This window comes from Crinia signifera, chromosome 1, assembly GCF_055691185.1.
Source record: "Crinia signifera chromosome 1, ASM5569118v1, whole genome shotgun sequence".
In the NCBI taxonomy this organism is placed as follows: Eukaryota; Metazoa; Chordata; class Amphibia; order Anura; family Myobatrachidae; genus Crinia; species Crinia signifera.
In genome coordinates, this window is record NC_139217.1 from 129,475,051 (window position 1) to 129,547,139 (window position 72,089).

The following is a 72,089-nucleotide window of genomic DNA, read 5'->3' on the forward strand; positions in this document are numbered from 1 at the left end:
ACCGTAATGCCCATTACACATAATGCCAACGACGTAATGCCTATTAAACATAATTCTACACTGTAATGTCAATTAAATATAATGCCACACACCATAATGCCCATTACACATAATGTCAACACCATAATGTCATTACACAAAATGCCACACACCGTAATGCCCATTCCACATAATGCCAGACACTGTAATGCCCATTCCACATAATGCCAACACCGTAATGTCCATTACACATAATGCCAACACCGTAATGCCCATTACACATAATGCCAACACCGTAATGCCCATTACACATAATGCCAACACCGTAATGCCCATTACACATAGTGCCAACACCATAATGCCCATTACACATAGTGCCAACACCATAATGCCCATTACACATAATGCCACACACCATAATGCCAATTAAATATAATGCCACACACCGTATTGCCCATTATACATAATGCCAACACCGTAATGCCCATTACACATAATACCAACAATGTAATGCCCATAAAAAATAACACTCGCCGTACTGCCCATTACACATAATGCCAACACCGTGATGTCCATTAAACATAATAATGCCTATTACATATTATACCATTTAACTGCTGCTTACCTACATGCTCATTATCAGAGGAATATCGCTCGTTGCCAGGGTTACATGCTTCTTGCCAGGGGTTTCATTTGTTGCCATGGGGGATTTACATCCTCATTGCTAGTGGAAATTACATGCTGTTGCTATGGAGTGCTACATGCTCATTGCTGGAGGAAGGTGCATGTAACACTCCATAGGGTGAGAGCTGTTGCCACGGGAGTGATATTTTGTCAGCTGGGAGACAGGGTACTTGCTCGTTGCCAAGGGGTTCCATACTTTTATCTAGTCTCTCTCTGCCTTTAAATAGCGCGCCAGCGCTACCCGAATCCGTAATTCCGGGTAATGCTGGCCGCGCTGTTCTCATCTTACAGACACTAGAGGAATGGCAGTACCTCTAGTGTCTGTCTCCACCAAGGCGGCGGCCATTTTTGCAGGGGCCGTCGCCTTACATTCGGGCGGCAGGTAAGCACACAGTGCAGCTGGACAGTGGAGATGGAGCCTGGAGGCGGCGGCTGCGGCAGCAGGGGACAGCCGGCCGGGGTCCAGCCGATACATACCGGCCTGGGGGGCATGTGGCACCCTGCCCCCCGGCCCTGCCCGCCCCTGCCTGACAGACACAGCAAACCTTCTTGCTACAGCTCGCATTGACGTACCATCCTGGATGAGCTGCACTACCTGAGCCACTCGTGTGGGTTGTAGACTCCGTCTCATGCTACCACAGGAGTGAAAGCACTGCCAGCTTTCAAAAGTGACCAAAACATCAGACAGAAGGCATAGGAGCTGAGAAGTGGTCTGTGGACACCACCTGCAGAACAGCTCCTTTATTGGGGGTGTCTTGCTAATTGCCTATAATTTCCACCTGTTGTATTTTCCATTTGCACAACAGCATGCAAAATTGATTGTCAATCAGTGTTGCTTCCTAAGTGGACAGTTTGATTTTACAGAAGTGTGATTGACTTGGAGTTACGTTGTGGTGTTTAAGTGTTCCCCTTATTTTTTTTGAGCAGTGTGATATATATATATATATATATATATGCACACGCACAAACACATACACACGTATGCTTCTGGTGGGCGGATGGGGGGCGCAAAGAAGGAAAGAATACCATACAGAGAAAGATGGATAGGTGGCGGACATAGAAGGACAGTCTGGGGGCAAAGACAGATGGGGACAGCACACCATAAACCACCAAAGATGGATGGGTGGCAGGCACAGAAGGAAGGAATAGGTGGCATGGCACCATATTGGGGGACAGAACAGCATATTGGGGCAGACTGACAAATGGATGGGGGGGCATCATAGGCAGAGAAAAGCGTAGGGGGACTAAAATAGATGGGCAGGGGGACAGACTGAAAAACAGGTTGTGGGATGCTCACCATCACCGGGTTTGTAGTCCCCAACAGCCAGCATCAGTGGCTCCCTCCCCTGGGAAGCGGCGGTGGTAGCAGCAGGTAGTCTTCCATCCCCCATCATGGTGTGGCTCTTGTTAGCATCAGCATTAGCAGCAGCTGCATTCAGCTTCAGCAGCTCCTTTCCTTCCCCAGTCATGGTGCGACTCTTGTCTGCGGCTCCTTAACAAATTTACCCTTTCTCCCATGACGAGCTGCCACTCAGCCATGCACCTATGTGACGTTACCGACCTAGCAATAAGCCGGGTCAGACACGGAGCTTTCAGACCGCAAATACTAGGTTGCTCCTGGTATGGACCCGTGTGACCCTATCCTGGCATTTGAGGTCTGATAGAGGTATTAGCTGATCTGCACATAAACCATTGGGTTTATGTACAAGTCTGAATTACGCTGTGTAAAAACAGACAGTAAAGCAATAGCTATCACTTTACAGCAAACCTCTTTGCCAGGGCAGTTCTCTATCAAAGTCACTTTCCCAATTCTCATTGCTAAAGTGTACATAGGAAAGAAACCTCATAGTACCATACATGATAACAGCAGTTATCTGTTTTTAACAATTGTATATTTTTTACTGTCTATTGCATTAATCAGGTTGATTGCATTCAATTACATTTACTTTTGTTTGAAAGTCCTATTTTTGTGTGTTGGATCAGTTTCCTTTTTAGAACCAGCTTTCATGCTCTATACTAACAGTGTTATCTCACCTTTGTAAATATACAGCGATAACAGTTGTTGATAACTGCAATACTTTAATGCTTGCCAACAGCAGTAGTTGGTGTTACATTAATGCCACATTCAGACATTGAGAATTTCCCTGCTTAGACCCGAGTTTTCCACCCAGATTTTTTCTAAAGACTTCCTGGTACTTATGTAATATCTGGGCTCCCGTTTTTCTTATGACACCGCGTACGCTCGCCACGCTTCGGGCACGGTGGCACGCTGCGCTCGCCACACTATATAAAATCAACTCCATGCGTAATTGGATAGTAGGGGTATGAAAAAATGGGGTGCATTTAACATGGGAGCCCAGATAATACATAAGGGTACTCTTTACTTAGAAGGGCGCCCATCTCGGCCATCTCGGGCATTGAATGCACTAAAAAATCAGGTGCGATGCGACAGACGAGATGCCCGAGATTTCCCATAGGGAACAATGTTAAATGTCTCAATTGACCCGATTTTCCTGTTCAATGCCTCAATTGACCCAATTTTTCCATAGGAAACAATGTTAAATGGGCCACAGAGGCCAAATAGGCACCCTGAAGTGAATAATGGCCACCCGAATTGTTAACGCCACCCCACGATCAACGTCAACCCGAAGCGTGGCGAGCGCAGCGAGCCCACGAGGGGCGGCTGTACGCGTCCTACGACCTTTTCATACCCCCACTATCCACGTCGGTGTGGAGTTGAGAATAGAAAGTGTGGCGAGCGCAGCGAGCCACCGAGCCCGAAGCGTGGCGAGCGCATGCGGATACCTTCACAGGTATCCGCGTCCCCTCGCGGGCTTCACAGCTGTCCGCGTACCCTCGCGGGGCTCGCTGCGCTCGCCACACTTTCTTTTCTCAACTCCACGCCGACGTGGATAGTGGGGGTATGAAAAGGTCGTAGGACGCGTACCGCCGCCCCTCGCGGGCTCGCTGCGCTCGCCACGCATCGGGTTGACGTTGATCGTGGGGTGGCGTTAACAATTCGGGTGGCCATTATACACTTCAGGGTGCCTATTTGGCCTCTGTGGCCCATTTAACATTGTTTCCTATGGAAAAATCGGGTCAATTGAGGCATTGAACAGGAAAATTGGGTCAATTGAGACATTTAACATTGTTCCCTATGGGAAATCTCGGGCATCTCGTCGGTTGATCGCACCCGATTTTTTAGTGCATTCAATGCCCGAGATGCCCGAGATTTTTTACTAACGATGCCCACGATCAAAATCGTGGGCGCCCTTCTAAGTAAAGAGTACCTACATAAGTACCGACTTCCTTTCACACTATATCTGAGACCTGGCTCGGACATAAATCTAGTCTGCCCAGGCATTCCAAAATCGAGGGCAACCTGGCTTCTCTTATATGTATGCGTATACATTACTTACACACACACACTTACTCATACACGTACATACATGTCACACATACACACATATCACACTCATACACCAGCCCTCATGACAACAGGCCTTCTCCATGCCATACCTCCCAACTGTCCCGCTATTTGCGGGAACATCCCACTTTTTTGGGACATTCCCACATCCCTCCCACGGCTGATAGTGTCCCACGGCAGGGGGGGGGGGCAGTTGGGAGTCCCCACTGTCAACCCCTGTCAGTATCTCCCCAGGGCTGCAGAATAGATGCTGTCCGCATGCAGAGAGCCACTAACCATGCCCCCACAGTGTCAAAAACGGGGCGTGGCCTCGCGGAAATAGGCCATATCCCCGTATCGCTAGACCACGCCCGTAAAAAACAGGCACAATCAAAGTTGGGAGGTATGTCCATGCAGTAGTATGCATACCTCCCCACATGACCCTCTCCAGGAGGGACACAATGCTCTGCTCCTGCACTTCCCTCTCACTGTATGATTGCCATCACCTGTGGTGAAACACCTTTCTTATCAATTAACCTGTTCAACAAAGGTGATGGCAATCATACATTAAGCGGGTAGTCCAGGAGCAGAGCATTGTTTCCCTCCTGGAGAGGGTCATGTTAGCAGGGGCGGGCAGGGCCAGGGGGCAGGGTGCCACATGCTCCCCAGGCCGGTATGTATCGGCTGGACCCGGGTCGGCTGTCCCCTGCTGCCGCAGCCGCCGCCTCCAGGCTCCATCTCCACTGTCCAGCCGCACTGTGTGCTTACCCCTTGGCAACGAGCAAGTACCCTGTCTCCCACCTGACAAAAAATATCACTCCCGTGGCAACAGCTCTCACCCTATGGAGTGTTACATGCCCCTTCCTCCAGCAATGAGCATGTAGCACTCCATAGCAACAGCATGTAATTTCCACTAGCAATGAGAATGTAAATCCCCCATGGCAACAAATGAAACCCCTGGCAAGAAGCATGTTACCCCTGGCAACGAGCGATATTCCTCTGATAATGAGCATGTAGGTAAGCAGCAGTTAAATGGTATAATATGTAATAGGCATTATTATGTTTAATGGGCATTACGGTGTTGGCATTATGTGTAATGGGCAGTACGGCGAGTGTTATTATTTTTTATGGGCATTACATTGTTGGTATTATGTGTAATGGAAGTAAAGAGGGTAGGTGGTGTATCTTGTTGCGCAAGCGGCTAGTATAAGGTGAAAATGAGCAAGAAAAGGGATCACCGGCCCTTTAAAAATGGGTAATATAGAGAGGAAAAGATGCCCTTCACCTAGTACATAGCGCTTTCAATTACTTCCCTGGTTACGGTGGGGTCTTGATAGCCTTCTTCTGCTGTTTCTCTTTGTTTAGAATATATGAAACAAATAAGAGAGAGAAAAGAAGGCCTCCAACCTTGTGTAATATGGTTATTTTTGTAGGTGGTATATCACCATATGACTGGTGTATACCTTCATGTATATAGGGTATGGATATATATTCGGGGGGTTTCCCCTTTCAGAGTACTCACACTAGTGGTGTGGCAATGCGCATATCAGAGAGGTTCTTTCTATTCTCCTGTTGATCGTAATGAAATTAGATCTCCACTACAGATATGAATAGAAAATTTTGATCCTTTATTATAGCTGGGTAATAATATACATTAAAAAAGGAGCTAGAGTACTCATCTCATAGGTTCAGGATATCCAGCCACTCAGATGTCAATTGGATAGGAAAACGGGGCCCCGTTCCTGGTGGAGATCCTGAAGTCCCACTTGATGAGGTCTGCTACTCCCAGATGCTGAGTCCACCAACGCGTTTCGATCCCTGTGTTGGGATCTTTTTCAAGGTATCTGGTCTCAGCAAGGCATGGGGTTTATATACCCCTTTGATTAAACAATCCCTCCCACCTGTGTCTGCATTCAAGTACCATGTATGAATCATAATCTGGCTTTGTTACGCAGTGAGTCTTTTAGAAAATTCATGTTCCGTCCCTCAGCGTTCCTTTGTTTATTTCCGGGATCGCGGCCATATTGTTTCCGCCGGAAGTGATGTAATTCGCTGACGCTGTCTTCTTTCATTAGTTTAACACGATGAATGCGTCTCGTGGCCGCTATCTTGCTCCTCCCGATGTTCCGGATGTTCATATTGGTGCACCTCAATGTTTTTCTCACGGAAATGTGTATATTTCTCCATTTCGTTTTCGTCCGGCGGCCATCTTTGTGCTCCTTCTCATTTTCTCTTATGCGGTGGCCATCTTGGTCCTCTCATCTCGCGATTGTTCCGGCGGCCATCTTTATACTCTTTCTCCTTTTCTCATGCGGTGGCCATCTTGGTCCTCCAATCTCGCTGTTTGCAGATTTCTATAAAGTGCTTAGTGCTATTTGATGTTTTCCATCGCAGTGAGATGGTGATGTTTCTGAATAAATAGAATAGAGATGGTAGCAGCAAAGGTTTTATAACCCATAAAAATCACAATATCTAAAATCTCATTAAAAACTAAATATAGCAGCATTTCATTAAAAATAGTTTATATAAAAGGATGTGTTGCAGGATGGTTTATAAAAACCACTTTATTTCAAAATCCTTGTTCAGGCCGTTGGGTTCTAAGGTTTTTAAATTGAAAATAAATTCCATCTCTTTTTTCGCTAATCTTTTTGCAATATTTTTATCCCTCTCTGTTGTTTGTACCAGTTTTATTCCCCAGAAACCAATAATATGCTGAGTTGAGCAGTTATGGAATTTTTTGAAATGTGCTGCCAGTGGGTGGTTTTCAACTCCTTTTTTCACATTTCTAAAGTGCTCAGCGATTCTGGTTTTTAGTGGTCGTGTTGTTCGGCCGATATACCATTTATGGCAAGAACATTGTATTGCATATATTACATTGGGTGTATTGCACGTTAGGAAATCTGAGATTTTTAGTTCTCCTCCATTTATATTTAATTTCTCAGTTTTTGATGGATTCTGTTTCTCCGCCGTGTTTCTACAATTAATGCACATACCGCATCGATAAAAACCCTTTGATCTATTGTATCCTTTTCTGGTTTGATCTTCTGTGTACAGACTATTTGTCAGTTTGCCACACCACTAGTGTGAGTACTCTGAAAGGGGAAACCCCCCGAATATATATCCATACCCTATATACATGTAGGTATACACCAGTCATATGGTGATATACCACCTACAAAAATAACCATATTACACAAGGTTGGAGGCCTTCTTTTCTCTCTCTTATTTGTTTCATATATTCTAAACAAAGAGAAACAGCAGAAGAAGGCTATCAAGACCCCACCGTAACCAGGGAAGTAATTGAAAGCGCAATGTACTAGGTGAAGGGCATCTTTTCCTCTCTATATTATGTGTAATGGGCATTATGGTGTTGGCATTATGTGTAATGGGCAATACGGTGTATGGCATTATATTTAATTGGCATTATGGTGTGTGGCATTATGTGTAATGGGCATTACGGTATTTGCATTATGTGTAATGGGCATTACGGTGTGTGGCATTATGTGTAATGGGCATTATGGTGTTGGCACTATGTGTAATGGGCATTATGGTGTTGGCATTATGTGTAATGGGCATTACAGTGTTGGCATTATGTGTAATGGGCATTACGGTGTTGGCATTATGTGTAATGGGCATTACGGTGTTGGCATTGGGATGCAGTTACCATCCCGGCGGTCGGGATCCCGGCGTTCAGAATCCTGACGCCGGAATCCCGACCGCCGAAATGCCGACACATTCTCCCTCCTGGGGTGTCCACGACACCCCTGGAGGGAGAATAAATTAGTGTGCCGAGCGTAGCGAGGCACCGGGCCCGCTGCGTGGCGAGCGCAGCGAACCCGCAAGGGGGGGCGATCCACGTCCCCCCCTTGTCGGCATTTCGGCTGTCGGGATTCCGGCATCAGGATTCTGAACGCCGGGATCCCGACCGCCGGGATTCAATACTGAATCCTTGGCATTATGTGTAATGGGCATTACGGTGTTTGCATTATGTGTATTGGGCATTACGGTGTTGGGCATTACGTTGTTGGCATTATGTGTAATGGGTATTACGGTGTTGGCACTATGTGTAATGGGCATTACGGTGTTGGCATTATGTGGAATGGGCATTACAGTGTCTGGCATTATATCTAATTGGCATTACGGTGTTGGCATTATGTGTAATGGGCATAATGGTGTGTGGCATTATATTTAATTGACATTACAGTGTAGAATTATGTTTAATAGGCATTACGTTGTTGGCATTATGTGTAATGGGCATTACGGTGTGTGGCTTTATGTGTAATAGGCATTACATTGTAAATTTTTGCACCACGCCATCCTCCGTCACTGTCCCCATTTCTGGTGTATGTGTGTGTGTGGGAAAATGATTGTTTAATCCTTGCTGCATACTTGAAGGGAGAGGGTATGGTGGTGGGCCATTTGCTTGTGTAGCCCCCCAGACTGAAAGTTGCCAGCCAGCCCCTGCATGTTAGGAGGTATGAGTATGCCTGCCTCGTCCAGGCAGTCTCAATTGCCAATCACAGGCTTCTATACACGACCCCGGAGAAAATTCACCATTCAGACTTAAGCCAGGGATGAAAGTCCTGTGAAAAAAATCTGGGCAATAGAACCGGCTCCAACCTGCCTTTTAGACCTACACAAGACCCAAGTAGATTGCCCGACCCCTGGCAAAAGCCTGGGAATCTAGGTATGTCTGAAAAAGGTATTATTGACTCAATATAGGAATCTAAAGCTAAATACTAACTAAATACTATAGTCATCTGAGTCAATATTTATAAAATCTGTTTACTGGACAGTAATTGAGGTGAAGGGGGTGTGTATGTGTGTGTGTGTGTGTGTGTGTGTTTGTGTGTGTGTCTGTGTGTGTGACATTGGGCGGGATTCTCTAATAACCCCCGCAGCACATAGCCGGCACTCGCAGTGTAAATAATCGCATATGCAGTAACATATGCGATTATTAACGCAAAAGCGATGGCCGGCGGGTGGGTTCCCTCCTCCCTCCCTGCATCATTACCTGGCTGTGAGGGCTCCTTTTCCTCCTCCCTGCACCCGGAAGCTGTGCTGCACAGCAGGAGGCTGCCCGAACACAGGTGAGGGAGGGAATTGTGGACCAGCAGGGGGGGGGGGGGGGAAGGGGGCTGCGCGGGTCGGGCTTCCATATAGAACTGGCGTAATCCCCCGCTTTGCTGCATATGAAAATGCGGTAAAAACCCTGAAAACTGGGTTTTTACGGCATTTTTAGTTTGGAGAATCTCGCCCATTAGCTGAAGTGCAGGATCAGAACTAGGAAAACTGCTCAGACTATAATCTAAAAGATTGGACAGAGAGGCTGAGGAGACATGCACATCCCAGCAGAGGGTGTTACAGCACCACAGTAAAGCAGGACACCAATAGGATGAGCAGTGATGACAATCAGTAGAACTGGAAGTAAGGCATCTGAGATTTATTAGAGCAATGCCCCGGGCCAATGACATTTTTTGTTTTTGCACAAGCATGTAATGAAGCCATATGCGCAAAGCAGCCTGAACTGTGACAAAAGGATCTTTAACTGCAGGCTATCCCGGCCATGTTGTGGAGAATGGTTTTGGAATCCTGGCTTTCTGGTTTTGCATATTTCACACTGCCATCAATTTGAGGGTGGACATAATTGACTGGGACATCACGGCGTGTTGTGTCCTGCACAATTTAATCCGTTGTCAAGCAACACAGCAAAGGGCTACAGGCACAGCACTCCATGAAGACCCAGATCCGCCAGTAGAGGTAACATCCTACTTGGAGACCCCAGGACAACAGTTTACAGGGAATGCAAGGGCCAAACAGGTCAGGGAACAGTACATGGCAATCCCTGGCAGTGATTAGTGGCTGGGGCAATGTATTAACAGCCACCCCGGCCGCTTCGCCAGCTCAGGGCTAGCATTGTCCCTGCAGTGGGAGATAGGACAACACTAGCCTAATACTGGCTTCAGGCTGTGCCTGAGATCTTGCGATAATAGCGAGATCTTGCACATACGCAGTGAGCGGCCAGGCAGGCAGAGACAGCGCATCAGTGTGAAATGATGCACTGTCTCCAGGAGGGGGACAATGCTGGAGGGGGGAGTTTACGCTCTCCTGCTTCGGCGGGCAAGATGTTAATACATTTTGTCAGTCTCCCCTCCTGCTAAGCACCGCTATAATACATCTGCCCTATTTTATGATTGCCATCACCTGTTTTTGAACGGGTTAACAAATAAGAAAGGTTTTTCTCCACAGGTGATGGCAATCAAAATTAAGAGAAAAGTCCAGGAGCGGAGCAATTACAGAATCTAATTAGCGATTACAGAACCTAAATAGTAACAAATCTCTTGACCCGGACGAAATACATCCTTGAATACTAAAAGAATTGAGTTCTGTCATAGCACTACTGTTATATCTGATATTTGAGGAATCCATAAACTCAGGGACGGTACCAAGGGACTGGCGCATAGCTAACGTAGTACCAATATGGAAGAGAGGTAGCAAAACTAACCCTGAAAATTATAGACCGGTCAGCCTTATATCCATTGTGCAGAAAATATTAGAGGGAATAATAAGAGATAGTATCCAAAATTTCTTAGAGCAGGAGAAAGTGATAAGTAAGCCTCAGCATGGGTTCGTCAAAAATAGATCATGTCAGACTAATTTAATTAGTTTCTATGAGAAAGTCAGTAGGGGGCTGGACTTAGGGAAATCTGTTGATGTAATACTGCTTGATTTCGCTAAAGCTTTTGACACGGAGCCTCATAAAAGGTTATTAATGAAACTGGGTTATTTAGGGTTAGGAGATAAAATTTGTAATTGGATTAAAAACTGGTTGCACAATCTGGGACAGAGAGTGGTGGTAAATGGTATACATTCCAGCTGGGGTAAGGTCCAAAATGGAGTCCCACAAGGTTCAATATTGGGACCCATCTTGTTTAATATATTCATTAATGATATTGGAAGTGACATAGTGAGTAGAATTCCAATATTTGCGCATGACACAAAGTTGAGCAAGGAAATTATCTCAGGAGAGGATGTGGAAACACTACAATAAACTGGAAAGTTGAGCAGAAAGGCGGAAAATGCAACACTGAAAAATGTAAAGTGATTCATTATGGGAACAAAAATGAACAAGCTACTTAGAGGCTAAATGGAGTTATTAAAGGGAATTCTGCTGTAGAGAAGGACTTGGGGTTCATCCTAGATGAAAAATTGGGTAATAGCGCAGCAGCAAAGCAAACCGGACACTGGCATGCAATAAAAAGGGTTTGGATTCAAGGACTGCCAATGTAATAGTGCCTCTTTACAAGGCATTGGTGAGACCAAAATTGGAATATTGTGTTCAGTTCTGGGCACCGCACCTTAAAAAGGACATAAATGAATTGGAACAGGAACAGAGAAGGGCAGGGGCGGATTGGTTCTGGCGGGAAACGGGCCATATCCCTGTCGGCCGGTCCATTAAGACCCCAGAACCGGCCGCTCCCCCCCTGTCTGGGCCGTGGACCACCACTCAACCGCAACCACAGTGTTTTGCCCAGATCAAAAATGGGTTCGGGAGGGCTGCTCCTCCTGCGGTGCTTTGGTGTGTGCCCTGTCCTTATCCCCAGCAGCAGAGCCTGCCTGTAAGCAGTACCCCCCCCCCCCCCCACGGCTGGTTAGTAGTACCTGCTCCTGGACTCCGGCTGCAGCATGATCATTTTCAAAAGTGGGCATGGCCACAGGGTCCTTGATTAGGCCACGCCCCCAACTTTACCTGGCCTTGGCTCTGCTCTGCAAGCAGCTGCTCCTGTGGTCCCTGTTCAGAAGGTAATGTGTGTGTGTGTGTGTGTGTGTGTGTATGGACTCGGGACCAGTCAGTGAGTGTGTGTGTTATAGTGTGTGTGTGTGTGTGTGTGTAATGATATACAGCATGTGTGTCAAAGTGTCGGTACCCACATGAAGGAGAGGGGCAAAGCAGTAATTTGATGCTGCTCCCCTCCCCCCACCACAAAACTAAAAATTACCACATAAAAAATAAAAATTTTGGTACTTGTGGATTATCACGGCTCCCATCGCATGCCATATATAGTGGCATGCGATGGGATGCGGTTTTTGCCGTTTTTGAAAAAAAAAATCGCATGCGATTTTTTAACAGAAAAGCATCCAAATGCATTGAAATTACTATGAAACATGTTCATACCCCCACTATCCACGTCGGTGTGGAGTTGAAAATAGAAAGTGTGGCGAACGCAGCGAGCCACCGAGCCCGAAGCGCGGCGAGTGCACGCGGATACCTTCACAGGTATCCGCGTCCCCTCGCGGGCTTCACAGGTATCCGCGTCCCCTCGCGGGCTTCACAGGTGTCCGCGTCCCTTCGCGGGGCTCGCTGCGCTCGTCACGCTTTGGGCTCGGTGGCTCGCTGCGCTCGCCACACTTTCTATTCTCAACTCCACGCCGACGTGGATAATGGGGGTATGAAAAGGTCTTAGGACACGTACCGCCGCCCCTCGCTTCGGGTTCGCGTTGATAGCGGGGGTGGTACAGCCTCAAAAATTCCATTTGGGGGCCATTGAACATGTTTCATAGTAATTTCAATGCATTTGGATGCTTTTCTGTTAAAAATCGTATGCGATCGAATGCGATCAAATCGCATGCGATGCAATGCGATTTTTTCATGTGCGATGGCCATCGTGGGAGCCGTGATACTCCACAAGTACCCACTGTTTATATACTATATGTTGGATATAGATAGTAGTTAGTTATCTGCACTACAAGTCCCATCATGACCAGTCAGTTTTGATTAGTATACAGATATGTATACCTACTTGCGGAGGAGCAGATAGCCTGTGGTCCTCTCCTCTGGCAGCTGCCGATAGACTGCTAGTTGAAACTGACACTTCATGCTGGGACTTTCCTGCAAGGAAAACTATCTACTATATCCAGCAAAATATGGAACCGTATGTACTATGTACTATTGCAATGTAAAGCACACGGACAGCAGTAGACAGTTATTACTAATTATAGCACTAACTGGCAGTCTGGCCCTGGCTTGCTGCACAGCAGTGGCACTGGCACGCAGCTTTGTTTGAAGACGCGTGCATCATGGCTTCCCTGTGTCCCCCTCCAACCTCTCTGCACCTTCTCCACCCTGCTGGCTCTTCCTCCCTCCCATTACATATCACATGCACATGCAGTCAATGGAGTCATGATGTCATCCACATTGCGCGACAGGGGGAAGGGAACCACAAGGCCCTCCAGGCACTGACAGGGACCTTGGGCAGGGCCAGGAGTGTTGAAATATAGGTGGAACTATCAACAGGGCTGGGGTGCACCAGCCAAAATTTTGCCTAATACCCCTTTCAGACAGAAAACAAAATTACCGGGTGAAGCATTTCTACCCAGTAATTTTGTGCATAACACAGGTCCATTTTCTGTGTGAAAGGGCACACCCGTGTCTCCGAACCTGGAATTGACCAGAGTCAAGGACATGGGATTTATGACCCGTGTTGACCCTTTCACACAGAAGAAATACCCGTGTTATTCAGCAAATTACCGGGTAGAAATTTTCAACCCGGTAATTTGTTCTTCTGTGTGAAGGGGGGGGGGGGGTCAGGCTTCTTCTGGCAAAATGACACGGCATTTGAAATGCTGTGTATTTTCCAGAATTTTCTGACTTTTCTGTCTGAAAGGGGTATACTGTAAGTCATCAAATTGGCTAGGGTCAGCTTTACCCAGCAGGCAGTGCATGAGTTTTTCATGAGGCTGGGGATCATCAACAATAGCATGGGAGGCACCTGGACAGCACAGCTGCAAATTGAGGTGACTGCATATGAGAGGTACATAACATTGAACTAATAATTAATATATAAAGCAGCGCAACCTGGCTCTGTGTGGCTGGAAGCAGTGGTACAAATATATATTCCTCTCAAGTCTCCCCCTATTCTCCCTCCTTTAATGTCTCCCCCTGTTCTTCCTCCTTTCAAATTTCTCCCCCCTGTTTCTATCCCTCTCTTACATCTCCCTCTGTTCCTCTCCTCCTCTCACCTCCCCATTTCTCTCCTTCACTCATGTCTCCCCCTGTTCCTTTCATCCTTTCACGTATCCCCCTGTTCTTCTCCTCTCACATCTCCCCCATTCCCCCTCTCAAGGCTCTCCTTGTTCCCCCTCCCTTCAAGTTTCCCCGTTTCACTCCCCCTCTCACATCTTCCCCTGTTCCTCTCCTCCTTTCACGTATCCCCTTGTTCTTCTCCTCTCACATCTCCCCCTGTTCCTCTCCTCCTCTCACATAACCCCCCTGATCTTCTCCTCCTCTTGTGTCTCCCCCTGTTCTTCTCCTGCTCTCATGTCTCCACCTGTTCCTCTCCTCCTCTCACATCTCCCCCTGTTCCTCTCCTCCTCTCACATCTCCCCATTTCTCTCCTCCTCTAATGTCTCCCCCTGCACCTGTTCTTCCCCCTTTCACCTCTCCCTAGGGTTACCACCTTTCCCCTTTAATTCCGGACACATATTAATTACACAGGTTCTGTGGCTGGCTGACTTCAAGACTCAATATCACCTGGTTTTAAACTTCCACAGAACCTGTGTAATTAATATGTGTCCGGAATTAAAGGGGAAAGGTGGTAACCCTACCTCTCCCTGTACCTACTCCTTTCACATCTGCCCCTATTCCTCCTCCTTTCACCTCTCCCCCTATTCCTCCTCCTCTCACCTCTCCACCTGTTCCTTCTCCTCCTCTCACCTCTCCCCCTGTTCCTTCTCCTCTCTCCCTGTTCCTCATCTCAAGTGTCTCCGTTCCTCCTCTCACATCTCTCCCTGTTCCTCCTCCTTCTAAGCTTCCCCCTTTTCTTCCTCTTGCATCTCCTCTTGTTCCTCCTCTCATGTTTTAGTCTGTTCCTGCTCTCACTCTCGCATGTCCCCCTGTTCCTCCTCTCACATCTCCCCAGGGAAGAGTCTATGCCAGGAGCCAGATTCTGACACCATGTGTGCCTGTGTGCTGTAAATGGCAGTGCCTATATTTAGCCCCAGTTCAGTCCTGGAGTGTGCAGTACAAAGCGGGAGGGAGCTCTTGATAAGGGGTTCCCCTGCCTTCCCCTCTTTCAAAGACTCCACCCCTTTAGTAGGGCTGATTTTAGAAATTTCCCCAGCTGGTTTTTCATCCCAATCCGCCCCTGGAGAAGGGCAACTAAGCTAGTAAAAGGTCTCAAATCAATGGAACTCATTACCGGTGGGGGTGATTATCGCAATTACTGTTAGCGAATTTAAATCCAAAACTGGATGCATTTTTGGCCACAGGCCAAGGGAATCCTATAGAAATGACTTAAGGGCCCCATACATCAGCAATTAATTGTGACAATTTTCAGATATGGAGATGATTGCCACAATTAATTTTAGATGTGTGGGCTCCCCCTTTTGGCAATCCCAATCACAATCGCCAATCGATTGCTTAATCAGGTTTTTAAACATGTTTAATAATCTGGTATTATCTGCAGATCTTTTTTATATGTGTGGGCATTCCCAATTCGTTTTCTTCATCTGTTTACATTATGAACAGATGAAATGACAATCGATTGGGGCAATTTCCAGATATGAAGATGCAATCTTTAGATGGAAAAATCTGCCGATCACTGAAAAAATCTGTAATGTGTGGGCAAAGTCAGATAGATTGTAAAATCCATTTATCTGGCCAAAATATCCCAATATCTGAAAATCCATAAATTGTGATTGCTGATGTATGGGGCCCATTACTCAAGTCAGTAGTTACAAGTTAGATAGGTTGAACTCGATGGACTCGATGGATTACTATGTTGCCATGTTACTATGTAATGTGTCCCTCCTGGAGAGGGTCATGTTGAGAGGTATGCATACCTCCCAACAGTCCCGATTTTATCGGGACAGTCCCGATTGCCAGGGCCTGTCCCGATGTCCCACCCGCGGGCGGCAGTGTCCCGCGGTGTGGGGGGGGCTGTTGGGAGTCCCCCCTGTCAGCTGCTAAGCAGCGGGGAATAAACGCTGTGCGCATGCGCACAGCATCTATTCCCGCAGCCAGGGGACTGGGGGCATGGCTAGAGGCTCACAGAGCCTCTGGGTCATGCCCCCATAGCGTCAAAATGGGGGCGTGGCCTCGCGGAAGAGCCGCGAGTATAGGCCACGCCCCCAAATTAGGCCACGCCCCCGAAAATTTTCAACGCGCCTCCGGCGCGCGGGAGCACCGTCCCGCTTCCGGAACTGCGAATGTTGGGAGGTATGGGTATGTGATGTGAATGTTCATATATTCCCTGTAAAGCGATGCGGAATATGTGTGCCCTATATAAGAAACTGTTAATAAATAATAATAATAATAATAATAATAGACCACGCTTCAGTGCTGGATTTCACACTCGGCACATGAGACATGTTCCCAGTGGCACCAACTATTGGGGGGTGATTATTATTTTTATTTTTTTGGCATTTGAACCTATATTTTATGATGCAAATAACATTTGGACAGTAAATGGTTTGTGCAGGAGGTTTTGGGGCATGTGCTTGGGGCCTTGGGCTGCTTTGGCAGTCTAAAGGTATCAAGAACGAGTCTGGCATGAAAGGGGCAGTGACGTGAATGATGGAGGATGACCAGACCAATAATGGGACCTACTATTCCATGCTTGTGTTGCTGTCATGGAAGTGGAGGAGCTTTATAATCATTTAAATATCATTCAGATAGATAATTTTTGTGGTAAATTTATAAATCTAAAGTGCAAAGCGACAAAAGCAACAAGTGTGTTAAATAAGTGTTATCCGTTCCTGGATGTACCTCTGCACATTATTACTCCCTATATAGAAATATTCAGAGAAAAGCTATTATGCTGTTAGCACTGGTCTGGGTAATGTCATGAACTGATAGTGTGTGAGAGGAGACAGGGAGCCAGACAGCAGTACTGCAGAGACACATGGGGAGGCCTGCTGCTACTGCTGCTGTCTATAGGGGGAGCCATTGCTAGCCAGCACGCAGCCTCAGGCTCCGAGTCCGGAGGGAGGGGGCGCCTGGCTGGGACGGGAGACGCACGCTGCTGCTGCTGCTGCTGCTGCTTGTTGTCAGTAGAGGAGGAGGAAGGAAGCCAGCCATGGATAGCGATGATGAGAACGTGGAGGAGACTGTGGAAGGTGAGTGCTCTGTGTCTGCTGCTGCCCTCCTGCCTGCTGCTGTGGCTGAGATCCAGCATTGGAAGTCAGATAGCAGCAATCATGCTAAAAATAGCCTGACCCCAAAAAGGGAAGAAGCAATGCCTGGTAGAGGGGGGAGGAAGGTGCCATGCTCACAGTAACACATATACTACATAACATATACTGCATAGTACATAACACAGCAACTATACTGCACTCTACAGGGTTGTTTATTATATAGGGATGCAGTTCATTTGAAGTGGGGACCTGGCTATTGTGGATTGGAACTAGTAGGTGCGTTTGCAGCCTAGCCATATGGGTAATCCTATAGAAGGGGGAGGAGAATGTGCATGTGCTCACTGCTCAGAGACCCAGCAGCAGGTTCCCCTAGGCTGGCATCCAGCAGCAGCAGCAGGTCCTTCACAGTACAGATAACTAGATGCCCTAGAAGCTTCATTGTTCCCTGCCAGTGCTATGGTATCCTAGAATAGAGCTAAGTGGTAAATAGTGAACCAGAATTAGGTATAGTAAGCCCCTTTCCTAACATAACATTTTTCTTTTAATGCCTCAGATCTTTTTTAGTTGAAAGAAGTTGGTTGCAGAACGATAACTGGATTACTGGAAACATGTCAGACCTGATCACACCACATCCTGGAATATTCAGGAGGTTATTGATTTAGTTTAGAACAGGCATGTCCAACGTTGGCCCTCCAGATGTTGTGAAACTACACATCCCAGCATGCTTTGCCACAGTTTTGCTATTAGAGAATGCAAAAATTATTGCAAAGCATGCTGGGATGTGTAGTTGCAAAACATCTGGAGGGCCAACATTGGACATGCCTGGTTTAGAAGTTGTTCAGTCCTCATGCATCATAGAAAGGTAGTGGGCGTATGGGAGGGAGGTTGCTGCCTTCTTTATCACCACATTTCTGCTTTACATCAGAATTTATTTACCTTATTATAGTTTTCTTCCTAGTTATAACTTGTCATAGAATCAGGGTGTTGGAATTATTCTAAAAGACCATCCTTTATTGATCTGGGATGCTGGAATAACACTATTCCACAGGTTCTCAAAGTTGGTCGTCAGGACCCCACACAGTGCATGTTTTGCAGGTCTCCTCACAGAATCACAGGTAAAATAATTAGCTCCACCTGTGGATCTTTTAAAATGTCAGTCAGCAATGAGTGCACCTGTGCACCGACCGAGTGGCTTGGAAAACGTGAACTGTGTGGGGCTATGAGGACCAAGTTTGAAAACAACTGCATTATGCGATTTGGGCCTGATTTCAGCGGATCGGGACGTGAAATTGGCCCAAATAAAATGTGTCTAACATCCGATCCGATGTTAGGTGCGGTCCTCCGCATCGTATTGGACTTGGAGATTATACGTGTTGCGTGTAAGATCTTCGGGTCTGGCCCCCTCCCGATGGAAGGGAGCTGGGATCACAAGCGGAATTGGATTCAACTTCTCCTATAGGAAAAGTCGCAAAGTGTATGGGGGCATTTAGTGTAGTCATGCACAATAGTTATTATTATTTTTTTTATCTCCAAGTGCACTTCATATAACTTCCCATCTGTGTATGTCAAATAAATGTAAAATATACCACTTTTATAAGGTTTGCTTTCACGTGAGCACATTTATTATTAACAGTGTCTTATATAGCACACACATAATTTACAGCGCTTTACAGAGAATATTTGAACTTTCACATCAGTCCCTGCCCCAGTGGAGCTTACACTCTATATTTCCTACCACATGTACATGCACACATAGACATTCTGGGGTTTATTTGTTGTGAGTTCATTGAATTACCAGTATATTTTTGGATTGTGGGAGGAAACCGGAGTACCCGGAGGAAACCCACGCAAGTATGGGGAGAATATAGAAACTCTGCACAGTTAGGGCCATGGTGGGAATCAAACCCATGACCTCAGTGCTGTGAGGCAGTAATGCTAGCCATTACACCATCTGTGCTGCCCACTTTCTCTCTACTGTCAATAAATAAGAAGTAGTTGACTCAAGGTGCCCATACATGGTACAATTATTGTATGCGTTATGGACTAGATCGCATTGCATGCAATGTGATTTAGTTCAATTTAAGCTGTGCAATTGGATGTGCGCGAGAGCATGCATCTCATCGCACGCGGCAATTATACAGTGTATGGGCACTTTCACTCCAGCTGTTTGTGTAAACAAGTCATATCGATCATAGAAATAGAAACACAGAGGAAGCAGCTTATGTGTAACAACGAGTGTGCTTGCAGCCTTGTACAGATTGTTCACAATCTATTCAGACCGCTAATGACATAAGTACAAAAATGTAATCTCAGAAAATACTGCAGGTTATTTACATTTGGTTCAGATTTAGATTTTTTATTAGCATTGATTTGACTACTATGTGTGTGTTTTGGTTTAAAAAAACAAACAAAAAAAACACTACTCACTTAGGTGCATACACACGGTGAGATTTCGGCTGTGTACAATTTTGACTGTGATTTTCCTTGATCTCCCCGGAGCCCAGAACCATAGAATCTTGACTACACTATATAGATTTTGTCTATGGATGATTTTGACTATACAAGAACCCTTAGCCAAAATTCACTTGCCCGCGCAGTCTTTTTTTCTATGTTATCTTGCAATGCCGATCCCACGGGGGCACGTAACGGTACCGCAAGCTGTATACACACTGCGATTTGTGTTAACTTTGCATCCTAATTTTACTATATAGTCAAAACTGCAAGCCCAAATTGCACCATGTGTATGCATGTAGATCTACTAAAGCTTCTAAAAATTAAAAGAGGTTAGGTCACCCATGTCACCCATTGCAACCAATCGTATTTTGTCTTTCCTTTTCTAATATGCAATAGATGTATTAAGCTTCAAAAGTGATAAAATGGAGAGTGATAAACAGCCAGCCAATCAGCTCCTACCTTACATGTCACAGTCTGTGTTTGAAAAATGTCAGACAGGAGCTGATTGGTTGGTTGTTTATCACTCTCCATTTTATCAATTTGAAGCTTAGTGCATCTGGCCCAGAATCTGATTGGCTGCTTATAGCAACATCACCTCTTTTTCATTTTTAGAAGTAAACTTACCCCTTATTGTCCACTATCCCCCACATGTACTTGCTGAAGAACCAAAGCGGGTAGGAGGGGTAAATACCCTATATCGATAAGTTTGTGGCATTCGGTGCATTACTATACAAATGTATGTAAGAATGTTTACTTCAAAATGCATCTTAATGAAAAAACGGTACTTCCTCATCTTTGCGGCCACTGCTTACGCCAGTTACGTTAGCCGATACATGATTTTCCCCTCTCGGGCTCGCTTCGCTCGTCGCGCTTTGGGCTCGGTGGCTTGCTTTGCTCGCCACAACTTTACTAAAAGTTAATGGATGCTGTCATGGACACACGAGGGTGGCGTGGATCCCGAAAATAACCCTTAAGGATAGTGTTGCTGCTGTCTGGAAATAATGTTATGCATAAAAAAATTGATCATTGAGTTTTGTTCTAGCTGGGACTGATGTCTTGCGATTACTTTGTCATTGTGACATATTTTGCATATTTTCATACTGTGTTTTCAAATAAAGCAAATCCTTGTAACTGAGATAGGAAGGGGCCTTCTGACGGGATGCGGTCATTTGGTCTACTGCATTATGGTCGACAGTCATTAGGTCGAATCCATTAGGTCGACATGCTAAAAGGTCGACATGACTCTAGGTCGACATGGGAAAAGGTCGACATGATTCTAGTTCGAAAGGTCATTAGTTCGACAGGTCATTAGTTCGACAAGGTCATTAGTTCGACATTGTCTATGTCGACATTCACAAGGTCGACATGGAGTTTTTCACTGTTTTTTGAGCCAACGTGCCGACAGGCGGTATTTCATGCCCTACCATCCACTAGGGCGTGGTGGGAGAATAAAATAGCGTAGCGAGCGCAGCGAGCGATGCGAGGGGATGCAGTGCACTTTAAACTGTGTCCATGTCGACTGTGTTGACATTCAGGTAAAAAAACAGTGAAAAAACCCCATGTCGACCTTGTGAATGTCGACATAGACAATGTCGAACTAATGACCTTGTCGAACTAATGACCTTTCGACCTAGAATCATGTCGACCTTTTCCCATGTCGACCTAGAATCATGTCGACCTTTTAGCATGTCGACCTAATGGATTCGACCTAATGACTTTCTACCATAATGCAATAGACCAAATGATCCCAACCCCTTCTGACGCAGGCAAAGGGGAGTGTGGGTTTCTTATACCAGCAATTATTCACATATATCTATCTGTACACTGCAAATACATGAGGATGAGGGCTTGTCACAAATTAGCTGCATGCTGATCTGGATGCATCTTGAGGTGTGTATGGCAGAGTCTGCAGAAATACTGTATTTTTTTTTTCTGTAATTTGCAGTCATTTTGATGCTAGCACTGTATGAGGCCCACTGTGAGGAGTCCTGTTAGATCATTTTAGGGAAATGTCAGTGCAGGGAAAAATATCAGATGGTTAAAAAAATAAGAAGAGTTTTCAATATTTAGAAACAATGCTCACAATTATGTTATCAGCTGCCCAGATGATAGTCCCTCCTGTTCAGATGATGGCTCCTCCCATCTAAATGTTAGTGCCTAATCTCTTCTTTTTTTTTCAGTTTACATACTATGAAATTACAAACTGTTAATTTATTTAATTTTGTTCAATTGGACCCCAGGCTTCTAGGTGTAGTTCTATTTGTATTCTATTCAAAACGATGTGAATAGCGCCAGGAGGGAGTTCTCAGCGCTATTGTAATCCGCACGCTGCGAAGTTGGAGAATGCCGGTAGTTGCAGGTGTTTAGTCACGAGTATCTGCATTTTGTGACTTAAGTGTGCCACAACAACGCGGTAGAGAACAAAACAGCATCGCTGCTCTAGGTTTGTCATATTTATGCTCACTCTTCTGGACGGGTGCGAGCAGGGGTATGGATCATAGTATAGACAAGCATTAGGTCGACATGGTCATTAGGTTGACACAAGCATTAGGTCGACATGGGGAAGGTCGAGAGTCAAAATGTCAACATGGGGTTTTTCCATTTTTTTGGCCCGAATGTCGACACAGTCAACATGGACACTGAAACATAGCACAGTGTCCCCTCGCATGACTCTCTGCGCTCGGCACACTATTTTATTTTCCCACCACGCCCTAGTGGATGGTAGATCATGAAATACCGCCTGCCGGTGCAAAAAAAAAAAAGGTGAAAAACCCCATTTCAACCCAATGCTTGTGTCGGAATTTTATCAACTAGTAGAAATGCCTTTGTGTATCTGAACTAATAGTTTGCTTCCTTTAGTGGCATCTTAACTGAATAAAGGCATGTATCTTCAGCTACATTGCAATAATACTACATGTAGTTATGAAAATGCGATCCTTTGTGTGCAAGAGCGAACGGTCTAACAAGCTATCCAGCTACCGTATATGACTGCATTATAGAGTGGGGCAGGCACTCCTCTGCCTGGGACTTGCCCCTCACCCAAAGACATTGCGGAGAGGCAATAATCTTCTTTTCCGGCAGACAGTAGAGATCTGTTCTGTGCTGTGACAGCAGATAGACAAAAGCGATTAAGAAGTTGAGGGATAAAGTTGTTTAGACTGTAAAATACTCCTCGAAGCACTGGATAAAGAATTACAGACCAGATCATGATGTTGACGTTCAATTTCTGTCCGCTAATTCGATCTGTGTATCATCAAGATGGATGAATTTATCATACGGAATGGAACTCTGCCTCATCATATGTTTTACCATTACATGTAAAAATGGCCGTTCAGTTGTTTTTTGGCATTAGTGCCCCAGAATGTTATAGACATCTGACAGCTGTGACTGAACAGCCAGCTGCCTGCCAAAGTCTGAATTAATCTAGAATAGAAGCTGTAAATAACGCAGTGGTATCTTCTTAAATTCACAAAGTGATTTGCTTGATTCTGGTTTTGTTAAAAGTGTATAATAAATAGAACAATGTGTCGTAGAGATATTGTTCTCATGTTGTCACATTTACAATCTGCCAGCTGTGAAACAAGCTGAAATAATGTTCTATTTGCTGGACAGGTACAACTACCAACTTTCACTGACCCACAGTATGTGACTGATTCAGTGGCGGAACTTGTGAGTGGTCGGCCCAGGTGCAAATATATAATTTGACCCCCCTCTCCTCCACTCCAGCTCATGTTCACAATATGCAAAGGCAGTGGGTGGCAGAAAGGGCCCTGGTGCAAAGCGCCTGCTGCACCAATGGTAGTTCCATCTCTGAATGGATTAATAGCACAAATATGGGCTTCCCTCCCAGTGGCGTAACTACAAATTTGGCTCCCCCCTGCCAAAAATGTTTGCTGCGCCCCCCCTGCCCTTCCCCTCCCTCTCCCTGTCAGCACTCCTGAGATTTTTTTTTTCTCCTGAAAAAGAAAATACCCAACACTAGAACTGCTAGACCACTGCTGATACCTGTATGTTGACATTTTACCATATTGACATTATAACAGTGCTGGCCAGTGGGGTAGGAACTAATGTATAAACCCCTGTCCATCCTGCAATTCTATGTCCCCCCCTGCACCGTTTGGTCCCCCTGTCCCCCCTACACCACTGTATCATACACAAATAAAAATTACACATAAATCATAAAAAAATACCATAAAAAATTGCTGCTGCTAAATATTCTCTAACCTCATGCAGCAGACAGCAGGTGGGAGATTGAGGTACGGCAGGCACCGATGGGCAATGGGGCGGGCAGACAAGGGAGTGGAAATCCCGAGCTAGTAGCCGCGGCTGGGACCCTGCTGGCTGCTGCTTCACACTTGTCAGATTCATCACTGCTGCAGCAGTCCAGCATGGCTCTTTGAGCTGGCAGCTGTGACAGTAGGGAGAAGTGCCGCGGCTGCTAGCGGGGAACTTTATCTGCCACTGTCATGGCCGCGCCCGTGCTGACTCGCCTGTGATAAGCGAGCACACGGGCAGTGGCAGGCGGCGGTGGGCGGGCTGCCATGGCACAAGCAGCCGCATACTGTGTAGTGTGCCGGACACTCACTTGTCCGGCACCCGGCGCCCCCGCCCCCACTGAGTGTAGTGTGACAGACTCTCTGTCTGTCACACTCACTTGTCCAGCACCCGGCGCCCACGCAGCCCCCCGCTCCCCCAAGCAGCAGCGGGGGCTGCCTTACGGTATCTCCGCCACTGTTCCCTCCTACAGTTATATGATGGGTTTGGTGCTGTATGTTAGGTTAATGGTTTGGTCGGCAAGGATTTTCTATTTGGATGCCAAATGTTTAACATTACAATCCAAAATTAATTCTGGATGAAACTTTTTTATAAAAGTAATAAAAATGTTATGGTCTTCCATGTGCTGGTTGGGTGGATAATTTGTTGTCTGGAGACAATGACATGCTTTGGAGATCTGTAATTATTCATTAGTGCGCATGACTAGCTGTGGCCTGGCGCATACACCAGAGGCTGGGCACAGGCTTCTCTTTGTACGTAGGCCATACTGGGTTCTAAGATTTGCAGAGGGTTTAATGGACCGAGTATTGATGGAGGTGGGAGTAGGGCACATTATGGGAAAGGGATTGACCCTGCCAAACCCACTATACTGTACACCTTGTGGCACTACTGTATTATATATGTATATCTCTCCCAGTGTAGTACTATATTGTTCTATCACATATTGCACATTTTAGCTACAGTATGTCCTGTCTGATACCTCACAGGTAATAAGGACTGAAGAAATCAGGGAGTACGCTGGGGACACGAGTCTCCAGATAATGTAGGAAAGAGTGAGGACTTTTGTGCTCCCCACTTCTATCTGACCTTACTAAATAGTGATGATTATTTAGTATCTGTATGGTTCTAGGGCAAAATATTTCTATCCAGAGCACGGGTGTGAATGGAGCAAACCATAAGGAACCGCTGGAATTGTATAATGTCTCTGTTCTGTCTGTGCAGGTATTCTGGATGATGATGGTTTGCCCCATGGTTTCTGCACAGTCTGCTACAGCTCCACAGACCGATTTGAGGGACATTTTGTTCATGGTGAGAAGAATGGACGTGGAAAATTCATCTTCTTTGATGGAAGGTAAAGAGGACCTTGATTTATATGTATTGTGGAGCAGTGGCGTAACTACCTAAATTTCGCCGGCTCCTGCTGCTATAATGAAAACGTACTCTTAGAAAATGGCTGCCCCATACTGCAGACAGAAAACTGTGACAGCAGGGCAGCAGCGGGTAAGTGCGGTAACTATAGCCCCGCAGACCCCCGGCGCCCACATGTTTTCTGCGCCTCCCCGCCACCGCGGGGGCTGTGGAGCTATAGCTACGCCACTGTTGTGGAGTTATTATGGTACATATATGCAGGGGCTGGCTGGCAACTCTCAGCCTGGGGGGGCAACACAAGCATGTGGCCCCCTACTACTGCCGTTGTTCCACCTCCCTAACTAGTTGGTATTCAGCAAGGATTAAATCGCTTCTGGTGCTGCATTTATTCTATCATAGGGTGCTGTTACGGGATGCAGTTTAAATCCCGGCGGTCAGGATCCCAGCGTTCAAAATCCCGACGCCTGAATCCCGACTGCCGAAATCCCAACACTTTCTCCCTCCGTGGGTGTCCACGACACCCTCGGAGGGAGAATAAATTAGTGTGCCAAGCGTAGCGAGGCACCGGGCCCGCTGCGTGGCGAGCGCAGCGAGCTCGCAGGGGGGGGGGGGGGCAAGATCCACGTCCTCCCCTTGTCGGGATTTCGGCAGTCGGGATTCCGGCGTCAGGATTTCATACTGAATCCGCTGTTACATGTAGTATACAACCATATATACTGGGTACTGTATAGATAGATATAGATATATATATACACTGTATATATAAAACCAAAAGGTAAAAAGGGTCAGGCCAGTGTATACCGTGATTTTTGAATCACGGTACCCTAGAGAATTAGAATTCTTTCAATGGCACCACTAGGTCAAAAGTTTCTAATTGAGAAAAATATTAAATAAAGTAATATTTATATGTGCATAAAGTAAGAACCCATGCTTTTACCATCCTTCAGGTGCAGCACTGTGTTGTTCTAGTTCTCCATATACTATCGTCAGTTGATTGAAGTAACAAGCAAGACTCAGCATTTCTGCTCCGCACAAACCTCCCAGATCGATCCATCTACTACTCTCTCATACGTTCTCCCCCCCCCCTCTTCTCTTGTCACTATCTTACATCTTGGCAAAAGCAATTCCCACATCTCCAAACCTCTAATATATGGTCTACTCTCTTACTCCTTGAACACTTTATCTGCGACATCGTATAGAGAGAGAGGATGTATAAAATATTTGATAGAGGATCACAATTTCCATCTAGAGCTAATGTGACTAGAATTTCTGAAGGTCTTAAATGTGACATTTCATTGTTAAATTGTTTCTGGAGCTGCCACTTAATTAAATGATTCTGGGTCCAAGTCAAACAATATGCTATGTTGAACTTGGACAGTTTTAGTCGGCTATAGTTGGCTCTGATATTCGCATGACTCCAGGTAGGTAGAAACTTCTCAATATCATCGTCTCTCCCTTCGCCCGCAAGAGTATCCGGCAGCAATCGCTTTCACTTCACCCTCCATCTATTGCTCTCTTTAAGGATATACTTTTTATATTTAAAATGGATTGAGCCATAGTGTTCATTCTAGCACCCGCTAACTTTGAAAACCCATGCAGTTCCTGTTTCCTGCCTGGGATGTCGCTGTCTGCTGTGGTGTTTCTAGCATAGGTCTGGTTTGCATATCAGTGCTGATTTACAGACAACACTGTGCTAGGAGCAATACAGCAGACAGCGACACCCCAGGCAGGGAAGAGGAACTGCATGGGTTTTCAAAGATAGCGAGTGCTAGAATGAACAATAGAGCCACTCCTGTGGCTATGGTCAGCCCCTCCTTCCTAGGTTCACTGTCTCCCCTTCTTTTCTCCTCTCCTCTCTCCATCCTTTTTACCTTTCCCTCTGTCTAAACTATTTTTCCATGTTTGCGTTCCTTTTCCTTTAATTTAGGTTATTTTTTTTAACACTACTCTTTAATATACTATGTTTTATTAAGATAAATAATTTTGGCTTACGTTACGAAGAAGAAAACTTGAAGACTGGATGGTGGATAGTCCTACAATCTGTACCATGATGCATACTTAGGAACTCTATATTTTCCATTTCTCCTCATGCCTTCATTGATACCCCATTTTGGGAAACTTTTTGATACATTTATATTCCATATTGGAACCCCACTGTCTTCTATTTCTCCTGTTTCCTTGTCATCCGCTGTATAATAAATTACAATGTTTATACGTGTACAAAGTTACGATCTTTCCCATGGGCCTGGAAATATTTTTTTACTAAAGTGGAATTGGTCTATAGTACTATTTGTGTAGTAAACCTAGAACACTACATAGGTATTCAAACATTTTCTTGTGTTTATTGACACATGCGATACATTGTACACAATTTGCCTTTTCATTCTATGATCTGATGAAAACAGAGCATTGTCAAGTAGACAGTGACACTTCTGACAGGAAAAATTGGATGTACAAGTATATTTTGTGCAGGGAACATTGATTATCATTATATTCATTGAGTGGGTTTCTCTGAGCAGTTTGTGGCTCTCTGGCCTGCTGCCTGTGCAGCTGAGAGTTGTGAAAGGCCAACTTTGTGTAGATGAAAGTCTCCAAAATGTTATCACCGTGAAGAATACATTATGTTTTGTTATAAACATACACTGAGAGAGGATGAAATCGGACTCAGGAGTTCTTTATGTGGATGCCATCTGTGCGAGTGGATGCCATCTGTGCGAGTGAATATGACTCCGGGACATCACTGCAGTGTGAATAGATTGAGAATTCTGGGGAAGAAAAAATCTTGGTGCTTGGATGACACCGTTATTTTCACTAGGTGATTATAAAGCTGAAATCGCCAACTGGTTGAGGTGTACGGTGATAACGTCATGTCATTAAAACAGGTTTGCTGCACTGCCTTTAATGACACACATTCAAGATGAGCAGCAACGTGGCTGGGCAGGCATGTCCTCCACAGACATGCTCCAAACATGTTTCAGTGAAATGACGTTATATCACTGTACACCTCGATAATTTGTTGATGAACTTCAGCTGCTGATGTGTCCTTTAGATGCAGAAATCTGATGACACTACAGATGCCAATGTTGTGATATGAGGCGCAGTCTAATAGCCATGAGGGGAAGCAGTGGTCTACCTGCTCTGCTGGGAAATTAGAATGAAATAGAGGCAATTACACACGGTAGGCATTGTTACCTTACTTATTGAACTTCCTTGGTACATATTGCTAGGGAGAAGACAGACCAGGACAAATTCTAGCCAGTCAGGACAACTATACATGCAGCCTAGCTTGAGTTTTGTTGATACAGAAATAGACTTTACCTTTGCTCCGTGAAACTCACCCATTAAAAGGTTAATGCTGCACTTCAGTACAATGCAAGATCAATAATAAACCTGATTCGTGTGTCACTCTGCAATTACTGACAACAGAAAGTGATAAGTGATTTCTGCATATCACAGTGCTATACATGTCAGAGGAGTGTTATTTGCATAAGAATGGGGCAAGGTTAGCATTACTGCCTCACAGCACTGAGGTCATGGGTTCTATTCCCACCATGGCTCTAACTGTGCAGAGTTTGTATATTCTCCCCGTGCTTGCGTGGGTTTCCTCCGGATACTCCGGTTTCCTCCCACAATCCAAAAATATACTGGTAATTTATTTGGCTCCAAGCAAAAATGAACCCTAGAATGTCTGTGTGTGTGCATGTATATGTAGTAGGGAATATAGATTGTAAGCTCCACTGGGGCAGGGACTGGTGTGAATGTTCAAATATTCTCTGTAAAAGCGCTGCGGAATATGTGTGCGAGAAAGAAACTGTTAATAAATGAAATAAATAATATTGTGCTGATTAATCACGAGGGTTGTACTTTACTGCATGATAGATTACGTATATATCTATATCTCATTGTGTTCTGCTCCATATGTTGTTAATTTGATATCTTCCCCATTATTACTACAAACCCCTCACATGACCATTCTGTGCTTCTGCTGGAGCCTTCTCCTTCCTTGTGGCTTCCTATTGCATTCAGCCATAACCACGCTGACATTCTAGGGAACAGGTCACAGCCTCACACAAGATTAGGACGCTCATGTATGTAAATAATCCATACTGCTGCTGGCCTGGTCCTGTATGCTAACATTCAGAATAGTGTAGTGAGTTAGAAAGGAACATTAAGGTAGATATATCAAATCTTATAAAAAATATAAGTGTGAGCATTGCCCGTAGCAACCTACCAGATTCTAGTTCCCCTTTATCTAGTACAGTCTCTAAAACAGTGATGGCTGAACAGGTCGTTGGGATCTACCAACAGTTCATGTTTTCCATGCCACCTGTAGGTCTGTAGAATGTCAGTGAGTAATGAATGCAGCACATGATTGAAAATGTGACCATAATGACAACACCTGTGCACCAGCTAGGTGGTGCGAAAAATGTGAACTGTCGGTAGATATCGAGGACCGATTTGGTAAGCCCTTACCTAAATTGATAGCAAAAAGCTGATTAGTTGCTATGGGAATTTTCACCACTTTAGAAGGGTTAACACCGCTCCCTCTTATCGTAAAGAAACGGCAAGGGATTCAGGGGACGTGGTCATGTCTGTCCTATCTCTTAGAATTAGTTTAGGCAACTTTATGGCCAGATGTCTTAATTAGTTTAAAAAAGTGTCATGAATGAATCCAAGTCGCCTTAGTGCAAATGTGTAAAATAAATAATTTACTATAGAGAATGTGTATCATTTTGCTATTAGATATAGTGCTCCTAAATACAATGAAAAAGTGTGTTATATTTGAATGAATCACACATTGTCATTTGAAACAATATCAATACACTCAATTATACAGTTTACAAAACCTACTCGTATTACAATGTATCAAACAAAAAATAGTATAATCTTAAAATCAAAACTAACAATCTAAAATACAATCGTTCAGTTTACATGGGTATATATAAAAAAAAAACTCAATCACCAAATACCATAAATTGCTATCATGCATTATCAAAAGTAACTACTTATAATATTAATGCACAAAAGAAAAAATAAACCAACTGTATACTTGAGTTGTGTTTCTCTACTTTTTGTCTCTTTCTGTGCACAGAGTAGATAAAGCATGTATGTACTATATCATGTCAATTAACCATTATTAGAATAGTTCGGATAATTGGAGTTTGTTTCCCAGAGAATAAGGTTTTCCGGTACTTGGCGCCGGGCGTCTGTGTTCAGCTGCGGGGCTATAAACTCCATGAGAACGTGGATAGTTCGTACCCCCACTATCCACGTTGGCATGGAGTTGATTTTAGATGGTGTGGCGAGCCACCGAGCCCGTAGTGTGGGCGAGAGCAGCGAGCCCCGCAAGGGGACACAGACGCACGGCGCCATGCTGGCGGCATGAAAGTACACAAGTACCGGTTTCCTTCTAAAATGTAAAACTATTAGAATCTATTTTAAGAGTTGGGTATAGACATTTTAGAGATTAATTTCCTTTTAAGCTGGTTAGTGTCACCTTGGTAACTGGTGATTTTAAGGTGGGAATTAACATTGCAGAGGAGTGAATCTAACCTGGGTGAAAATTACTTGGGCACCAGCGGGATACGGGGCGGGATGCTCTAAAATGGAAATGCCTTAAAAGCCTAGTTATCTGGGTCAGCGCTGCAGAGGGAATTGCCAGCTTTTGCTGCCGATAACTTTTATAGAAGCCTATGGGCTACTAACCTCAGCGCTGTGTGAGGGATCCATCACGGATCCCTCCCAGCATGCCTCGCAGTTGACCGCGGTGCTCCGTTGGTCCTGGCCGAAGGCGCATCGCAAAGGACAGCTCTTATTGGAAGAGCTGTTGTTTGCATTAATAATCGCATATGTTAGAGCATATGTGATTATTAAGAATGCCGTACCCGGTGGAGGGGGGCGATGTTAGAACATCCCGCATAAGGTCACAAGGTCGACCCTATTTAGGTCACCATGCATTGGGTTGACCACTGAAGGCCGAAAGGCAGGGCCGGCTCTAACAATAGGCAGCTTTAGGCAGCTGCCTAGGGCAACAGGATCTGGGGGGTGCCACCAAGTCTGCAAATCAAAAAAATCAAGGATGTCTATGAGGATTCCCGTTGTACCTAATGCAGGTGGCGGCTGTGGAACTTCTAAGACCTCACCTCCATACTTTCCCTTGAGGCATATTTCCCTTATCTGCTGCCCCCTCTTCCTTGTACTCTATTGTGGGTGGCAAAGGAAAGGGTGCAGAGGAAAAGCAGGGGACTTGGCCACCTTCTGGGGGGGCGGGGTCATGGGGATTGGATGACCCGGGGGGGGGGGGGGGGGAGTAGCTTGAAGTTTTGCCTAGGGTGCTGAGAAGCCTTGCACCGGCCCTGCCGACAGGGCTTAGGTCAACACCTGAAATATGTCGACATGGCTAAGATCGACATGGTTGGAAGGTCGATACAAACATTATATCGACAGCCAAAGGTCGGTATGGGTTTTTCGCATTTTTTTCACAGTGCTGCAGATATAACTGAGCAAGACATGAATGCAGATTGTTGCACTTTTGGCCTGGCCAAGGTTTATTAAAATCTATGCCTAATAATTATTTTAGGGGCATTTGTTAAAACCCCTATGATTTTGCAGATAATGTATGGGATTGTGATGTCTAATTTATGACAAAAAGTCAGTATTCACCACGATGCCAGTATGCTGAACATATAAAATGCAGGGTACAGTATTTCTACACAGTCTGTGCACAGGATACCTTTTACATGTGTTTTTTTGTTTGTTTGTTTCTTCAGTACTTTGGAAGGCTTTTATGTAGATGATGCCTTGCAGGGACAAGGTGTGTACACCTATGAGGATGGGGGTGCCCTGCATGGAACATATGTGGATGGAGAGCTGAACGGGCCGGCACAGGAGTTTGACACAGATGGACGTTTGATATTTAAAGGTCAATATAAAGACAACATTCGACATGGAGTCTGCTGGATTTACTATCCAGTAAGTGTAGCAGTTATTTAGAATCACATTGTTTTATTTTGGGGTGTGTGTGTATTTAAATTTAAAATCTACATATGTAATATATAAAAGCAGCTTGTCTTCAATATCAACTATATTTTGTGTAAATCAGTTCCAGTAGTAGCTGCTTCATAAGTTAATCAAGGTAATCAGTTTTCTTTTGTTGTTTACATATCCTTCCCATTCATCTCTGCTTCATATAATGCTGCTGTGGTATAACCTATGCAATGGTCAACAGGAATTTTTCACTTGTTTTGGTGTCCATATTGCAATCTGAGCTTTAGGACCCCCAATTAGTTGCAATCTGAGCACTAGCACCCCCAATTAGTGTATTCGCTCTCCCTGCTTTGGATTAGGTGTCTCTCCATAACGCTGTGCTCAGCATACTTTAACATTCGCAATCCGTGTCCATGTGGATGGTGAAGTATGAAAAGTCCACAAAATAGTGGATTAAAATCTTGAAAAACTCATGTTGATCTTTTCATGTGTCGACCTATTGCTGGCATTGACCTTTTGACCATATCAATTATATGTTGTCATCCTATTGACATTGAGTGTAGAATATGTTCTGGTAACACTTGTAAACATGTGATATTTTCTTGGGACAGGCAAAGTGTTGCAATCTCAGAACTTTATGCACATGTGAAGAATGGTAAAAATGGTGGTTCTTTAAAAACACTTGGTTGTATTTTATGTTGTAAACCATAAGACAGATCTAATTATGCATGCCCACAAAGGGGGTGCTTCACTTTTTGTCATATTGTTCCATCAAATCTGATAGATAAAAAATAATAAAGTGCATAAAACCTGATGTTGACATCCATCTAGCATCGGGAGATCAGCAGCACAATCCCAACGTCCGGTACGATCCCTGCGCTGTAATCCCAACTGCCGGGATGCCGAGTGTTTGCAAGTGGCCTTGGAAGGGGTGGGGGGTTAGGTCTAGGCACTAGTAGGGGGACTTTGCAGGGAGAGGTTAGGGTTAGGCACTAAGAAGGGGGGGTTAGGCTATGGGGTGGGGGGGGGCTTTGTTTAGGTGGCAGGGTACGGGGGTTAAGCTGGGTACACATATATACAATTGTCGGGCCGTTCTTCCGTTCTGGGTCGGACAGCCGTTCAATTGTATATGTGTGTACGCTGTCCCGTACGAGCGATAAACGTAAAAAAACTGTCTTGTCCGTCCATACTCGGTCGGTCGATGGTTCTTTGCAGTTTAATTTTCATCCGACAGGACGGCCTCATATCGGAACAAAAGTGCAGTGTGTACGCACGTCCGACCGATATGCTGCCGTCCTTGCGACTATACTGCCAAAGCTGAAACGCCCATGTGGGCGTTCCATAGCTGCATAATCTCTCCTACAGATATAGTTACAATATAATAAGTACATTGCATTCAGAACGCACACATGAATAAATCATGTGTGGAGGTGACAGGGTTAATGTAGTTCACGGAGCCGCGGCTCCGCTGCTCATGATATATCAGGCTGTCACAACATAAAGGAATTTGAGAGGCACAAGCAGACCGACAATAGCCCTTAAAATGAAGGATAATACAAGGCACAGTTGCTAATATTTCAATATGCATTACATAATGTGACACACACGGAGCACCAAACTTCTATAAAGCCGGGTATGCGACTAGTCAGTTTGCGGTAGTCACCCTGCCAAACTTCTATAAAGCCGGGTATGCGAGTATAGTCAGTTTGCGGTAGTCACCCTGTAGTCGCATACCCGGCTTTATAGCAGTTTGATGCTCCGTGTGTGTCACATTATGTAATGCATATTGTTTTGTAATAGCCACATTAACATTCACCATTTTCAGACATTATATGTGCACATACCCTTTTATCTAACATTGTTACATGTGTTGCTTCCAATTGTTACCATCTAGACTTGTTTTGACAACATTGTAACATTGCACTATTACTGATTAAATAAACTGTGTTCAGTATATTCACCTCATAAATCTCCCCTTTTTATTTCTGATATCATTTGCTGCTACACATTTACATCTAATATGCATGTTCGTCCAGCCATTACAACTTCATGAATGCAATCTATGTACTTATTATAGTGTAACTATTGTAGTTCATTATTTCTATAAAGCCGGGTATGCGACTTGTCAGTTTGCGGTAGTCACCCTGCCAAACTGCTATAAAGCCGGGTATGCGACTACAGGGTGACTACTGCAAACTGACTATACTCGCATACCCGGCTTTATAGAAGTTTGGCAGGGTGACTACCGCAAACTGACTAGTCGCATACCCGGCTTTATAGAAGTTTGGTGCTCCGTGTGTGTCACATTATGTAATGCATATTGAAATATTAGCAACTGTGCCTTGTATTATCCTTGGCCATTTTAAGGGCTATTGTCTGTCTGCTTGTGCCTCTCAAATTTAACTGCGGGACCAGACCGGCATTTCTATACTGAAGTTTAGTAGACGCGTACCCCGTCACTTTTGTTTAGGTTCTGTACTCACGCCTCTTTGTTTTGGTATGCCCTTAACCCAGCCCATTATGATAATTTTGTTCATATATATCGTGTCAAAAGCCCAAATCGAGAGAGTGTGTACGGTGGTACAATCTTTTTCTTGCGACTGTTTGGACGGGAGTACATCGGACGTCGCAAGTAAAATTGTACAGGTGTGTACGCGCGTGATCGGCTGTTGTTTGTGGACGGTCCGACGGGAGTACAGTCGGCCAAACGGTTGGATTGTATATATGTGTACCCAGCTTTAGACACTAGCGAGGATGGTTAAGGTCAGGCTGCTTGGGGGGGGGGGGGGGGGGGCGGTTAGAGTCAGGCTGCTAGAAAGGAGAAAAAAGGTAAAAACTGCGCAAGAGTTGAATTACCATTAAACAATATTTATTAATAAGCTAAACGATAAAAAATTTACATAAGATAATTAACACTTTGTTTCACATTAAGGCCTTTATGTTTCTGTTTGTAAAATAAAACCAATAAAAAAAAAATCACAAAAGTGCTTATCTAACAGTTCCCAACATGTGGCTACAGTCAGAAAGCATAATGCATTATCAAAGCAGGAATATTAGTTATTAGTGCGGGTGAGTAAAGAATTAGCTGGATATACCCATATTCATTGGCACTTATATTCAAGTCCTTAAATATCGACTAATTATGCTGCAGGCTGTTAGTTGGTAGCAATGTTATTAGGTCCAGGATAGTCAGCAATTAGGCTAATTATTCCTTTATTTATTTCTGGCCAGACAATGTGAAAGAAAGGTACCACGGAGTATTTATATCACCGATCTCCCAGTTCCTGGTGCTTAATATCAGTGTGGGGAACTGTTAGATAAGCACTTTTGGGATTTTTTTTATTGGTTTTATTTTACAAACAGAAACATTAAGGCATTGATGTGAAACAAAGTGTAAATTATCTTATGTATATTTTTTATCATTTAGCTTATTATTAAATGTTGTTTAATGGTAATTCAAACCTTGCGCAGTTAAAGGACTATTGATCATTGTATTATAAAAGTACTGACATTATTTACTTCGCCAGCGACAAAGCACAGGACCTCTTTTTTTTCTGCTGGAAAGGAGGGTTAGATGGGGGGTAGGGGCAAGGTAAGTATACTTGCCTGACACCGTTTCTTGGGATACTGGCATCAGTAATCTGCCGTTTCCTGACCGCCAGTCATCCGTATTTATCCCCACATGAATGGGTTAACAAAATTAAACAATGGGGTGTATAGGTGTGTACCTAGTTTAACACTGAAATTAAGGAAAAAAACAAATACTTAACTCTCATGTAAGTAGGCCGAAATTTAGCTAAGGGTTTTTCTGTACACCACATGCAGTTGACAAAATAATAGGCTGTTAGGACATTGGGCACCCCCCGAACCCCACATTTCCAGGGAATAAATTCTGCTGGACAGAATGACCCCGCTGTATCATCATTAACTGTTGTTACTCTTGTCACGGTTATTGTACCAGAATGTATACATTATTGCAGTTTGGTTCATTTAGAATCAAGTTTAAATACTATATTTCTGAGTGTATTTGGCACTGGAAATGAAACAGGAAATCAGATGTTTGTATATTTTCCATCCCATATCTATTATAGTATATAAAATGTGGCAATTTATGTAAATGCATTTGGTATTACATGCAGCCTATATATTACACCATGAGATTAGTGTACGGTGTTTGTCATTGATTAGTAGGTCTATACATAGAGTGCAGAATGGATTTAAGGAAGGGTTATTCTAAGGGGGAGATTCAATCGCCGTCGAGCATCTCCCGTGGGGGAGATGCTCGACGGGCCCTATTCAATGCTGTCTTCCCCGACAGCATTGAACAGGGTTTTCTGTCAGAACGAGCCCGACATCTCTAGCTGTCGGGCTCGTTCTGCCGAGAACAGCCGGGAAGTGACGAGCTGCCGGCTGCAGCTCGTCACTTCCCGGCCGCAACTCGCGGCCACGCCCCCTTCTCGCCGCTCGGCGGCCGGGACATTGAATCCCGACTGCCAAGCTCCAGTCGAGGTAAGCGAGAACGGGACAGGGGAACGGCTGTCGCGCTAGCTCGACAGCCGTGCCTCTGACATTGAATACCCCCCTAAAGGTGGAGACACTCCCTGAATGACACATGAAGCAGATAATGCTATGCAATGGTTACTTTGACACAAGCAGGTGTTGGTTGCATTCTCTTGCAGGATGGAGGCAGCCTTGTGGGAAGAGTGAATGAAGATGGGGAGATGACTGGGGATAAGATTGCTTATGTGTACCCAGATGGAACAACGGCACTTTATGGGAAATTTGTTGATGGAGAAATGCTGGAAGGAAAACTGGCCACTCTCACATCTGTGGAGGAAGGAAAGCCATACTTTGAGATGTTCCCTGGCAGTAAGTGTAGAAGGACCTGGTAGACTTACCCGCACACATAAAGCTGACCCGGTGTGATTTTTGTAGTAGAAAAGATAATGCCCCATTGTTAGGAAAGTAATATAATTTTGGGGTTCATTATGCTAAGATTATTGCAGAGTGATTCTTTATGCAAATTAATCACAGAGCAGTATGTGTTTTAGTACATCTTCTTAAGAGAGTTCTTTACTGTTTCAGCTACTGCTGGTATTACGGTTACAGTTGCACTGTATACATAAGGTACATTCCCACACTGCTCCTGGGTAAAATCATTCTGCTCCAATTTTTGTGGGATTGTTGATTCTGTTCGCAATGCACATTTTGCAGAGAGGGAGTTCATTGTTTCAATTCCAGCTTAATACCACTGTAGGATCATTCCCATCATAAAAGTCATTGCTCATTCCAACCTCATTTGTAAATCAGTAAGAAGGGAGAGTTTATTTATGTTTTATTTGTGTCACTGTTCCCCAAATCACATGTTTGGTTTATTTAAATAAAAAAACAAAAACACTCCTTGCATGTATAATGTCATTCCGGATTATCAGCATCTCCTGAGTACCTTTTGGGCTATTTCACACGTTCCGGCTCCTGCCGGGCGGGGAAACCCCGCACGGCCAGGAAGCAGTGCCACACACCGTAGTTAATAATGGACACAAATGTGTCCATTCATACGGGCAGGCCACGGCCCGGAAGCCCGGTTGCAGCCGGATCCCACCACTGGAAGGGATGGCTGCCGGGCTGTGGCCATCCCCACCATTGTAAACTGCTGTGTGCGGCACGGCTTCCTTGCTGTGCAGGGTTTCGAAGCCCGGCAGGAGCCGGAGCATGTGAAATAGCCCTTTAAATGCAATCCTTTCACAGGATCTGCAGTCACTCGCTCATGAGCACCCCATGTAAATGCTTAATTTATTTAAATATCTTTCATAAAAGACACATGAACACAATTTTTACCTCAGAGTATTGAGTAGAGAAGTACCAGACACTTCTTCAGCGGTAGCCAAACCTGTCCTCAAGATCTACCAACAGTTCATGTTTTTCAAGCAACCTGTGGCTCTATGGTAGGAATGAATGCAGCAGGTTTGAAAATGTGACAGTTAGTAATGGCTGCAGCTGTGCACCAGCTGATTTAGGTGATTTGGAAAACGTGGACCGTTGGTAGCTCTCGAGAACCAGTTTGGTCACCCCTTCGCTAGTTAGAAATGTCATTATTATGGTTTTCGTATAACATGTTTAAAACCTCTAACGTTATTGAATTAAGTCTAACCTTGTATGCTACCCATATTTTTATGACTTTATAACACAGGGCATGAGATAAGATGCTCATACACTAGTGCGATTTTGGCACAATAAATGGTGTGAAAAGTAGCAAACTGCATGTGTTTTACCTCTGGATGTGATCCATGATCCCGTGCCCATCTGATTTGGATCCGGAGATCATATGGCCTTTACTATAGATTATGGTATCTGCAGCCCTTTCTGGGATTGCATGCGATATATCGTATGCAAAAGGAAAACATAAAATATATTTCATGTGATCTAGCTGCCGGGGGTCTCAACCCTACGGGGTTATGATTGCGACGTCTTCTGCCTTCTTGCTTTCATATTTTCCGTCCACCTCTGGTGACATCATTTATTTACCCAAATTGTTAAGCACTCTTAAAGACCGAATATGTTGGCACTATAATTATTATTATTTTTTTTTATTGAAGTTCAGTTCAATACTCAATGACTTGGAGCTATTCTTTTGAGATCGGATTACATTAAAGCCACTCTCTAAAACAGACAGGAAAACTCCATGAAGAGATAAAGGGATTATGGGGAAGAACAGACAATGGGCCTTAATCTAGTTCACTCTTTCTGACAAAATCCTTCTTGGATGGACAAAACCATGTGCACTGCAGGGGGGCAGATGTAAAATGTGCAGAGAGAATTAGATTTGGGTGAGTTATTTTGTTTCTGTGCAGGGTAAATACTGGCTGCTTTATTTTTACACTGCAATATAGATCTCACTTTGAAGTAAAACCCCACCCAAATCTAACTCTCTCTGCACAAGTAACATCTGCCCCACCTGCAGTGCACATGGTTTTGTCCATCTAAGAAGGAATTTGTCAGAAAGAGTGAACTAGAATAAGGCCCAATGTCTAACTACTGTAGTGAATGGTGAGCTCTGCAATCTGATTTACTACTTCATGGATATTGAACGAGTCCAATAAAATCAAATTAATGCTTTCCTTTTCTTTAACACATTGGCAGCATTTAGTGAACACATTTACAAACTTTTATACAAATGTTTCCATTTTCTTTTGTAGGTCAAGTTTACATGTGTGATCGATCTACTTCATCCTGTATCTCTACAAGTCCGCTTCTTCCTGACCCCTATGAGGCAGAAAAGTGAGTTTATGAGTCTATAAAAGCAAGAAAATACTTTTGGTCACATGTCTAGTTTTAAACCTTATTTTTTATACTTTGTTGTAAGTTTAGTTATACATGTCAAAATGCATTTATAATATGGATTTAAATCTATATTCTAATATTTGAGGTGGATAGTCCGCAAACAAATAAGGCAATAACATCTTCAGTAGGGATGCAGATTGGCTACTTTCCATTTTTGGCCATGGGATGGAATTACAGATTGTAGGGTACAGGGGAATATAGTGGGTATTACAGATTCTATTGTACAGAGGGACTACAGATTGTAGTATATCCGGAAGATAACGGATTCTAGGGTACAGGGATATAAGGGGTGGTGTTAAATATTCTAGGGTACAAAGAAATGTACGCCAATGGTGTCACTCACCCCCATCCTTGCTAAGCAACCACCACTGTGTATATTTCTATATAAGAGAAGCAAAGGCGGAGAGTGGGCCCTGCTTGTGAGAGCTTACATTCTAAAGGGGAGATGCAGGCAAACAGGGGTGACACAAAATGGGGTAGATGTGAGCATAAACAGAAGGATAGGAGGAGAGATGCCTGGGGTTTATGAAGAAGTGGGTCTTTAGAGTCCATTTTAAAACTTTTATGGGGAGTCTGATTGGGAGGGGTAGTGAATTCCAAAGATAAGAAGCACAACGGCTAAAATCTAGGCGGCAAAAGTGGGAGGAAGTAACCAGCTGGCAGCTGGTATGCATTTGTGTAAAGAGAAATAAGGTCAGATATGGAAGTGGGAGAGGAATAGGTGAGGGCTTTGTAAGTGAGTGTGAGGAGCTTAAATTGGGTTCTGTGGGGAAGGGGAGCCAGTGTAGGTCATGTTAGAAAGGGAAGGTGGACATAGAGCCTAATTCAGACCTGATCGCTGGGCTGCAAACCTTCGCAGCTGAGCAAACCGGCAAATGTCGCCCCTGTGCACGGCTGTGAATTTGTAGCGAGAGGGTACAGTAATGGTAGTGTACCATACAAGGGTACACGCTACACTAATTAGGGGTCCTTGCCCACGAGTGTCTACATTAACACCCCAAAAAAACTTTTAAAAACTCATGTCCACCAATTGCATGTTGACCTAGACACTGTAGACCATGGGTCTTCAACCTGTGGCCCTCCAGATGTTGCGGAACTACATATACCAGCATGCCCTGAGGTTTTTTGGCATGCTCTTATTGGAAAAAATGTGGCAATGCATGTTGAAACATGTAGTTTCACAACATCTGGAGGGCCACAGGTTGAAGACCCATGCTGTAGACCATGGGTCTTCAAACTGTGGCCCTCCAGATGTTGTGGAACTACATGTCCCAGCATGCCCTGACAATTTTGTCATGCTCTTATAGGAAAAAATGTGGCAATGCATGTTGGAACATGTTGTTTCACAACATCTGGAGGGCCACAGTTTGAAGACCCATGCTGTAGACCTTCCATCCACACCCAGATATGTCATGATTGCATTGTCATGTTATGAATAGTTGATTATGGATTTTTTTATTCTAGAGTATATGTAGCAGTGTCTTTGATTTCCAATGCTGGGGAAGGTCTCTATGCTAAAACAGTGGCTGGTCCTCATACTGTGATGTCCTTTTATAATGGAGTTCGGATTACACATCAAGAGGTATGAGTTCTATAGTAAAGATTGCTGATTATCCAATGTGGTAACACCAGTTATTAATCACCAGTGCGATAGCAAAACGCATTGATATCCTTATACCCCGACATACAGAGATGTAGGGGCATTTTCTAAGATATCTAGTGAGATTGCTTAGATGCTTTTAATTTAATGAGTCCTTATAGGCCTCTAAGGGTCCACTTAAGGGGAGTCTGTTTATTGCGTTGTATTCAGAAAGTCATAAGCTTTCCAACGACATATCACAATTCATGAAAACAACAAAAATAACATGGACCCTTATGACAGCACCATTAAGGGGTCATCCGATTAATCCCATCTTTGAACATAGATCGTCCCTTAAGATGATAAGGTAGTGAGCAAAGTTTGAAGACGATTAGTTAAAGTGTTCAAGAGTTATCGTGGAACATCCGTACAAACACACACACATCGTTCAGTTATACTTATGTAGATGGTATCGTAACTTATTTACATTATCATTAATAGCAGCTGTGGTAGCAGTGGCGGACACTTTATTAGTATTATTTTGAATTTCTCCAGACACCAAGAGCATCTAGCAACGGTTACTGTATAAATGGTAGACAATGACTAGCTCGACAGTGACAAAGGGTCGACACAAGCTTATGGTTGCCATAGACCTAGTCGAAATTACCTTTTTTCCCATTTTTTGGGTGTCTCCCTCCAGATAGGTTGACCTGGACACCGTATAAATGTGTTCCCCTTTCATGGCTGGCATTGCTTGAACCTGGGTGTCCAGATCCTACAGCCAGCCTGAGTAAGCTTTAGCTGGTGCCGACTTCTCACACTCTACACACATCGCGGCCGATGCTTGCAAAGCTGATCTGATGTCAGCTGTCCAATCTTGCAGATGCACACAGTAGGTGTCTGTCCCTACTGCATTCACTTCCGTGCGGCTGTGCAATTCCATACAAATCTGAATCTGGCCCTCACTTGTATTTCAAAGCAACTGTTGGTTGAGCATTGATTTCTGGTTCTATGGAGCAATGTCAAAGAAGAAGACCTCCATTATAGAGCAGAGAGTTCAGTGTGGGAAATTCTTACAGATGCAAAACATGCATCTTGCACATGTAAAACTGAATGTAGTGTCTTGAGCCTTTACTGTATATCTAGGGTGCTTATTCAACCTTTACAACTGGAGATAAATGGAATAGGGTCCGGGATTTTGTCTGAATACTTTTTTTCTTTTTTTTAAAAAAAACTCTGAAGACTAATAATAAAAAAAAAAAAAATTAATCTTGCATTAGGTCATTAGCTCCCAAACTGTGTGCCTTGGGGTACCTGCAGGGGTGCCTTGTGTTGGTGGACCAGGACCAATTAAACTTATTTATGGTCAATATGATAGGCAAACAAGTGCTTGTGCCTTCCAATCAAAAAATATGTGGACAAACCTAAACAAATCTTGTCCCTCGCACCATAATTAAATACAAGGATGACCTATACATTACACATTTTACTTAATGTATTATTATTTTCTGAATTAAAATGTGTATGTGTAAAATAACACATCCAAAATAAGTATAGTCGATATCTCCAAAGATTAGTTACTTTTGATTTTCTATTACAGAATATTTGTTTTTGTGCCTTCCTTTGATGTAAAGCTGTGTGTCTGACTGACTGACTGACTGTGCAGGAAATAGGATGTCCAGTTTGTCTGGCTGCAGTTGCAACTATTTATACATCTTTAGTTTGATGTACAAAACTTGATTGATCAAAACTTCCACCAAGTTGTTATCCTAGTGAATGATTAAACATTAGAGCTCTGGAACATACTGATAACACGCCCACAAGATGGGCCATCTTTGTGCGTCTGAATTACCACCTCCCAGTCCAGGAATGCCCAATCCATCTCCTAGACTAGAGTGGGTACTGCTGCACTGTGGAATGCATTTGCTGTGTAGGTTTCTAGGGATTTTCGAGCAGTAGCAAAAAATTGCCAATATCCATGAACTTTGGCACAGTATTCAATGAGGCCAATTCGCCATGTTTCATAGCAAATTTGTGCTATTTTCACTTTGGAAGGTGATTTTTTTGTGTCAGAAAGTGAATCACCCTATCAACGTGCACTTTTCACCGTCTGCGAAGAGTGAATGACGGACAATTCACCGTCTGATACTCTCCGCAACTCGCTGTGGTTTTTCAATGGGTTTTTTAATGTGATTCGCCGTGAGTGTATTAAATGAGAAGATGGCGAATTGCTTTCTAAGTGATTTTTGCCGTGTGTCACTGTGTAGCAATCGCCATCTTTTCATGGTGAAGTGGAATGTGAACTTTTAAAATAATGTTTTTTGTTTTTTTTGTTGGTGTCAAAAAATCAGGAATTTTATTCTGTGAAGGGGCATGCTATTGTTCATGTGCTTACAGCACATGAATATATATTTAATTTAAAAATATATTTTTTTTTACACATAGCAGCTAGCAGGGGGCCGAGAGCCGCTCATTACATATTCATATATTCACTGCTCCCGATCATTACATATGCACAATCAGGAGCAGTGAATTCCCAGGTCCCCTGATGGCTCTCAAGGGGGGCAGCTTGTGCTGCCTGGGTCCCGGGGAGCTATCCTACCCCCCACATACATTCTGGGGCAGGCAGGGAGACTTCCATCTCCCTGCCTGCTGCGGCGTCTGCCGCAGGGGTTAACATTTGCCGTCAGGGGCAGCGAGCCCCTGTGGCATTGAATACTGTGTCAGCGAGGGCTGGCAGCGAAGGCTCCAGCCCACCGGAACACGGCGACTGTGCAGCGAATCCTAAACAGGATTCGCTGCACAGCACGATTCTACACATTGAATACTGCCCTTAGAATCCAGTCCATAAGGTAATACATTTTTAAAACACATTATTTAGCAGGGTCTGGCGTAGGAAGATGCCTTGGAAATGATGGGGGGAAAAAACACACTTCTGTGCAAATTTACAAAATGTTGGATTTTATAATATCCCCCGAGATCAGGGAGCAGTAATTTAAAATGATATCAACGTCCAAGCAGTTGATCATTGCCGCTTTGTGAACCTAAAGTTTAGTAAATTTGCACCTTACAGCATAATCCTGAAATACTAGGTAAAGCTTGGATAAATACAGCACCACATTTTTATGATTCACATGATTAAGGGGACTTAATAAATGTCCTGATTATTTTTTTTTCTTTCTGGTTTTATCAATAGGTTGACAGTAGAGATTGGTCTTTGAATGGCAACACAATTTCTTTAGATGATGAAACTGTAATCGATGTACCAGAGCCTTACAATATGACTTACAAATATTGTGCATCACTGGGACACAAGGCCAACCACTCCTTCACCCCTAATTGCATGTATGACACGTAAGTAATTCTTCCTTCTACCACCTGACCGTTCTGAAGTGAACAGATGTTAAGATATGAAGTCTTGATCATTTTACCTAATTTCTGATGGCAAACGGAGTGGCTTTATACTGTAAGTCCAAGTTTTAATGATTTTGCTACAGATTATAGATGTTAATGCTTTACTTTAAATGTGTAAGTAAATGCTTTCCGACTTTCTATTTTCTTCTGTGAGTAAAGGTAAATGTGTCATGCATCTTACACCGCCTAGTGGATGTAAGAAGTAGTAAAGGTTCCCTAATCTAGACCTGATTAGTACAGCAAAACAAGTGTTACAGTAGTATTTTTTAATCTTCTATAGGTTTGTCCACCCCCGGTTTGGACCAATCAAATGCATCCGAACCATTGCAGCTGTGGAGCAGGATGAGGAACTTACTGTGGCCTACGGATACGACCATAACTCTACAGGGAAAAATAGCCCAGAAGCACCAGGGTGGTACCTGAAGCAGCTGAATGCATTTCAGCTGTCACAGCAGAAGTGAACACTCTCACCTTGCGCCTGTGCTCTGGGTAACTGGATCTATGCATTGTTTTTCGGCTGAAGATTTTTAGAGACTATATAAAATTACAGCAAATCTAACTCCATCTTTGGGTATCCTTAGCTGTTAGATTCCACTTGTACTCATGTTAAACATTAGTGGTGTAAAGCTTTTTAGCCACTAGAAAATCATGGTCATGGGGGATTTTTTGCAAGAAAGAAGTCACAGTGGAATTTCTCCTTTTTTGCGTGGTATACATATTAGAACTGGAAATATACAAACCTTTTTGTGTATATGACTTTGTCATGGTTACAAGGTAACTGCATTTTAATATTGGGCTATATAGTATACTGTTTTCTGAAGTTACAGTTGTGGCTGCCTAATCCAGACTATTTTTTTCTATTCCAGATCGTAGTAAGGAGTCGATTGTAATGTTAACACTGGGAAATTATTTGGGAAATGCTAGCTTCTTGATATATTTTATATCTTCTGCAGTTGAAGGAAGTAAAGCCTTGGGGGCTGCCTTAGAACTGCAGGTGTAGTCTGTTTAATAGACTGTGGCACAAGACTGCAGCTGTCACAAATGCCATATGTGCACTGATCTAACATCACCAGATCTCCAGAGACTGGGATGGTTTCATCTTAGAACTGTAATGATATATGTGCTTGATCCTTGCAGGATGAACCAGTGAGCTCATCCTCTGCTACGGAATTACTACTACATCTGATAATACGATGAGAGGTGGCGATGGATATAATGTATTTGTCCCGTTATTACTGTTAAGATAAACAGTTTGATTTATTGTAACGTATATTGAAAATACACAATATCCACCATGTTCTTTGTGTAAGCAATATACTTGTACTATATCTGTTCACATTAGCTTAGTTTTATATATATATCCATAGACTGTGCAATGGTGAAAACCAAATTACTGGTTCAGATTACTTAGACCAGGAGACCGACAAATACATTGAGCTATTGGCGCACACTGCACAGTCAGTTTGCCATGCATCTAATTACAGTGCACTTACCGCTGAACATGCAGCACTCGCTCTATGCCAGGGCTGGCCCAACCGGTCCTAGAGCTCTACCAACGCTCCACATTTTCCAGATCACCTAGCTGGTGCACAGGTAGGGGTACTCATTACTTACTGTCACATTTTCAAACCTGCTGCATTCATTCCTGCTATAGATCCACAGGTTGCCTGAAATACATGAACTGTTTGTAGATCTTGAGGACAGCTTTAGCCACCCCTGCTCTATGCAGTTCAGCCTTTGATGCTTGGCAAGCTATTCTTTATTACCCAGTTGGTAAAAAGGAGGAAACAGCAGTGGCATAATATTAATATAAAAATTTGTAATATCATTTTTAGCACATAAAGCATTGTAGTCCATACACCAAAACATTGCTATTCGTTTGAATTCAATATTTTGATACTCTAGCATCTGCCACAAAATGTTCACAGGTGTTTTATACATTTAAATAGACATTCGCAGTGGCGGCTCGTACCTTCTTTTACACCACTGCATAGACCCGTTCTCCTCCCGGTCCCCGGTGCCTGTGCTATGATAGGTGCCGGGACTATACAAACATCTGTACTGCGCATGCGGCCAGCTTCTATGGGCTGCTTCTGCAACAGCCCATAGAAGGAATCTTGGTCCCAGTGCCTGTACAATACAAATGACAGGCACCGGGACCAGCGTGTGTGTGCAGTACCAATATAGGTACTGCGCCTGTGCAATTGCCGATATTGCATGGCAGCCCGCAGAAAGGCATCCTGGAACTCCTCCCAATGGGACTGTCTTGGTGACTGGCAGGTCGGACTTCCTTCCAATCGCTGCATCACAGTGAAGCCAGTGCAGTCTCACAGACTGCATCTGGCTTCACTACAGTGGTGGATTTTACCTGGCGGGGGGGGGGGGGGGGGGGGGGGGGGCGGGGCGGCTGCAGCCCATAGGTAAAGACCGCCACTGGACATTCGCATTGGAGTGTCAACCATCATCACAGTGCCGCCTACACAATAGATTTTTTGGTACTCTTTACTTAGAAGGGCGCCCATCTCGGGCATTGAATGCACTAAAAAATCAGGTGCGATGCGACAGACGAGATGCCCGAGATTTCCCATAGGGAACAATGTTAAATGTCTCAATTGACCCGATTTTCCTGTTCAATGCCTCAATTGACCCAATTTTTCCATAGGAAACAATGTTAAATGGGCCACAGAGGCCAAATAGGCACCCTGAAGTGAATAATGGCCACCCGAATTGTTAACGCCACCCCACGATCAACGTCAACCCGAAGCGTGGCGAGCGCAGCGAGCCCGCGAGGGGCTGCGGTACGCGTCCTACGACCTTTTCATACCCCGACTATCCACGTCGGCATGGAGTTGAGAATAGAAAGTGTGGCGAGCCCGAAGCGTGGCGAGCGCAGCGCGCCCCGCGAGGGGACGCGGATACCTTCACAGGTATCCGCGTCCCCTCGCGGGCTTCACAGCTGTCCGCGTACCCTCGCGGGGCTCGCCACGCTTCGGGCTCGGTGGCTCGCTGCGCTCGCCACGCATCGGGTTGACGTTGATCGTGGGGTGGCGTTAACAATTCGGGTGGCCATTATACACTTCAGGGTGCCTATTTGGCCTCTGTGGCCCATTTAACATTGTTTCCTATGGAAAAATCGGGTCAATTGAGGCATTGAACAGGAAAATTGGGTCAATTGAGACATTTAACATTGTTCCCTATGGGAAATCTCGGGCATCTCGTCGGTTGATCGCACCCGATTTTTTAGTGCATTTAATGCCCGAGATGCCCGAGATTTTTTACTAACGATGCCCACGATCAAAATCGTGGGCGCCCTTCTAAGTAAAGAGTACAGATTTTTTTATAATGTCCATTTTAACCCCTTCCTGACAGAGCCAGTTTTTGCGTTCCTGACAGAGCCCTTTTTTTCAAATCTGACATGTCTCACTTAAGTGGGGATAACTTTTTTTTGCTTTTACTTATCCCAGTGATTTTGAGATTGTTTTTTCGTGACACATTGTACTTCAAATTAGTGGTAAATTTGGGTCGATACAGTCTGTGTTTTTTTGTGAAAAATACCAAAATATCGTGAAAAAATGGAAAATTTAGCGATTTGCAAAATGTTAAATTTTCTGCTTGTGAGACAAATAATCTTACCACTCAAAATAGTGAATAACTAACATAGACCATATGTCTACTTTATGTTGACATCATTATTTTAACTTCCTTTTAATTTTTTGGGACACTAGGAGGCTTACAATATGAATAGCAAATTCTCAAATTTTCAAGAAAATTTCAAACACTGATTTTTTTAGGGACCAGTTCAGTTCTGATGTGACTTTGAGGGACTTGTATGTGAGACACCCCCATAAATGATGCCATTTCAAAAACTGCACCCCTCACAGTATTCAAAACAGCATTTTGGAAGTTTGTTAACCCTTTAGGTGTTTCACAGGAATTAAAACAAAGTGTAGGTGAAATTTCAAAATTTCTTTTTTTTTGCAGATTTGCAATTTTAATACATTTTTCTAAGGAACACAGTACATTTTACTAGAGAAATGTGACTGAAAATTGATTCCCCCAATTCTTTTGTTTTCATAAATATCCTATATGTGGCCCTAGTGTGCACGGTGACCAAACCACAGGCTTCATAATAGAAGGAGCACCTACTTGATTTTGGAGCCTCCTTTTTATGAGATTATTTTTTAGGCACCATGTAGGTTTCTAGGCACCATAAGATGCTAAAAGTTAGGACCCCCCCCACAAGTGACCCCATTTTGCAAACTACACCCCTCAGGGAATTCATCTAGGGGTATAGTGTACATTTCAAACCCCCAGGGGTTTCACCAATTGTGGTACAACTGGGCAGTGAAAATGAAAAATTATTTTTTTTTAACAAAAATACAGTTCTGGCTCCAAATTTGTCATTTTCAGAAGGTATGAAGGAGACAAAGCACCCCAAAATCTGTGCCCCAATTTCTCCCGAGTACGGCAATGCCTCACATGTGACCAAAAAATACCAGTTGGGTGCATGGCAGGACTCAGAAGGGAAGGAGTGATTTTTGGATTTTGCAGCTCAGATTCTGGTGGAATTTTGGTGGGTGCTATGTCGCATTAGCAAGACCCCCAAAGCACCAATACAGTGGAACCCCCCCACAAGTGACCCCATTTTGCAAACTACACCCCTCAGGGAATTCATCTAGGGGTATAGTGTACATTTCAAACCCCCAGGGGTTTCACCAATTTTGATACAAGTGGGCAGTGAAAATGAAAAATTACATTTTTTTACACAAAAATGCAGTTCTGGCTCAAAATTTTTCATTTTCAGAAGGTATGAAGGAGAAAAAGCACCCCAAAATATGTGCCCCAATTTCTCCCGAGTACGGAAATGCCTCACATGTGACCAAAAAATACCAGTTGGGTGCATGGCAGGACTCAGAACGGAAGGAGTGATTTTTGGATTTTGCGGCTCAGATTCTGGTGGAATTTTGGTGGGTGCTATGTCGCATTAGCAAGACCCCCCAAGCACCAATACAGTGGAACCCCCCCACAAGTCACCCCATTTTGAAAACTACACCCCTCAGGGAATTCATCTAGGGGTATAGTGTACATTTCAAACCCCCAGGGGTTTCACCAATTTTGATACAAGTGGGCAGTGAAAATGAAAAATTACATTTTTTACACAAAAATGCAGTTCTGGCTCGAAATTTTTCATTTTCAGAAGGTATGAAGGAGAAAAAGCACCCCAAAATCTGTGCCCCAATTTCTCCCGAGTACGGCAATGCCTCACATGTGACCAAAAAATACCAGTTGGGTGCATGGCAGGACTCAGAACGGAAGGAGTGATTTTTGGATTTTGCAGCTCAGATTCTGGTGGAATTTTGGTGGGTGCTATGTCGCATTAGCAAGACCCCCCAAGCACCAATACAGTGGAACCCCCCCACAAGTCACCCCATTTTGAAAACTACACCCCTCAGGGAATTCATCTAGGGGTATAGTGTACATTTCAAACCCCCAGGGGTTTCACCAATTTTGATACAAGTGGGCAGTGAAAATGAAAAATTACATTTTTTTACACAAAAATGCAGTTCTGGCTCAAAATTTTTCATTTTCAGAAGGTATGAAGGAGAAAAAGCACCCCAAAATCTGTGCCCCAATTTCTCCCGAGTACGGAAATGCCTCATGTGACCAAAAAATACCAGTTGGGTGCATGGCAGGACTCAGAACGGAAGGAGTGATTTTTGGATTTTGCAGCACAGATTTTGGTGGAATGAATGGTGGGTGCTATGTTGCACCAATACAGTGGAACCCCCCCACAAGTCACCCCATTTTGCAAAGTACACCCCTCAGGGAATTCATCTAGGGGTATAGTGTACATTTCAAACCCCCAGGGGTTTCACCAATTTTGATACAAGTGGGCAGTGAAAATGAAAAATTACATTTTTTTACACAAAAATGCAGTTCTGGCTCAAAATTTTTCATTTTCAGAAGGTATGAAGGAGACAAAGCACCCCAAAATCTGTGCCCCAATTTCTCCCGAGTACGGCAATGCCTCACATGTGACCAAAAAATACCATTTGGGTGCATGGCAGGACTCAGAAGGGAAGGAGTGATTTTTGGATTTTGCAGCTCAGATTCTGGTGGAATTTTGGTGGGTGCTATGTCGCATTAGCAAGACCCCCCAAGCACCAATACAGTGGAACCCCCCCACAAGTGACCCCATTTTGCAAACTACACCCCTCAGGGAATTCATCTAGGGGTATAGTGTACATTTCAAACCCCCAGGGGTTTCACCAATTTTGATACAAGTGGGCAGTGAACATGAAAAATTACATTTTTTACACAAAAATGCAGTTCTGGCTCAAAATTTTTCATTTTCAGAAGGTATGAAGGAGAAAAAGCACCCCAAAATCTGTGCCCCAATTTCTCCCGAGTACGGCAATGCCTCACATGTGACCAAAAAATACCAGTTGGGTGCATGGCAGGACTCAAAAGGGAAGGAGTGATTTTTGGATTTTGCAGCTCAGATTCTGGTGGAATTTTGGTGGGTGCTATGTCGCATTAGCAAGACCCCCCAAGCACCAATACAGTGGAACCCCCCCACAAGTGACCCCATTTTGCAAACTACACCCCTCAGGGAATTCATCTAGGGGTATAGTGTACATTTAAAACCCCCAGGGGTTTCACCAATTTTGATACAAGTGGGCAGTGAAAATGAAAAATTACATTTTTTACACAAAAATGCAGTTCTGGCTCAAAATTTTTCATTTTCAGAAGGTATGAAGGAGACAAAGCACCCCAAAATCTGTGCCCCAATTTCTCCCGAGTACGGCAATGCCTCACATGTGACCAAAAAATACCATTTGGGTGCATGGCAGGACTCAGAAGGGAAGGAGTGATTTTTGGATTTTGCAGCTCAGATTCTGGTGGAATTTTGGTGGGTGCTATGTCGCATTAGCAAGACCCCCCAAGCACCAATACAGTGGAACCCCCCCACAAGTCACCCCATTTTGAAAACTACACCCCTCAGGGAATTCATCTAGGGGTATAGTGTACATTTCAAACCCCCAGGGGTTTCACCAATTTTGATACAAGTGGGCAGTGAAAATGAAAAATTACATTTTTTACACAAAAATGCAGTTCTGGCTCAAAATTTTTCATTTTCAGAAGGTATGAAGGAGAAAAAGCACCCCAAAATCTGTGCCCCAATTTCTCCCGAGTACGGCAATGCCTCACATGTGACCAAAAAATACCAGTTGGGTGCATGGCAGGACTCAGAAGGGAAGGAGTGATTTTTAGATTTTGCAGCACAGATTCTGGTGGAATGAATGGTGGGTGCTATGTTGCACCAATACAGTGGAACCCCCCCACAAGTCACCCCATTTTGCAAACTACACCCCTCAGGGAATTCATCTAGGGGTATAGTGTACATTTCAAACCCCCAGGGGTTTCACCAATTTTGATACAAGTGGGCAGTGAAAATGAAAAATTACATTTTTTTACCCAAAAATGCAGTTCTGGCTCAAAATTTTTCATTTTCAGAAGGAATGAAGGAGACAAAGCACCCCAAAATCTGTGCCCCAATTTCTCCCGAGTACGGCAATGCCTCATGTGTGACCAAAAAGTGGCAGGACTCAGAAGGGAAGGAGTGATATTTGGATTTTGCAGCACAAATTCTGGTGGAATGATGGTGGGTGCTATGTCGCATTAGCAAGACCCCCAAAGCACCAATACAGTGGAACCCCCCCACAAGTGACCCCATTTTGCAAACTACACCCCTCAGGGAATTCATCTAGGGGTATAGTGTACATTTCAAACCCCCAGGGGTTTCACCAATTTTGATAAAACTGGGCAGTGAACATGAAAAATTACATTTTTTTACACAAAAATGCAGTTCTGGCTCAAAATTTTTCATTTTCACAAGGAATGAAGGAGACAAAGCACCCCAAAATCTGTGCCCCAATTTCTCCCGAGTACGGCAATGCCTCACATGTGACCAAAAAATACCAGTTGGGTGCATGGCAGGACTCAGAAGGAAAGGAGTGATTTTTGGATTTTGCGGCTCAGATTCTGGTGGAATGAATGGTGGGTGCTATGTGGCATTAGCAAGACCCCCGAAGCACGGTGAAATTATGAACCTAATATTCCATAGATGTGTGGTATATTTTAAAACACTCCTTTATACATAGGCCGGGTTTGTCGGGGCAAGTGTCACACTGGAAAATAGTTTGCTTTCTTATTCCCTTTTTATAGCAAACTTTGCACCTTTTTTGTGTCCTGCCCTTTTTTCCAGTGGAGGGGATTTCATCAGGAAAATGCTGCCCTGGTACAATACGGGGGCCAGTACTAGAAGTACTGGGGCCCTCTGCCTGCTGGTTCCCAAATATTAGGCCCTTTATGACTTCCTCTTGAAAGTGCATAAATGTCCCCCTCTGGCCGGTAGAACGGAATAGCACGTAAGCGTTATACAGTGCCATCTGGATGATATACACGGCCACCTTCTTGTACCAGATTTTTGTTTTCCGCAGGGCACTGTACGGCTTCAGTACCTGATCTGAAAGATCCACTCCGCCCATGTACCTATTGTAATCCAGGATACAATTAGGTTTTGAGGTGTGGGTACTGGTACCTCGTACAGGGACGGAGGTGGTACTGTCTCCGTGAATTGTTGTCAGTATAAGGACATCCCTCTTGTCCTTATATTTGACCAACAACATATTTTCGTTGCATATTCCCCTGCTTTCACCCCTTCTCATTACTTGGGCAATGTGCGTTTTTGGGAGGCCTCTTTGGTTCTTGCGCACAGTACCGCAAGCTGCTGTACCTCTTGAACCAAGGGCCTTAAACAGGGGGATGCTAGTGTAAAAGTTATCCACATAGAGGTGATAACCTTTATCCAGGAAGGGGTGCACTAAATCCCAGACAATTTTCCCACTAACACCTACGAGGGAGGGGGGGCATTCTGGCGGTTCAATTCTTGAATCCTTCCCTTCATAAACCCTAAACCTGTGGGTGTACCCTGAGGTGCTTTCACACAGTTTATACATTTTTATGCCATACCTTGCCCTCTTACTGGGAAGGTACTGGCGGAATTTAACCCTTCCTTTAAAATGTATAAGGGACTCGTCGATACAAATAAATTTTTCAGGGATGTACACCTCTTCAAATTTGGCACTGAAATGATCAATGACCGGCCTGACTTTGAATAGCCGGTCAAAGGTGGGATCATCTCTGGGTGGGCACTGTGCATTATCGGTGTAATGTATAAATTTAAGAATTGTCTCAAATCGAGTCCGGGTCATGGCCATACGGTAAAATGGAGTACTGTACAGAACATCTGTACTCCAATATTGCCTAATTTCTGGCTTTTTTACTATGCCCATATGAAACACCAGACCCCAAAACGTCATCATCTCTACTGCATCTACAGGGGTCCACCTAGCAAATGATGACGTGGGGTTTTGAGCAATAAACTGCTGGGCATATAAATTAGTTTGGTCCACCATTAAATTTACAAAATCATCAGAGAAAAATAATTTGAAAAAGTCAATTTCTCTGAGACCTGTGGAATCAAATTGGATTCCTGGCATGGCCAAAAACTCAGGAACCTGGGGCTCAAAATTGTCTGGTGGTGGGGTCCATACGAGATCAATTGTTGGGGGGGGGGTCTCAGCTGCTCTACGGGGGCGTCTTTGAGGGGGTCCCTCATCATCAGAGGAGGAAGAGGAGCTTAAGGCGAATCCTTCAAATTCCCCGCTTGCATCACTGGCTGTGTCAGAGTCAGAAGCAAGCAGGGCATATGCCTCCTCCGCTGAATACATTCTTCTGGATGACTGTGATGACATTTGGGAGGACATTTGGGAGGACATTTGGGATGCCATTTTTATTTTTGTGTTACTGGTAGTGAAATGTTTCAACACGTGTATAGTGTAGGGGGGGGTACAAACTTTATTTCAACCCGGGGGATATGTAGTGTGTATGTAGTGCAGAAAAAAAAAAATTACTTTATACCAATAAAAAAAAAAAAAAATGAAGGGGTTAAAAATAAAAAATTGAAGGGGTTAAAAAAAAAAAAAAAAAAGGTCCTGCGCCAAAAATTGAGCACAGATGTTGGTCAGTAACGTCTGTCACTGAACAGCGCTCAAAGGCAACAGGAATTTGATCAAAAAAAAAAAAAAATAGATCAACCCTGTGCCGAAAAAGCTGATCAGTGATGTACGTCACTGATCAGCGCACAGTGGCCACAGGACACCCACAAAATCACAGTGTGTGTAAAAAAAAAATTAAAAAAAGACCCCACAGCACTCACAAAAAAAAAAAAAGGTGATCAGTGATGCGACACTGATTACCAGTGAGGTGCAGCAGGTGCACAACCTTTGGTGCAACTGACAGGTATATATATAAAAAAAAAAAACCTCTGCACCCCCAAAAAAGTTGCTGATCACCTCAGATATAGTGATCAGCACAAAAGGCGGGGGCAGCAGACACAAAATTTAGCACTCTCTGTCACTCTCTATCACTCTCTGTCACTATCTCTCACTATCTATCACTCTAGGACACTAAAAAACCTGCACCCCCAAAAAGGGGGGGTAGCAGACACAAAATATACACTCTCTATCACTCTCTGTCACTATCTCTCTCTATCTCTCTCTATCTCTCACTATCTATCACTATCTATCACTCTATGACACTACAGCAGCAGCACTGACAGGTATATCTATATATAAAAAAAAACCTGCGCCCCCAAAAAGTTGCTGATCAGTTAATTTATACTGATCAGCACAAAAGGAGGGGGCAGCAGTCAGTTATATAAAAAATATATAGCACAATCTGTCACTATCTCTCTCTATCTCTCTCTCTCTATCTCTCTCTATCTCTCTATAACTATCACACTGCAGCAGCACAAAATATAGCACTCTGTCACTAGGCCTCTCTATCTATCTCTCTCTCTCTATCTCTCTCTATCTCTCTATCTCTCTCTCTCTATCTATAACTATATCACACTGCAGCAGCACAAAATATAGCACTCTCTGACACTATCTCTCTCTCTATCTCTCTCTATCTCTCTCTATCTCTCTATCTATCTCTCTATCTAGCTATTACACTGCAGCAGCACAATTTCACAGCACAGGAAGGCACAAGTAGCAACAGGATCCAGGAAGCATCCAGCACACTACTAGGCACAGATCAAGCAGTGATCAAGCAGCGATGAAGCAGTGATCAGGTAAGTATGGAGCAAGGTTCTGGTCAGTATATGGCGGCAGGTGGCACGGTGACCGCACTGCACGCTATTCCAGACCGGAATGGCGTCTGCAGTGCAGTCACCGTTAGTTTAAACCCCCCTCCATGGCTGTGATTGGTCCGTCGGTCCGACGAACCAATCACGGCCTTTGGGGGCGGGCGGGGTGAGGTGGGGTGACACCAGTGTCACCCTTACACCCCGCGGTGATTGGTGCTGTACTTTACAGCACCAATCACCTCCGATCCTGTGTCACCGGCGAACGTTATTCGCCGGTGACACAGGAAAACGCTGTGAATGGCTGTTCACACTGAACAGCCAATCACAGCGATCGCCGACGGGGGGGCGGCATCGCAGCCCCCCCTGGGCATGCACGGACATGTCTGCTGTCAGGGACAGCAGACATGTTGAAACTGTCACCGCGTCTATAGACGCGGTGACAGTTTAAATCCATGACGTACATTTACGCCATGTGTCGGGAAGTGCTTCCCGACCATGACGTAAATGTACGTCAAATGTCGGGAAGGGGTTAATGGATGAGGAGTCATAAAGGGTTCATTTTACTTCTCTTTCAACAAATGTGCACCTTAGTTCATATATATTAGGTACTTAAAATATGTTTTTTGTTTCAGAGTAATTGTTATAAAGATGCATATAAAGCATAAGGATGAATAAGTCACTTTACTGTACCTGTCTTTTGCCCTTTTATCCTAGTTTATGTACTTTTACCTCTATTCCACTTTTTCCTCAGTTTTGTGGCTCATGTTTAGTGTTTTTCTTTTAAGCACTAGGTTTAGTGTTTTGATGTGGCTTAAGTTGTAAAGTCTGGCACACTGAATAAGGCTATTTGGTGCGATTTGAGGAACAATCTCTCGCTTAAGGAGATATAAATAATAAGATATTTGCAAGTATCATACATCATGGAAAGTTAGTTCCCAAGTCAACTGATTACATAACCAGCTAAAACATTACCTTACTAGGATAAGGCGATAATTGATTTTGTATGACAACATGTGCATCTTCTGTGATTTTAGATGGAAACAGGATTGATATGTACTAATCCTCTGATGTCTCATTGTGATATAAATTAAATGTTTATTTCTGGTGTAAGCCAGACTGTATTGTTTACTGAACTTTTTCAATTTTTACTATTCATTTACCAATACACTTTGGTAAATGTAAAATGTTTGCAGTGGGCTAAAATGTTTGTTTAATTGTTTAATGCAGGTTAGCATCTCTCCTGCTTATATACATTTATGTTTAGCACTGGAGAAGGGGAGATGCTTTTTTCCCGTGAATGTACCTGTTTCATATACAGCCTCAAAATATTTCTTGCTGTTACTGTTTACATGTCAGGTTCACACATTCAGGTTAGAATATGCCAACAGTGGTCTTTTTCCAAACGCATTGCATTTCCCTGTACTGCAAGGCAGCCCGTGACTATGTATTGGTTTTGTATGTCATTTAATAAATAGTTTTTTAAGTTGAGGTTCTTGTATCTTATATGCAGGTATATTTTTTCTTACCATGGCGGAAGCCTGCTTTTCAAATTGCGTAACCTTAACTTAAGAAACTTGACTGTTTTATTATTGGTCTAACAGATCATGCTGGATTCTTGTTTGGGCATGAAACATCAAATTGAAGGACAGGTATAAAATCTCTATGATTTGTGGTGATCAAATGTTTCAGTGTAAAAGACATGTCCCTTTGTCGTTTGTCAAAACACATGGGTGCAGTATTTGTTTAGGTCTTAAGCGTTTACGTAGTATTTAATCTGCTGCAAGGTTTGTTTAAACAACATATTCGAGAAATTGTCTGTCTACTTCTGGAACAGTTGTGCTTGGTGGTCTTTCCCTGGGATCTTCACTGCAAAGTGTCATGGTGGCACTGTAGGAACACAGAACATAGAATGGAAGGTGTGTAGTGATGACAGCACTTGATTGGCCAGTGCTTGAACCAAATACTCAGACCTCACCTGTCACCTGCTTTTTTTTAATCCTCCCTGTTTTAGGGGGGTATGCAATGTCATTCGAGCTCCCGCAGCCATATCCCGACGGGGGAGATGGCTGCGGGGCCCTATTCAATGCTGTCTTCCCCGACAGCATTGAACAGGGGTTTTGCGCAGAACGAGCCCGACATCACAAACTGTCAGGCTCGTTCTGCCGAGAAAAGCCGGAAATAGGCGAGCTCTCGGCCGGAGCTCGTCTATTTCCGTCATTAACTCGCGGCCACGCCCCCTTCTCGCCGCTCGGCGGCCGGGACATTGAATCCCGACTGCCGAGCTCCAGGCGAGCTGACCGAGAACGGGACAGGGGCACGGCTGTCGCGCTAGCTCGACAGCCGTGCCCCTGACATTGAATACCCCCCTTAGTCTTTGAATCATTGCATTTTTGAGATGTTTAGGATTTGGCATACAGTATGGAGCAACAGTGACTGACCATTTTACTGATACACATGTGATAGCCTGGGCATATGGTTGTGAATTGCAGATGATAGAGAGGTGCACTGTTGGACAACAAGACCGTTTTCTTTAAAAATGAAGTTTTGTTTTGTTCTGGTCATTCTTTTATATAATAATTAAATCTTCTTGTTTAAGGCTACTGCAATGATCATTTTAGATACATATTTAATGCCAGTTAATATGTGAATTTATAAAAGATATTGTAAATTTTGTGTTAAAATATTGTTTGTTTCATTTTACAACTTATTGTAATTTTATAGAATTTGCTTATAATTGTATAGGCCTTCTGGTCAATGTGTGCTAACACAGATAACCGTAATGTATCCTCTGCTGCTCTAATAACACATTGAGCAAGATATTTATTGAGGTTGCAGTTTTACATTATGGTAGAATAATATAATTGTAATGTAAATATTACAATCTTAAAAGTGTACGACCTCATTTGTGCCATAGCTTTAAAATGCAGTATGGGGTATACTAATTAATGCTACGTACACATTTTCCCAAATATATTTCCTCAAAGACCATAATTTTTTGTGTGACTGTACCTCTCAGTTGAAATAGTGCTACCCTTCACATGACTGCAGTGATTCATATGATACGCGTCACTTGTACATCTGTGTGCGACGGAGTCTAAGGGGGATATTCAATCGCCATCGAGCATCTCCCGTGGGGGAGATGCTCGACGGGCCCTATTCAATGCTGTCTTCCCCGACAGCATTGAACAGGGTTTCCTGGCAGAACGAGCCCGACATCTCTAGCTGTCGGGCTCGTTCTGCCGAGAACAGCCGGAAGTGACGAGCAGCCGGCTGCAGCTCGTCACTTCCCGGCCGCAACTCGTGGCCACGCCCCCTTCTCGTCCCGCTGCAGGCGGGACATTGAATCCCGCCTGCATGTTCTCGGTCGAGCTGACTGAGAACAGGACTGGGTCACGGCGGGCGAGCAAGCTCGTCTGCCGTGACCCGAAGATTGAATACCCCCCTAAGTCTGTATATCAAGTGATATAATGCAGTGGCTACAGCAATTGAACACTGATGTAGACTAAAATGTATGTTCGCAAAGAAGTTGGGTGTCACAGCTCACTCACGCTACATGGCGTGTTAAGACTAGGTGTATGAGAAAGTTCTGTAATCCCAGAGTTCCCCAGTGGCTTGTGACAGGCATGTAAGACACAATATAAGTATACTGTGGCATGTTCTTATCACACAGTTTTCCAGTTAGTCACAATGATCTCTGTTGCATAGAACAGATCCGGTGAACTATGGGTGCGGGATGCGGTCATTTGGTCTACTGCATTATGGTCGACAGTCATTAGGTCGAATCCATTAGGTCGACATGCTAAAAGGTCGACATGACTCTAGGTCGACATGGGAAAAGGTCGACATGATTCTAGTTTGAAAGGTCATTAGTTCAACAAGGTCATTAGTTCGACATTGTCTATGTCGACATTCACAAGGTCGACATGGAGTTTTTCACTGTTTTTTGAGCCAACATGTGCCAACAGGCGGTATTTCATGCCCTACCATCCACTAGGGCGTGGTGGGAGAATAAAATAGTGTGCCGAGCGTAGCAAGGCACCGTGCCCGACGCATCGCGAGCGCAGCGAGCGATGCGAGGGGATGCAGTGCACTTTAAACTGTGTCCATGTCGACTGTGTTGACATTCAGGTAAAAAAACAGTGAAAAACCCCATGTCGACCTTGTGAATGTCGACATAGACAATGTCGAACTAATGACCTTGTCGAACTAATGACCTGTCGAACTAATGACCTTTCGACCTAGAATCATGTCGACCTTTTCCCATGTCGACCTAGAGTCATGTCGACCTTTTAGCATGTCGACCTAATGGATTCGACCTAATGACTTTCTACCATAATGCAATAGACCAAATGATCCCAACCCATGGGTGCTTATTGTATCCTTTTAAATGTTACTGGTGGTAGAAAAGGCATACAGTATAACATACTATGAAAAAGCATACAAATGGTTTGCCTAAGATGCCTCATGTTGGGAGGTGTGTAAGAGAAGACGTGAGCACTTGTTAAACACACTTTGTACAACCTGTTGGTAATATGTTGCTGGTTTCCACAGCTAAAGCTTGAGGTGGTTTTAGATGAACATTTCTAAAGAGGAAAGCTAAAGCAAAAAATTTAGACATTGTGCCTGATTCAGGTTGGCTTGTAAAGAGGTAAATTCGGTCCAGGGACCTATGGTGCGACTCTGCGGATATATGAATGTGCAAGGCCACTGTGCAAAGCCCTTCAGTGACTTTCATAGTTGCCAAGGTGTTTGCTCAGAGGGGGGAGGGAAGGAGGTGGACAGGGGGCTGGCACAGCGTTTTCTGGGCGTGCCCAGAAAAATGCTGGGTGTTCCCATGCAAACACAGGCGCACTGAAGCCTGCACAGGGCGGCCGCCTGAGGTCATATGGCATCAGCGCCTGCCCCATTCTCGGACATGTCTGAGGAAAATATGGGGGAAATTTAATAGGATGAGAGATTCAGAAAGTGAGAGATTTAGTACGAAATCTCCAGGTTTTTTTTAAAGCAGCAATCATTTACACTGCAAAACCAGTTTGATTTGGAAGTGTAAATGATTGCCGCTTTAAAAAAACTGGTGATTTTGTGGAACCCACGGGGCAGACTAGGGTCTTTCTTTTCAGGGTATGGGACAGCAATCGGGATATAGATTCAAGGAAGCAGATGTACTTGAACAGATCACAAGATCAATGACACAATGCACGGTAATCATTTCAAGATGCCAGGATTTGTATAATAATGGTGCACTTTCTGGTACAATTTAACCGAATCAGAACCTTAGTAGACACTCCCCATATCCCGGGAAACAACTTTTACAAGGTTAACCCACAATAACGTTATCTTTAACGTACCAAATACACAATTTCACTTCTTCTAATAACCACAATGTTTACAACGCCTAACAAGGTGTGACCTAATGGTACCGGTACCCGATTACTGTCCTGGACCCGAATCTAGAACTCGGCCTGTGCAAAGGAATGGATGTACAACTCCCCAGGGAAGAGATCCCTAATGGAGAACCCGGCCTTCCTACGTATCAGTAGCCTGGGTTCACTTGAATCAGGCCTTCCTACAGATAACTAGCCTGGGTCTCACTTGAATCAGGCCTTCCTACGGATCAATAGCCTGGGGGGAAACACTTGAATAAAGAACTTAAGGCCAATGTATCTGGGTACGTTCTTGACTCGGCGACGGGATCACTACTGAAAAGTTAAAGGGTTCCCTTAGTGTAGGGACAGCGGTTTCTGCACACTTGCTTCCTATTTGTGAATAAGGGGAGAGTGCCCCTTTCTGCACTGTCAGGGGTCCCAAGATCCCCCCCCCCCTCCTAAAGATACTCTATGTTGATACCAAATGGTGGCCACCAGGGCCAAACTAACGGTTCTGCAGATATTGCCCAGTAGAAGAAGCTTCCTGCCGGGGGTAGACTCCAGCCGGGACTTTCCAGCCACCTCTGGGCTTCTGCTCCAGGCTGCTGCTCCTCCCTGTCAGCCTCTTCACGTGGTTCCCTTCTCCTCTCCGTTGCCTAGCACCTGCAGCCCCTGTGCGGCCAGGTGCTTGCCTGGGCAGGAGGCCGGGGGGTTCTGGTTGGTGTGCGGCGCTGCGAGGGGACGCGTCAATGGTGCCGAGAGGGAGCTGTCACTCACCGCTTCGTCTGCTGGCTTCTCTGGGCTGCACGCTGCTCCTGCCGCCGCACCATCCTCCCGGGCTGCACGTCACTCCTCTTCCTCTCAGTCCGTCCTTTCCACGCACCAGCCGGTGACCCCTGCCACACTTTCTGCTTCCTCCTCCTTCCGCTCACACTTCACGCCTTTCCCGCTATCCAATCCCGGCCAGGCTCCTTCTCCCCGTCCATCACCTGGGGAAGTCCCACCCGCAGTGATGGGGAGGGTAATTAACCCCCTCTCTGCGGTGGGATCAGCGCCACACGCCCTGGGTAGTGGGACCCGCTGCAGGGTGCCACAATTTCTCACCAAATCTCTCACTTCCTATTAAGTTTCACCCTAAAGTGAGTTTGACTTATAGGGTGACTGACTTTTATTTGCGAATGGGAAAAAAAAATCATTCAAAGGTCGGCGGCCATCGAATAAGTTCTCCCACGTATGCTCGCATGCAAATTTATGTGTCAGAATGTACATTCCCATAGAGCGTATATTTGGTCAGTGGAGGGGGCAGCAGTTGCTCGCCCGGCTGGTGGCATTTAATAGCTCGATAAGCAGCAAATTTACGTTACATACCGAGCCAAACTAAATCACCCCCATTGTGTGCTAATCTGTCTTGATAAATACTGCACTTAAAGGCTATGAGGTCAATTCCATTCTCACCCGCTTGAGTCCTAGAGAGCTGTGTACAAGTTCAGTCTGAGCTCAGTTGCAGAAGTGACCCCACTGCATTATGTCCTCCTGAGAGGACATACTGATAGGCTACTTGCCTGCATGATTATCAACTCTTCAGAGATGCAATTTAGTGTCCGTATCTGCAGCAGAACACTTAATGATGCATTTCTCTCCCACAGGTTGTTATAGACTTGCCTTAAATAAGACAGAAATGTTCCCCCATTTTGGAGTCTGTTTAGCAATGCATATTGCATGCAAATGTTTAAAAGGATGTATTAATGATTTTTCTTCATTAATGGGCTTGGTAAGGTGTAACTATGACCTTAATAACATCACTTTGAAGTAGCTTTATTTTGTGTGGGTGTGGCCTTCCCAGACATGGATATCTGTTGGAGCCCCTAAAAGAAGTCCATGAGTTGAAGTAGTGTCTTCATAAAAATATGCTCTCATTGTGTTGTAATGTCTTTCATATAAAATCAGAATTTTTTTTTTTTCGGAATTCATGAGTATAATTCACATTGTTATATATTGAACTGTTGGTATTGCTGTGTATGGACACCAGTGCTCACCTACTAACGCCAACAAGAGCACAGTGGGATGGCAGTACGCTGTTCCCTTCCCAGCCTGGTAGAACTCTGACTCTGTACAGCTCTTATTAATAGGTAAGAAAGCCTATTTCAGTATATTGTTAGAGCAGAATCAAACATTTCACCTTGGAGAACCTCATGCCGTATGCTGCATTCATGTGTGGTATCACTGTAATTTCAACTCCTATGACTGATCAGGACACAGGACAGCAATACTTGGATTCAGAATAACACTTAAGGCAGACTCCCTGTTTGTGAGGGATGAGAGCTTATCTGACACTTCTGGATAAAGTTAAGTGTGTACTTGTTTCCAAGCAGGGCGCCAGTACGCTGTAAGCGTACAGGTCTATTCTCTGTAGTAAAATCGCATTGCATCTCATGGGCCATTTTAGACGCCATGCGATGCGATTTTTTTAATGTAATTTATTCACTGCTCTGTTGACCCCAGGGGATCGGATCGCACCGCCCACAAAATCGCATGCGATTTTATAGGGTGCGATGCCATGCCATTAGCTATACACTTGTATGACATACAATGAGGTTTCACTGACCCCCCACACTATCCACGCCACCCCAAAGTGTGGCGAGCGGCGGCGGAACGCGTCCTCCCGACCTTTTCATACCCCCACTATCCACGTCGATGTGGAGTTGGTTTTATATAGTGTGGCGAGCCCGAAGCGTGGCTAGGGGACGCGGATTACTTTACATGTATTCCGTGTCCGCTCGCCACACTAAAATCACCTCCACGCCGACGTGGATAATGGGGGTATGAAAATCGTCGGAGGACGCGTTCCGCCACCCCTCACCACGCTTCACTTGGCGTGGATAGTGGGGGGTCAGTGAAACATAATTGTATGTCATACAAGTGTATAGCTAATCACATCGCACCCTATAAAATCGCATGCGATCCCCTGAGGCCAAGAGAGCAGTGAATAAATTACATACAAAAATCGCATTGCACGGCACTATAATGGCCCATGAGATGCGATTTTACTACGGTAGCGTACATAAGAAAACTGGGCGCCCTCCTAGGAGACAAGTACCGTTAAGTGCTTTTACTCAGATAACAAATATTTCCTTCAGAAAGCTATAGGAAAGCAATTGTTGAACAGCTAATATTAATATCTGTTTGTAGTGAGAACAATATTTGACATTTAAGAAAATATTATTCTAAGCTTAGATTTACTGTATATCATATTAACCCCTTCCTGACAGAGCCAGTTTTTGCGTTCCTGACAGAGCCCTTTTTTTCAAATCTGATATGTCTCACTTAAGTGGGGATAACTTTTTTTTGCTTTTACTTATCCCAGTGATTTTGAGATTGTTTTTTCGTGACACATTGTACTTCAAATTAGTGGTAAATTTGGGTCGATACAGTCTGTGTTTTTTTGTGAAAAATACCAAAATATCGTGAAAAAATGGAAAATTTAGCGATTTGCAAAATGTTAAATTTTCTGCTTGTGAGACAAATAATCTTACCACTCAAAATAGTGAATAACTAACATAGACCATATGTCTACTTTATGTTGACATCATTATTTCAACTTCCTTTTAATTTTTTGGGACACTAGGAGGCTTACAATATGAATAGCAAATTCTCAAATTTTCAAGAAAATTTCAAACACTGATTTTTTTAGGGACCAGTTCAGTTCTGATGTGACTTTGAGGGACTTGTATGTGAGACACCCCCATAAATGATGCCATTTCAAAAACTGCACCCCTCACAGTATTCAAAACAGCATTTTGGAAGTTTGTTAACCCTTTAGGTGTTTCACAGGAATTAAAACAAAGTGTAGGTGAAATTTCAAAATTTCTTTTTTTTTGCAGATTTGCAATTTTAATACATTTTTCTAAGGAACACAGTACATTTTACTAGAGAAATGTGACTGAAAATTGATTCCCCCAATTCTTTTGTTTTCATAAATATCCTATATGTGGCCCTAGTGTGCACGGTGACCAAACCACAGGCTTCATAATAGAAGGAGCACCTACTTGATTTTGGAGCCTCCTTTTTATGAGATTATTTTTTAGGCACCATGTAGGTTTCTAGGCACCATAAGATGCTAAAAGTTAGGAACCCCCCCACAAGTGACCCCATTTTGCAAACTACACCCCTCAGGGAATTCATCTAGGGGTATAGTGTACATTTCAAACCCCCAGGGGTTTCACCAATTGTGGTACAACTGGGCAGTGAAAATGAAAAATTATTTTTTTTACACAAAAATACAGTTCTGGCTCCAAATTTGTCATTTTCAGAAGGTATGAAGGAGACAAAGCACCCCAAAATCTGTGCCCCAATTTCTCCCGAGTACGGCAATGCCTCACATGTGACCAAAAAATACCAGTTGGGTGCATGGCAGGACTCAGAAGGGAAGGAGTGATTTTTGGATTTTGCAGCTCAGATTCTGGTGGAATGAATGGTGGGTGCTATGTTGCACCAATACAGTGGAACCCCCCCACAAGTGACCCCATTTTGCAAAGTACACCCCTCAGGGAATTCATCTAGGGGTATAGTGTACATTTCAAACCCCCAGGGGTTTCACCAATTTTGATACAAGTGGGCAGTGAAAATGAAAAATTACATTTTTTTACACAAAAATGCAGTTCTGGCTCAAAATTTTTCATTTTCAGAAGGTATGAAGGAGAAAAAGCACCCCAAAATATGTGCCCCAATTTCTCCCGAGTACGGAAATGCCTCACATGTGACCAAAAAATACCAGTTGGGTGCATGGCAGGACTCAGAACGGAAGGAGTGATTTTTGGATTTTGCGGCTCAGATTCTGGTGGAATTTTGGTGGGTGCTATGTCGCATTAGCAAGACCCCCCAAGCACCAATACAGTGGAACCCCCCCACAAGTCACCCCATTTTGAAAACTACACCCCTCAGGGAATTCATCTAGGGGTATAGTGTACATTTCAAACCCCCAGGGGTTTCACCAATTTTGATACAAGTGGGCAGTGAAAATGAAAAATTACATTTTTTACACAAAAATGCAGTTCTGGCTCGAAATTTTTCATTTTCAGAAGGTATGAAGGAGAAAAAGCACCCCAAAATCTGTGCCCCAATTTCTCCCGAGTACGGCAATGCCTCACATGTGACCAAAAAATACCAGTTGGGTGCATGGCAGGACTCAGAACGGAAGGAGTGATTTTTGGATTTTGCAGCTCAGATTCTGGTGGAATTTTGGTGGGTGCTATGTCGCATTAGCAAGACCCCCCAAGCACCAATACAGTGGAACCCCCCCACAAGTCACCCCATTTTGAAAACTACACCCCTCAGGGAATTCATCTAGGGGTATAGTGTACATTTCAAACCGCCAGGGGTTTCACCAATTTTGATACAAGTGGGCAGTGAAAATGAAAAATTACATTTTTTTACACAAAAATGCAGTTCTGGCTCAAAATTTTTCATTTTCAGAAGGTATGAAGGAGAAAAAGCACCCCAAAATCTGTGCCCCAATTTCTCCCGAGTACGGAAATGCCTCACATGTGACCAAAAAATACCAGTTGGGTGCATGGCAGGACTCAGAACGGAAGGAGTGATTTTTGGATTTTGCAGCACAGATTTTGGTGGAATGAATGGTGGGTGCTATGTTGCAACAATACAGTGGAACCCCCCCACAAGTCACCCCATTTTGCAAAGTACACCCCTCAGGGAATTCATCTAGGGGTATAGTGTACATTTCAAACCCCCAGGGGTTTCACCAATTTTGATACAAGTGGGCAGTGAAAATGAAAAATTACATTTTTTTACACAAAAATGCAGTTCTGGCTCAAAATTTTTCATTTTCAGAAGGTATGAAGGAGACAAAGCACCCCAAAATCTGTGCCCCAATTTCTCCCGAGTACGGCAATGCCTCACATGTGACCAAAAAATACCATTTGGGTGCATGGCAGGACTCAGAAGGGAAGGAGTGATTTTTGGATTTTGCAGCTCAGATTCTGGTGGAATTTTGGTGGGTGCTATGTCGCATTAGCAAGACCCCCCAAGCACCAATACAGTGGAACCCCCCCACAAGTGACCCCATTTTGCAAACTACACCCCTCAGGGAATTCATCTAGGGGTATAGTGTACATTTCAAACCCCCAGGGGTTTCACCAATTTTGATACAAGTGGGCAGTGAACATGAAAAATTACATTTTTTACACAAAAATGCAGTTCTGGCTCAAAATTTTTCATTTTCAGAAGGTATGAAGGAGAAAAAGCACCCCAAAATCTGTGCCCCAATTTCTCCCGAGTACGGCAATGCCTCACATGTGACCAAAAAATACCAGTTGGGTGCATGGCAGGACTCAAAAGGGAAGGAGTGATTTTTGGATTTTGCAGCTCAGATTCTGGTGGAATTTTGGTGGGTGCTATGTCGCATTAGCAAGACCCCCCAAGCACCAATACAGTGGAACCCCCCCACAAGTGACCCCATTTTGCAAACTACACCCCTCAGGGAATTCATCTAGGGGTATAGTGTACATTTAAAACCCCCAGGGGTTTCACCAATTTTGATACAAGTGGGCAGTGAAAATGAAAAATTACATTTTTTACACAAAAATGCAGTTCTGGCTCAAAATTTTTCATTTTCAGAAGGTATGAAGGAGAAAAAGCACCCCAAAATCTGTGCCCCAATTTCTCCCGAGTACGGCAATGCCTCACATGTGACCAAAAAATACCAGTTGGGTGCATGGCAGGACTCAGAAGGGAAGGAGTGATTTTTGGATTTTGCAGCACAGATTCTGGTGGAATGAATGGTGGGTGCTATGTTGCACCAATACAGTGGAACCCCCCCACAAGTCACCCCATTTTGCAAACTACACCCCTCAGGGAATTCATCTAGGGGTATAGTGTACATTTCAAACCCCCAGGGGTTTCACCAATTTTGATACAAGTGGGCAGTGAAAATGAAAAATTACATTTTTTTACACAAAAATGCAGTTCTGGCTCAAAATTTTTCATTTTCAGAAGGAATGAAGGAGACAAAGCACCCCAAAATCTGTGCCCCAATTTCTCCCGAGTACGGCAATGCCTCATGTGTGACCAAAAAGTGGCAGGACTCAGAAGGGAAGGAGTGATATTTGGATTTTGCAGCACAAATTCTGGTGGAATGATGGTGGGTGCTATGTCGCATTAGCAAGACCCCCAAAGCACCAATACAGTGGAACCCCCCCACAAGTGACCCCATTTTGCAAACTACACCCCTCAGGGAATTCATCTAGGGGTATAGTGTACATTTCAAACCCCCAGGGGTTTCACCAATTTTGATAAAACTGGGCAGTGAACATGAAAAATTACATTTTTTTACACAAAAATGCAGTTCTGGCTCAAAATTTTTCATTTTCACAAGGAATGAAGGAGACAAAGCACCCCAAAATCTGTGCCCCAATTTCTCCCGAGTACGGCAATGCCTCACATGTGACCAAAAAATACCAGTTGGGTGCATGGCAGGACTCAGAAGGGAAGGAGTGATTTTTGGATTTTGCGGCTCAGATTCTGGTGGAATGAATGGTGGGTGCTATGTGGCATTAGCAAGACCCCCGAAGCACGGTGAAATTATGAACCTAATATTCCATAGATGTGTGGTATATTTTAAAACACTCCTTTATACATAGGCCGGGTTTGTCGGGGCAAGTGTCACACTGGAAAATAGTTTGCTTTCTTATTCCCTTTTTATAGCAAACTTTGCACCTTTTTTGTGTCCTGCCCTTTTTTCCAGTGGAGGGGATTTCATCAGGAAAATGCTGCCCTGGTACAATACGGGGGCCAGTACTAGAAGTACTGGGGCCCTCTGCCTGCTGGTTCCCAAATATTAGGCCCTTTATGACTTCCTCTTGAAAGTGCATAAATGTCCCCCTCTGGCCGGTAGAACGGAATAGCACGTAAGCGTTATACAGTGCCATCTGGATGATATACACGGCCAGCTTCTTGTACCAGATTTTTGTTTTCCGCAGGGCACTGTACGGCTTCAGTACCTGATCTGAAAGATCCACTCCGCCCATGTACCTATTGTAATCCAGGATACAATTAGGTTTTGAGGTGTGGGTACTGGTACCTCGTACAGGGACGGAGGTGGTACTGTCTCCGTGAATTGTTGTCAGTATAAGGACATCCCTCTTGTCCTTATATTTGACCAACAACATATTTTCGTTGCATATTCCCCTGCTTTCACCCCTTCTCATTACTTGGGCAATGTGCGTTTTTGGGAGGCCTCTTTGGTTCTTGCGCACAGTACCGCAAGCTGCTGTACCTCTTGAACCAAGGGCCTTAAACAGGGGGATGCTAGTGTAAAAGTTATCCACATAGAGGTGATAACCTTTATCCAGGAAGGGGTGCACTAAATCCCAGACAATTTTCCCACTAACACCTACGAGGGAGGGGGGGCATTCTGGCGGTTCAATTCTTGAATCCTTCCCTTCATAAACCCTAAACCTGTGGGTGTACCCTGAGGTGCTTTCACACAGTTTATACATTTTTATGCCATACCTTGCCCTCTTACTGGGAAGGTACTGGCGGAATTTAACCCTTCCTTTAAAATGTATAAGGGACTCGTCGATACAAATAAATTTTTCAGGGATGTACACCTCTTCAAATTTGGCACTGAAATGATCAATGACCGGCCTGACTTTGAATAGCCGGTCAAAGGTGGGATCATCTCTGGGTGGGCACTGTGCATTATCGGTGTAATGTATAAATTTAAGAATTGTCTCAAATCGAGTCCGGGGCATGGCCATACGGTAAAATGGAGTACTGTACAGAACATCTGTACTCCAATATTGCCTAATTTCTGGCTTTTTTACTATGCCCATATGAAACACCAGACCCCAAAACGTCATCATCTCTACTGCATCTACAGGGGTCCACCTAGCAAATGATGACGTGGGGTTTTGAGCAATAAACTGCTGGGCATATAAATTAGTTTGGTCCACCATTAAATTTATAAAATCATCAGAGAAAAATAATTTGAAAAAGTCAATTTCTCTGAGACCTGTGGAATCAAATTGGATTCCTGGCATGGCCAAAAACTCAGGAACCTGGGGCTCAAAATTGTCTGGTGGTGGGGTCCATACTAGATCAATTATTGGGGGGGGAATCTCAGCTGATCTACGGGGGCGTCTTTGAGGGGGTCCCTCATCACCAGAGGAGGAAGAGGAGCTTAAGACGAATCCTTCAAATTCCCCGCTTGCATCACTGCCTGTGTCAGAGTCAGAGGCAAGCATGGCATATGCCTCCTCCACTGAATACATTCTCCTGGATGACTGGGAGGACATTTGGGAGGACATTTGGGAGGACATTTGGGATGCCATTTTTATTTTTGTGTTACTGGTAGTGAAATGTTTCAACACGTGTAGGGGGGGGTACAAACTTTATTTCAATCCGGGGGGTATGTAGTGTGTATGTGGTGCAGAAAAAAAAAAATACTTTATACCAATAAAAAAAAAAAAAATGAAGGGGTTAAAAATAAAAAATTGAAGGGGTTAAAAAAAAAAAAAAAGGTCCTGCGCCAAAAATTGAGCACAGATGTTGGTCAGTAACGTCTGTCACTGAACAGCGCTCAAAGGCAACAGGAATCTGATCAAAAAAAAAAAAAAAAATTGATCAACCCTGTGCCGAAAAAGCTGATCAGTGATGTACGTCACTGATCGGCGCACAGTGGCCACAGGACACCCACAAAATCAGTGTGTGTAAAAAAAAAATTAAAAAAAGACCCCACAGCACTCACAAAAAAAAAAAAAGGTGATCAGTGATGCGACACTGATTACCAGTGAGGGACAGCAGGTGCACAACCTTTGGTGCAACTGACAGTGCAACTGGCAGCAACTGACAGGTATATATATAAAAAAAAAAACTCTGCGCCCCCAAAAAGTTGCTGATCAGCACAGATATACTGATCAGCACAAAAGGGGGGGTAGCAGACACAAAATATACACTCTCTATCACTCTCTGTCACTATCTCTCTCTATCTCTCTATCTCTCACTATCTATCACTCTAGGACACTGCAGCAGCAGCACTGACAGTTATATGTATAAAAAAAAACTGCACCCCCAAAAAGGGGGGGTAGCAGACACAAAATATACACTCTCTGTCACTATCTCTCTACCTCTCTCTATCTATCACTATCTATCACTATCTATCACTGTATGACACTGCAGCAGCAGCACTGACAGTTATATATATAAAATAAAACCCCTGCACCCCCAAAAAGGGGGGGTAGCAGACACAAATCTCTCTACCTCTCACTATCTATCACTATCTATCACTATCTATCACTGTATGACACTGCAGCAGCAGCACTGACAGTTATTTATATATAGAAAACCCCTGCACCCCCAAAAAGGGGGGGTAGCAGACACAAAATATAGCTCTCTCTGTCACTATCTCTCTATCTCTCTCTATCTCTCTCTATCTCTCTCTCTATCTCTCTATCACACTGCAGCAGCAGCAGGAAGTCTCAGGAAGTCAGATCCAGGAAGCGTCCAGCACGCTACAAGCAGTGATAAGGTGATCAGGTAAGGTATTTGCAAGGATCAGGTAAGTATTAGCAAGGATCAGGTCGGTATTCACGGCAGGCAGGCACGGTGACCGTTCTGCACGCTATTCCAGACCGGAATGGCGTCTGCAGCGCAGTCACCGTCAGTTTAAATGTCGCGCCTTGGCTGTGATTGGTCCGTGGGTCCCACGGACCAATCACAGCCTTGGGGGCAGGTGGGGTGAGGGTGGGGTGAGGTGTCATCGTCACCGATGACCCCCTCATGCCCCCTGACGCCCGGCGGTGATTGACACCTGTGTTACCGAGCGTCCGATTCGCTGGTAACACAGGAAAACGCTGTGAATGGCTGTTCACA

At 44.1% G+C, this 72,089-nt stretch overlaps 1 protein-coding gene across 3 annotated transcripts; it reads left to right on the plus strand.

Annotated features, from left to right (window-relative positions):
* Positions 1–16,976: 16,976 nt before the first annotated feature.
* On the plus strand, positions 16,977–45,918 carry SETD7 (SET domain containing 7, histone lysine methyltransferase). Of its 3 annotated transcripts, XM_083173476.1 has the most exons (8): positions 17,005–17,185; positions 25,154–25,283; positions 32,071–32,272; positions 36,967–37,156; positions 39,484–39,565; positions 41,093–41,210; positions 44,404–44,561; positions 44,902–45,918. In XM_083173476.1, the coding sequence occupies exons 1-8, from the start codon at positions 17,146–17,148 to the stop codon at positions 45,080–45,082; spliced, it is 1,101 nt and encodes a 366-aa protein (XP_083029602.1). In that variant the 5' UTR covers positions 17,005–17,145; the 3' UTR covers positions 45,083–45,918. The 3 variants fall into 3 exon arrangements, 2 of the variants coding, with proteins under 2 accessions (XP_083029615.1, XP_083029602.1); XR_014470423.1 differs by lacking the exons at positions 36,967–37,156; positions 44,902–45,918 and having other exon boundaries at positions 16,977–17,185; positions 44,404–44,424; XM_083173489.1 differs by lacking the exons at positions 39,484–39,565; positions 41,093–41,210; positions 44,404–44,561; positions 44,902–45,918 and having other exon boundaries at positions 16,977–17,185; positions 36,944–37,130.
* Positions 45,919–72,089: the final 26,171 nt, after the last annotated feature.

Bases quoted from the DNA above. Each gene is read 5' to 3' on its own strand.
- SETD7 (XM_083173476.1), top strand. From the start codon at position 17,146: ATGGATAGCGATGATGAGAACGTGGAGGAGACTGTGGAAG. The intron at 17,186-25,153 runs GTGAGTGCTCTG...CTGTCTGTGCAG, and splicing joins CGTGGAGGAGACTGTGGAAG to GTATTCTGGATGATGATGGT. The intron at 37,157-39,483 runs GTAAGTGTAGAA...TTTCTTTTGTAG, and splicing joins CTTTGAGATGTTCCCTGGCA to GTCAAGTTTACATGTGTGAT.